The sequence below is a fragment of the Lissotriton helveticus genome, chromosome 12 (genome assembly GCF_964261635.1).
Source record: "Lissotriton helveticus chromosome 12, aLisHel1.1, whole genome shotgun sequence".
Lineage (NCBI taxonomy): Eukaryota > Metazoa > Chordata > Amphibia > Caudata > Salamandridae > Lissotriton > Lissotriton helveticus.
Window position 1 is genome coordinate 386,494,892 of NC_136073.1, and position 72,089 is coordinate 386,566,980.

Here is a 72,089-nt window from a genome sequence, read left to right on the forward strand (position 1 = left end):
CACACCAGTGCGACAACTTACTAGACACCACCTCGGTGCCATCCGGATCTTGGCGCGTTGTGCTGCCTTCGGCCTATTCGCACATCGGTCCGCTACTGACGCAAACTCACAGGCCAACGGGGCGCCCCACGCCGACTTTCAGCATTGTAGGATGGCCACACCAGTGCTGCAACTTGCTGGACACCACCTCGGTGCCATCCAGATCTTGGCGCGTTGTGTTGCCTTCGGCCTATTCGCACATCGGTCCGCTACTGACGCCGCCTCACGTGCCAACGTATTTTCTCCTAATTTTACACCCTATGCCGCATAACAGGTCATGTGACTTGTTTATAAAACTTTTCATTGGTTCATTTTACTTTTGGTTTCCTAATGATGGAAGGCTTGATCATGTGACCTAAAAACAACACTTTTCATAGGATGAAAACTTTTTTTTTTCCCCAAACGATGAAAGCCCCACCTTGTTTCTGGATGTTTCAGACTGAAGCTGGCGTCAGCATGAAAGCACCACCATCTCGTAGCTCAGTCGTGGTCATTCCGCGAGCAATCATGGCAGCCGCTCCCCACCAGAAGCCTGCAGGAGTCGGAGCCCCCAAAACTTTTGATGAATTCTCAAGGCGGAGGGGACGCTTTCGAGAATGAGGTCCAAGACCTAGCAGACAAGCGTCCGATTTCCAAGGTGTCCCAGGGCCATTTCAGTGGACCAGGCCCAAAAAGGAAACAGCCTGCCGCCATTTTGAGAGTCCTGTGACAGCCGCCTATCGCTGCACCGCAAGAGTGGGCGCAACTCAGCTGAATTGCGGCTTTTGACACAGTGGACCAAAAACGGACGGAATGGCAACTGAAACGGTAAAGGGGCGCCCCACTACAACAGATGACACTCCACCTGGAGAGGCCCGTTCACGCCGCCTCCCCCGGGGCGCTCCACGCCGTTATTCGGAGCAGCATTGTAGGATACCAAAACCAGTGCGGCAACTTACTGGACATCACCTTGGTGCCATCGTTCTGCTGCCTTGGAACTATTCGCGCAACAGTTTGCTACTGATGACCCACCCCCCGCGACGCCCCATGCCGTTATTTGCTGGGTGGCAACTTACTAGACATCACTTTAGTGTCATCTAGATTTCAGCGCGTTCTGCTGCCTTGGAACTATTCGCACAACAGTTTGCTACTGATGACCCACCCCCCGCGACGCCCCACGCCGGAAATCTGGACGTTGTGCTGCGTTGGGACTATTCGCACAGCCGACCGCTACTTCGTTGTTTTTCCCTAAAAATGTTTATATGTTATTACTATTTTTGTTTTCTTGTATATATTTATAAATTATTAAAGTTTTATAATCTTACTACTTTGTCGGAGTGCTATATATTTTTAATGTGACACATAATTGTAAAAACTTTGATGTACAAAGAGTCATCCCTGGAATCTTCCGCTTCAGGCTCGGTCCCCTCCCCAATCACAATACAGGATGGTTTTCAGATAATAGCAACGCTTCTGCTGTGGCGGATCTCATCGAGTGTGGGCCTTGATCTACTATAACTCCTTTGAAGAGGGGTGATTCTTTACAGCTGTGGCCATAAACTACATCTGCAGGGCTAGCTGATACCCTAGGACCAGCCTGGACAATCGGACACAGAGGAAAAGGAGTATCAGAGGGTGCGGTAGTGAATAGGGCGAAAGGGAGGTGTCGGGCGGGCACAGGGTGTGATTCTCAGGGAAGAGCAACGCAGATGGGGGGAGGTTTATTACCCATGCATAAGACAGAGAGCGGGGGTGACCACTGCCTGGGGGAGATGCTTGCGAGGGTGGGGAGCCATGCTAAGGATCGACAGCGTGCACAGAGTGGGTCTGGTCAAGGCATCTAAAATGGCTGCCGTGCACGACAAAAGTGTGGCATTTGAAAAAAGACAAGATGGCGCAGACAATGTTTTTCAACACTTCCTGATTTCCTTCGAATCGAACGTTAACAGACGTTGGGGCATATTACCAAAGTTAAGCGATATTTATCCCTAACGATGCTTAGCAACGATTTTTTTACCGTCAGAAATTATCGCAGATAAACCTTGCTATTATCAAGGTTTATCGGAAATACGATAAAAAACGACCGCAATGCATTAATATCGCTGAAAACTCAGCGATATTCATGCATTACCGAGCTAATGCTCTTAGCCATGTTATCCACCTCCCATTGGATAACATGGCTAAGAACTGCTCAGGGCAGGTGGTAGCTTTTGGAGATATTCGCGCTTATCTCGAATATTTCCAAAAGTTGATAATAGGAGATAGCGATGTTAGCGACTGTTTCCAGTCGCTAACATCTTGGCATGCCCACTTTGCATGTCATTAGTGATAAATATCACTCACATGCAAAGTGGGGCCCAAGATGGTCGCTATCTTCTACTAGCCGTCGCTAACTGGTGTTAGCAACAGCTAGGTAATACACATATAATTTTATCTCCGCGAAGCGGAGCGCTGTTACAGATATATATCTTGTTTCTGAACGTTAATTTCTCAAAATGCACTGAAGCACATATATTGAGACCTAGCAAAGGCACATCGGGCTACCAGTCCCTACAATTTTGCCAAGTTTCGTGCAAATCCATTCAGCTGTTCGATCCTACCGAGAGACAAGATGGCGGCCGCTACGGACTGTTTGGAATGTTTACAGACACCGGAGAGCCAATCAGCTTCGCTTCGCAAAGCTCCGTAACGCGAATAGTACGCGAAGCGGTGCGCTGTTACAGATATATATCTTTTTTGAACGTTAATTTCTCAAAATCCACTGGAGCACATATATTGAGATCTAGCAAAGGCACATCGGGCTACCAGTCCCTACAATTTTGCCAAGTTTCGTGCAAATCCATTCAGCTGTTCGATTATTATTATTTTTATTTTTTTTTGCCCCGCGGGGCCCTTTTAAAACCTCCACATCAAACCTAGGGGGTGAGCGACAATGTACTATGCCCCCTTATGGTCATTTGCCCCTTCGCTTTGGCCTCCTCTTGTCTCTCGATCCTACCGAGAGACAAGATGGCGGCCGCTACGGACTGTTTGGAATGTTGACAGACGCCGGAGAACCAATCAGCTTCGCTTCACAAAGCTCCGTTGCGCGTAAAGTACGCGTCCTGGGACGCTGCCAGGTCCGCTGTTACAGATATATATCTTTTTTAAACGTTAATTTCTCAAAATCCACTGGAGCACATATATTGAGACCTACAAAAGGCACATCGGGCTACCAGTCCCTACAATTTTGCCAAGTTTCGTGCAAATCCATTCAGCCGTTCGGGCTAAAAGTGAGGCCAACCGCCCTATGGAAAACTCAATGTTAAAAACACGTTTTGGGACCCCCCTTTTTTCTCGGCCCCCCCTTGACGAACCCCCCCCAAATTTTCAAGGGATGCTCAGAAACAAAATGTGCCATTTTCCTGAAAATTTCAGCCAATTCCGTCCACAAACGCCAAAGTTATTAGACATAGAATTTTCAAAAAACCCATAGAGAAAAAATCCTAACTATATATACCTACTGGCGACCGCCAGTAGGTAATATATATATATATATATATATATATATATATATATATATATATATATATATATATATACGCGCACAGTTGTCTCATCAAACATTTTACAGCATATGTTGCAGAGATATCATCAATGATATCATAGAAGATGTTATGAGTGTTGTAATATGTGGGGTAATTAGCAGTGCATGATGAGGGCGTGAGTTATAGTGACCTTAATGCACGAGTTATAGCTACTGGAGATAACTCTAACTATAACTGCTGAATTTCTATGCTTTTGTGTGTGTAAAATGTGAACTTAACTATAACATGAATTCACTGTTTTTTTAGCATTACGTAATATTGTATTACCATACTTTAATCCAACCTGCAACCAACCCCCTGCATTCAGTCTAGCCCATATCGCCTTTGTCGTATACTGTGGCCAGGCCCTGCAACCAACCCCACACTGCACATCAGCCATGTGTATCGGGATGTTGGCCACAGAGCCTGGCCTCCAGCAAGGCCCTGTGGCCAATCCCCCAAATGCAGACAATCCAGGAAAGAGGCATGCAGCCCCTCTCCTAGGCCCAATTATGGTCCCGGGGATCCAATCCCACAGAAAATGCCACATTGTTAGGGGAGATTGGTGCGTGACCCCCTCCCTGGGCTGTATTAGGCCCTGGCGACCCTCTCCCCTGGGACCCATATTTAAATTACGGGGGAGGGAGCTGAGCAGCCCCCCTCTTTGGGTTGATTTGCAGCCCCAGGTAGCCCATCTCCCAGTCGTAGCCATTTTAACAAAGGGAAAGGGGGCGCACATCACCCTCTTTGGGCAATATGGGTCTCGGAGATGCTCTCACCATAATGTTTGGAGATGGGGGCAGCTTGGCCCCCCTCCCCAAGTAATTTCAGCTCTCAGTACACCATCTCCCTGAGCCCAGGCAATATGAGTGGGTAAGGGGCCTGCAGCCCCCTTTCCTGGGCTAATATTGCCCCGATTACCCCATCTCCTCGGGGGAGGGAGCGTGCAGCCCTTCTCCCCAGGTCAATATTGGCCCTAGGGACACCATCTCTTCGGCCTTGCACTTAAAAAAAGGACAGAGGGGGCATACAGCCCACCTCCCTGGGCTGGTATTGGCCAGAAGACCCAATCCCATAGGGCCTGGCTAATCAGTTAGGGGAGAGGCGGGTGCAAGACCCCCCTCTTTGGGGACCCAGCCAATAATGAGTGGGTGCCCTGGAGGCCACGGTGAGCTCCAATGCCCCCATGGCCGCAGGCAGCTACACGCCTCCAGCGGGATCTAGCATTGCTCCTGTCCACAAGGAGCAGCTAAAAATGTTGCTCCCCACCAGCCTGTAGGGAACTATATAAAAAGTCTGCTCCCAGCAGGCAGGAGCATTTTTTATGCTAGTGCCTATGGGAGCGGACTTACTGTTTGCTCTCGGTTTGCAGGAGCTTTGGAGCTCCTGCCAAGTGAGCCAGTGCGGGCAGAGAAACGGCTATGTCTCGGGGGTGGACACTCCAGGGGCATAGCTTCGCCTCCCCTGGGATATGTGGTCCCCAGTGCCATTAATAGCTGTCATAGAGGACTGCATGGCACCCCTCCCTTTTTCATTGTATGCTGGGCCCTGGGGGTTGGGGGTCCCCAGGGTCGAAATAGACCCGTGAGGGGGGCTGCATGACCCTCTTCTCCATTATCACTTTCGGCCTGGCCCCGGGGGTTGGTGGTCCAAGGGGCCATAATCAGCCTGGGGAGGGAATCCAAGAGAGCTCCCCCCATTTGTTTTCAGTATCATGGCATATACAGTATATATGCATATTGGAATATGCTATGTATTACCCCTATTGACCGTAGATTTCCCCAGACAGTCCTGGATTTTCATGTTCAGCCCCAGTATTCAGACAGTTAAAAATAACTTGGGGAGGGGGTCTGTGAGCATGCATGTTAAATTTGAAATAGAGTGCAGACTCACATTTCCTAGGGACCTCTCCTGCAGTGGCGGCTCCTCCACTAAGGCGGAGAAGCGTTGTCTCACTGCTCAAAATAAAAAATAGAATGATAATACTGTAACGTTATTATCATTTTAATTTTCCCATTGTAGTCAGCGGTGCGGCGGGGCTGGTCAGAGCAGGGGGAGAAGTGATTTGCACTCCCTAAGTGCTCATGACTGTTTGGCCGGCCCTTCTGGGCCAGCCAAACAGTCATGTGCGCTTTTCATGTTCCCGACCAGGCTGCTGGTGAGGAATATGACCATACTCCCAATTCACGTCTCACACGAATCACAACACTGCATTTCAGCATTATGATTGGGAGCCTGTGTGCCCATGTGCTCCTGCTGCTGGCCGGGACAGGAAGAAGGAAGGCGAAGAGGACAGAGGAGATGAGGCAGTCGGCTGTTGCAGGAAAGTCAAGTTCATTCACTACCCTCCTCTCCAGCTGACCCACTACCCCCGTCCAGTAGCAGCCATGACTGGTCTCCTGTTCCATTACCATGGGGATAAAAGTGAATTGTTAGGAAATGTTTTTCCAAAGATTCTTCGGCTGTGCTTTAGTGTCTCAGTGAAGCACACAGCCGAATATTAAAGAGGAACAAATCAGCATTTCAAAGGCCCTCTGCTGACGCCTTAGGTTTCCGCTTAGCTTCATCACAACTTGTGGAAGAGAAGGAAAGGGGTTATTTGCACTGTTTTGATTTGAAATGAAGTTAGATAACTTAATGCTATTTCACGATTCAAGAAATAGTTATGTTTTCTGATAAGTTCCAAATTGTATAAAAGACAAACATTTTGCATCTCCACCTTTTCTCCAGTCAATGGAAAATTTGATTCCTACTTTAATTTTTGTGGACTGTCCTGGTTTTTGGTTTTCTGAACCTGGTCACCCTTGTAGTCATGTCTCAAAAGAGACGAAGCCTCAAGTGAGTTAAGAACCTTTTCCTCTCCCTTAATATTGGTATTAATTAACATAATATGGTGTGCACATCTGAAGATATTGGTGTAGCCATGCCTTTTGCATGGGTGTGTGTTTAAAACAAAAAACTAAAAGTTAATCAAAATCAGGATGGCAAGGGGTTACATTTGTTCAGCAAGGTAAAATCACATTTGAGAGGCCTCATGAATGTTACCCGAGCCTTTTCCCTGTGTAAAGTAATTGTAACAGGCGATCTGTAAGGTGCTAAACAATTTTCTAATGTCACTTTCTCTGTACCCTAGTAATAAAAAGGAAGTTGACTTTTGTACTGTGATGGAACAAGGTTTTACTTGTAAAGAGACTTGCTCGGATTCAAGCCTCTCAGAATAAAACGTAATGCACTAATAAACATGTTTTGGCTTACTGATATTGCACCACACGACATTTCTAGTATCTAGGGGAAGCTTTTCAATGTGCTTTCTACTAACCATAACCAGAGTGTCCTAAAATGGCCGTCGCAATGTGGGTACTTTTCTGCGTATGCATCTGTCACACTCACATAACATGACGTATTCTCTGCTTTGGTGGGAAATCTTTGCTTCTGCGCACTAGAACTAAAGATCGCTGCTCTATGTTTTCACATGCTAACGCTTTCATTGCTGCTTTTACTAAATTGTTTGTTCTGCTTAATTCCTAATGCTAAAGTTAAAATATAATAATGGGAATAGAGTAGAGATAAGTGGTATACAGTGCATTCATTTATTCTTTGTTCTATAATTGTTCTTTTTGACTTTGCTATTAGCTTGTGTTTGGACCAATCAAGTACAATCTTGGGTCCCGCAACTGCGATGTGCTGAAATCCCCGAGTCCACAAGCCATGGCATTGAAACCCTGCCAACGACAGTCTTGCCTGTGATGCTCCTGGGAACCCTCCAAGAGGAAGACAATTTGATAAATTGTTTAACATTGTATTTACTATTAGAACATCCATTGTTGGGGGGAATAAAATGCATGGGAAAATAAAGTGATGGGCGGGAAAGATAATTTACATTATTGAATCAAGTGACCTCATAACTGGTATAGTGTGATGACCTCTCCTCGTCTTTTGACCAATCGAATTGAGGGAATACACACATTTGCAACATTGGGGGGTGGTACACTGCCCTGGAAAATGGTATAACTAAGGTAGGCTTAGCTAGTTAGTTTGTCCGACTTGTCCGAATAGCTGACCTGTCACTGACCCAACGCACTCAATAGGCTATCGAGAGCAGAGGTGCTGGCGGAGCACTCTGTCAGAAGAGTCGATAACCCAATCGGGGTTCTGGAAAGGAGTTTGATAACCCTATCGGGGTTCCTTTTTTTAAACATTTTAATTTGTCAATTTTTTTTTAAAGTGCTCATTCTACACAAACATGCTCTTAATTCAAGAATATAACCCTGGTCAGACCAATTATTACAGTCTCTTATGAAAGGAAAGCGAAAACCCGGTTTCTTCTCACCGAAGAGTGGGTGGATTAGACCCCCGGGTACTACTTCCTACAAAACTGATCGAGAGTAACCAGGGCACTTCCTCTTTTGTAGGCCTTTCATGCTTGGCACTTGTTAGTTTCATAATGTTTCGGCCATATGAGCAAATTTGTAATCATTGGACCAGTGAGTGTATACATTGTGTTATCCTTAAACAAAGAGGGAAAGTGAAAAGTGAAAAAAGATAAAAGTAAGAAAAATGAAAAAGAAAAACTAACCATAAAGTTCCGACAACTAGGTAAATATATACCTCTAAATGTGTTTATCCCAGAGATCAGAAGGAATACAAATTAAGTAGCCCCTGAAGAAGAAAGGATGAAAGCTGCAAACCAACTATCCCCTAAATCCGAGAATTTTGTTTTTTTAACCGTTTTACTTGTCTGATCAAGAGCTGAGATACGTTGAACTGAGCTAATCCATTCGTGTTTAGTGGATGGAGTGGGAAGGATCCATTTTACGCAGATCTCCGTTCGCGCCAAAAGGATCAGAACAAACAGTAGTGCCCTCTGATTGCTTGAGAAGGGTAGATTTTCTGTTTCTCTCGCCACCCCAAAAAAGACTGTGGATGCTGTTAGCCCAAACTCTCTACCCATAATTACAGAAATTATATTACTCACGTGGTCCCAGAAGAGCTTGATAGAAGGACACTGCCAAAACATATGTACGTCATCTGCACTAGTTTCCTCGCACTTTGGGCACTTCTTTGTCATTCTGGTCCCCAGTTTGGAAAGTTTCAATGGCATTCAGTATGCCTTATGAACAGTAAAAAGGTGATTTCTTTTTAATGGGGCAGCTTTCACTTACGACCAAAGAATAGACATAGACACTTGCCCAAGAGATTCGAGGTCGTCGTCCGGCATGTCCTTCTTCCAGCTCACTGTGAACAGCTTCGAATTCTTATCTCCACTCTCGATCAGTTGCCAATACCATGCTGCCACTTCCTTTTGAGTTCGTCTGGTACAGATATCTTTACCAAGTCCCCATTCCCAGTTCTTTCCTTGCTTGTTGCCTTAGTCCAGCTAAGTATTTGTAAATACTTAAATCTTGATACCGAGTTAGTAGTAAGAGTAGAGAAGCACTGCCATGGGATTAACTCCTCTTCTACTATTAATTCTCCCCATCGCAGTATCCCGGCTCTACGTAGGGGAAGAGCCAAGGCGTCTTGTAAGCATGCCGGAGTACCCGGAGAGTCCCAGATGGGTGATTCTTCATTATAGTAGGGTATACCTAGCAGTAATCTTACTTGAACCCCTATTTTGGTGGCTGCTTTAGGAGACTTCAGTTTAACCTTTTTGAAGAACTTGGGATGACCGAATTTTAAAAGGAAGAAGTCAGCTTGTGTATTATGTGTCTGAGTTAGAGCTTTACCTAAAGGCGAATAGGTCTGACTACTGTTTAGGAGTTGGCGCAATTTTTTTGTGGAAAGCTCAATAATATAGATACAAATCAGGGGTGGTTATACCCCCAATAGCTTTTTTCCTCCGAAGTTTTTTCTGGGAAGTTCTGGGATTTTTCCTACCCCACATAAAGGAAGAGAATAACCCCTGTGCTTTCCTGAACCAAATTTTGAAAATTCTAAAGGGATAGTGTCAAACAAGAAAGTAAATTTTGGTAGAATAGACATTTTCAGCAAATTGGATCTGCCCAAAATAGAGAGTGGAAGGGGCTCCCATGTCTGCAACTGCTGTCGCACACCTGCCAAAGTTCTTTCGAAATTTATTTAGGCTATCTTGTCTAAATTTTTTATAAATTGCACCCCGAGGCATCTTATTTGTTGTTTTCAAGAGCACTCTTACAGGGGGAATTCCATATCATCAGCTCTGTCTTTTCTTGATTTACAGCGTATCCAGACACTTTCCCAAAATCCTCAAACTGGGACCAAATTTCCGGAAGTGCCTGTTCTACATCCCTTGTCAAAATCATAAGATCATCGGCATATAAGCTTTCTTCTCCCAACCCAAACAACTAAAGGGGGGAATACTGTGACACGATCTTAGTTTAAGTGCCAGAGGCTCAATATATAAGGTGAAAAGTAAGGGGGAGAGGGGGCAGCCATGTCGGGTCACTCGTGAAATTTTAAGTTGTTTTGTTAAATTTCCATTTACCAGCACCCTGGCAGTGGGTTTTTTATAAAGGGTCTTTACTGCTGTAACGAAAGTTTCTCCCAAATTAAAGTGTTGGACTGCTTCTATTAAGAAGGGCCAGCTGACCCTGTTGAAGGCCTTGGCAGCATCGAATGTTAAAACTGCCAATGGGATCTCATATAGATTTCACAAATCTATCGCTCCAATGAGGTCTTGGGTTAGTTCGTTCAGTTGTCTCCCTCTCATAAAACCCCTCTGATCTGGATGAACTATAGAACCTGCAACTTTGTCTAGCCTTTTGGTGAGAATTTGGGTGTAGAATTTGAGGTCGCTATTTAAAAGTGAGATGGGTCTGTAAGATTCACACAAGTGCAGATTTCTATTGGGTTTCTGTATTATCGTAATTGTGGCATCATTCCAGGATGCTGGTAACTCCTGATCCAGAATATATTTGGAATTAAAAAGTTGATGCAGAAATTGTGCCAACTCCTCCTTTAATATAATCTATATTTCATTTGGGATGGCATCTGGGCCTGCTGCTTTCCCTTTTTTTAGTGTTTTAATAACTTGCAGTACTTCCTCTAATGTGATTTGATTATTCAAGTTATTTTTATCTATGTCTGAAAGAGTGGGAAGTTTAAGATCTTGAAAAAGGCTTCCAGTTGTTCTTTAAGTAAGCTTAAATCTTCAGCGTAAAGATCTGAAAAGAATTGAACAAAAGCTTCCTCAATCTCAGAATCTCCCTCTATTAACTTCCCTGTGGTCGAACATTTTAAGCTCTTTACAGTGTTTCTGACTTATTCAGATTTAGTTTTCCAAGCCAGAAATTTTCCACACCCTTCTCCATATTCACGGTGTGCTAGTTTGATTGCCTCCCATTTCTTTTTCTTTCTGGCCTATAGATAGTCTATCAACTCATTATTGGCTAGAGTTAGCTGTTGAATATTGAATGGATCAGTTGGAGTTTGTTCTAAATTTAAAGATTGTTGGGCTATCTTTGCTTCCATTCTTTTAATATCGTGTTTTGCCTTTTTATTGTGTGCAATGGAGAGAGAGGTTAATAGCCCTCTTAAAAATACGTTGTAGGAGTCCCAAACTATATAATGCGCTGCTGAGTTTATACTGATTAAAAAGGACTCTTTTGTAGCGATTTTTAACTTTTCAGTGACTAAGGGCTCTAAAAGTATTGCACGACTCAGAGTCCATCTTCGAGCAGTGGGACCCTGTGTTAAGGCAATTTCCAATAGGACAGCCGAATGGTCAGATAGATGCTCTGGCAAGTGTGCGACTCTAAGTGTATCCCCACTAGTACAACGATCCACTAAGAAAAAATCTATCCTTGAGCGGTGGCCCTGCATCTTATTATGATAAGTAAATGTCCCCCCTACGGACCCCGGGGTTTGTCTTCTCTCTTCCCATATATCCAGAAGCCCCCCATCTGCCATTAACCGTTTCAGGGTTTTTCTAGTTTTTGTGTGTGGCACTGCTGGCTTTATTAATTTTTGGATGTAGAGTCCTGGCTGGGGTTCAATACTACATTAAAATCTCCCCCCATTATTGTACGATCGTTTACATCTCCCAATTGAAGAAACAGGGACTGGAGATAGGTCGGGTCATCTATATTAGGGCCTTAATAGCTGACCAACGTTATCCAAATGTAATACATTTTTGCCCTGACATAACCCATATACCTTCAGTATCTGCTACTACATTCCTGATAGCCATCTGGAACTGACTGTGTTGAATGGAAACAATGTTCTATCCACTTTTGATCTTTAAGTATACCTGCCCACTCTTCTTTCATGAGGCGTGACTCCTGATATAACATAATGTCATAATTTGTGAGATGCAAATATTCCAGGATTTTCTTTCTTCTGGCGGGGAACCTAAGACCGTTCACATTCCAGGATAGAATCCTTAAGGTTTGTGATCTAGCCATAGTTGTCAACAGAAGACAAGCTAATGAGAGTTACTTTCCGCCTCGATATCTTATTTCTTAAAAGCATGTTACGTAAATGTGAATGAGGACACTTTTTAAAAAAAAATTCCCTGTATGCTCCCCAACCCTGTGAAACATTTGTTTTGTTGATTTTTTCATGGTGCTTTCCCTTGGAACCCCCTTCCACCATCTCTGGGGAACCCTCCCTCATCTCTAGAGGTATTGGACTGCCTCTTTTCTTTGGCCTCTCACCTCACCTCGCCTGACGGGTAGGTAGCATTTATATTTGATTCTTTAGCAGGATGAGCTTTCAATCTGTTGAATCTAGGCACTGACTTCCTCGGGGTCTCTAAAATTAAACATTTTATTCTTCCACATCACCTTCAGGGAGGCAGGGAATTAGAGTTTTGCGTTAGCTCCTAAGGTCTTCAGTTCCTGTATGTGCTTCCCCAACTCCCACTGCCTGTCCTGTGTGGTACGTGAAATATCCGATCTTATACAGAAAGACCAGCCTCCCTTATTATATTCCCCCTTTTTTAGCCCCTCTGAGAGGACGGCTTCTTTTATCGAGTAGGTTTTGAAATTTACAAAAATTTTCCTGGAGTTCTTTTTCCCAGGCCGTCTGGTAAAGGAGTCGCGGTGTACTCTCTGGATGTCGTTTTCAAGAGTTGTTTTCTAAATTTCGGGCTTGGTTTCATTTAAGACACTAACTATGAAAGACTTAATGTCCCCACCCTCAAGGTCTTCCGGGATATTCAAAATCTGAAGGTTGATTCTTCTGGCATTATTTTCCAAACTTTCTAGTTTGTCTGCCAATGCTCTGTCCTTCTGATTTAATCTCCTGATCTCTCCAGAGTTCACATTAACCCGTTTCGCGAGATCATCGACTGCGATTTCTACTGCTTCCACTCTGCCCATTATTTGATTTTTTTTTCTAGTGTTTCACAGGCACCTTGGATCCTCTGTTGATTGCTTTCTGATACATTGAATTTCTCTCTCATTTCTGAGATCAAACCTAAAAGTACATTTTCTGTCGTGGAGCTAGACCCCGTAGTATTCCCCGCATAGTCCAACTTCCTGTCCGGCTATTTGTCTTAATAGACTCTCTTTCATAGGAACAGTGCTTGAGGCAATGTTTAAAATGAGGGCATTGATGTTAGCATTGGGAGTTTCAGGGAGTCGCTGTGCTGTGCCTGTTGCTTAAAATCGGGCTGTGGTGTGACTTTTGGGTCTACCAATCCTGCTGTTTCTGCTGTTTCTGTAAAGCAGGCAAAACTGTTCTTCAAGCTAATTACATAGTTTTCTAGGTCCGTGGAATTTAAGCCTTCCCTATCACTAGTGGACGACAGACCTCCTGTTTTTGACATTCTTTCAGGGTTTGCGTACTCTTGACTGATCTGTAAGTTCACTGCTGGAGTCTGGGCTTGTACTTTAAAATAGGTCCGTAAGGCAGGAGTAATGCGTGAGCTCGCAAGGCTAGTTTGCTTAATCTGTTGGTTTTTTTTGGTTTAGCAGCTTTTTTAGCTTTTTTCCCATCTGAGTAGGGGTGAATGGTTACACCCTCCGCCTGCTTGCTTTTTAGAAAGGTATAGCCTGGTGTGATTTCTGTGGGCGATAACCTCAACCCCCAGGCACCTTTACTACGTAGGGTGTACCTGTTTGGAAAGCTATTTGTTTGGGGTCTATTGCTGTTTCCCCTATGAGTTTCTGTTGTGACCCAGTACTTCCAGCACTTCCAGGTTTTATGCAATCTGTCAAAATCACATTTGTTTCAATGCTTTCTCCTTCAAAACAAAGACCCGCACCCCCTTGTCTTTCCTTCTTACCAGAGTCATCCGCAGTAGGTCATTCTCGTTTGCTGTAGCCTTCCTGGCACCCTCCTGCTGCTCAGCCACCTTTGGCATGGTAAGCGGGCCTCCAACCTTCCACAGCCCGATTCTGGCCGCTGCACGTCGCCCTCTGGCGACCCGTAGCACTGCCTCCGCCCAGATTCCACCTAGCGGCGGCAGGACAAAGCTCCTGGCACCCTCAGCCACAGTGACGGCCGTGGCAGAATTCCCTCGCCCGAGCAGAGACCGGTGAGGCGCCCCAATGGACCCCGACCCCAACCCTGGGCCACGAGAACACGCCGAAGCTGAGGGTGCGAGGAGGCCAACCGCGGCACCAGTGAAGACCAGCGCTGACACACACACACGGAAGCACCGGCACAGAGGCATCTGCACGCACCGAGGGCCAAAGACAAAGGCTGAAGGCTACGAGAAGCACCCGCAGTCGACGTGGCAGGTAAATGAAAGCGCTTTTCAAATAGATTTCTCAGTAGCGTTATGTTAAATCTAATGGATTCTGTTAAGTAACATAGATTTAAAGATTTAGATAGCTACATCCATCGTATTCATGCCCGTCAGTTCGAAGGTGATGAGACAGCGACCGCTCAGCTCGAACTGTCAGCCGCCATGTTCCCCTCAGCCCCAATCAGGGTTCTATGGGAGAAGGTTCACTAACTCAATGGGGTCCGACTGTTAGCTGCAGAGATGGTTGCGACGCTGGCGTTGCACTTTAGCTGTGGGCGCTGGTCCTGACCTGCGGTGGTCCTGTCCTGATCCAATTTGGTCCGTACTTGTCCTGATTCTAGTCTGCACTTGTCTTGTCCTGTTGGCACCTGAACTATCGGGGGTCCTGTCCATTTTCCCAGCCCATGGCCAGGGTTGGTCTTCACACCATTCTAGGTAAATATAAAGTTGCGTGGGTATGTCATTGTACTGTTCCCCTTTTCTTACCCTTCCTATGTTTCAATGCTTAAAGAAAGTCTCATAATATTTTCACATCATCTTGCTTTGATTATATTCTTCCTAATTGAAAGAGCTTTGATTGAATTGGTATGGACTTTGATATTTAAGAATTTACATAGATAAAGTGTTTAAATCTTTCCCGAGTCTGCGGTTATTTTATGAGTGCAAATGTTTATTTATTGCCTATTATGCTAACACCCTTGATCCCTTAGGACTTTAAGTACCGGCGACCAGGATTGGTAAAACAAATGGTATAGGTCCGAAATGGTTAATTTAAAATTCTGATGAAAAGCGTAGGTTTACCTGTTCAAAGTGTGTAAGTTTAATGGGCCCAGGTGAGTATGGTAAAAACGAGCAGGTGAGCCAGCGCTCTCTCAACTGTAGTAAGAAATGTTTGAATGTGTCATTATTAATACACTTGTTCTTAATCACATGCCACATTTTTGTCCCTGCCATGATCTGACTGGTCCATTCACAATAACGTTTTCGTGAATTACAACAGTTCTACACTATATCCTTAGGGACAGAACACCTTTTTGCAACAGGGGAGTAATTATAAAACGTACACAGACCTCAGAACAACATACGCTCATCATAGCAATATTTTAATCCAACAATACTTTAAAAAAACATAACTGCACAGCACTCCACAAAAAAACACTCACAACAATTCAACTCCTCAACATGAAAACGCACATCCATGTACTTAAGCAGAAACACACTCAAACTCACAAGCATGTGCACACATATCGAATAATTTGCACACATCCTTGCTTTTATTGAGGCTCTCATCACTACTCATATGTTGGGCATCCTGTGTTCCCTGAGAGCTTGTGAGGTTTGATCACTGAATCATTTATGAGCAAACAGGTAGAGGCAATGACGACAATGGCATGCTGTTCTTTCACTATTTCGCAACCCTGTGCGGTTATCGTCCTCAGATATCAGGAAATGCCATGCTACTGAGTACTTAATGATCAAGACAGTGTGTAACTCATCAGATATGATCCGGCAGCAAATATTTGAAATTGTGTTGTATCTGATCTTCAATGCAATGCATCTTTCCTGATTCATGGCCCTTGCTGCTCAGCCAGTGTGGATGTGCTCTACAATGTTGGTATGTGTGGTGAGGTCATAGAGTGTTGGGATGCCTGGGAAGTGTCAGTTGAGAATATGGGCTGAGCAGCAAGGAGGCTGCTCCTGGTGAGGCTCTCGCTATCTTTTCTACCTGAATAAACCATCATCATCTTATACTTACATCTCGGCTACTGGACTTATTTACCCTTACCACAAATTTCCAGCACATTGGTAGGTTTTGACATAGGCCAAGTTAACAGCTGGTCTCTCAAAGGCTAGACAGCAGGCAGCAGGCTAGACCAACCAGCCCAAGTGACCTTGTCAATGTCCCCTTACTTATTCCCAGTCTGTGCCCTCACTAACTCCTGTGGCCTTTGACAACGACCCGAATGACTCCTTCACAGGAGCTTCTCATCTGTTCTCTTTTCTCTTGATTGTCTGTGGCATTGGATAATTAAGTCATTGTGCCCAGAAGGCACATCCTTTCACAATGCCCAACCACTAGGACTTAACGTGTTGTGTGGGCCCTAATAAGTGTCACCCACATACAAGCCAAAGGAGCTACCTCTTGCCTGCCTCTTGGACTGACTTCGGCGCACTTTCTACCGCTGCTGCTGCTCACCTCTCCTGAACATTGATGACATTCATGGACTACTGCTCATAGTGAACTTATTTCATCAAAATAACTTATTCTGACCTTCACGAATATCAAATAATGCTGTTTAATAAAGCAAGCCAGTGCTCATGAGTCCAGACATGAAATCCCCAAAAAACACAATAACCTTAGATATCACACTGTCACACTTTTACCGCTGATTGACACAAAGTCATTCTAACCTTTCAATGCCCCTCAAACTTGCTTATCTCGGGAACAGACGATAACCACTTGAATTCATGTAGTCCTCTCAGTGAACCTGGAATCTGTCTTTTCACACTTCATCAACCTCTGTAATGTTTTCCCAAGGGCTCTGGATGTTATTTAGACCTGGCAAAAAGGGAAACGTATGCATCAATGCGTGTGTGAATTCGGTGGGCGAGGGAGACAGAGCCAGAGATACCAAGTGGGGTGAGAGATACAGGGAGAGTAAAAGAGAGAGTGCACGTGTGCGCGTATGTGTGCGTTTGTGCTAGGTCGCACAAGGTGAGCACCGTATGCATTTAAGCTGATTTTTTTTATTTTACTTCTAAACAGAACTACACCGATTGTAGCACATATTTCTATTTTAAGCTTATCAGAGCGTAAGGTCGAATATATATTTCTGTAAAAAAAAGGAGAAAGAACAACGTGGCTAAAGTACGTAATCGGGAATCTATTCGTGACATAAGCATACCAGCAGATTCATAATAGCAAGTTATTACTGTCGGCATGTTTACCATATACTTTAGGTAGGCCAGGGAGAAATATTTTGCGGCAATACAGTTGCTACACGAACATTTTGAAATTACACGTCAGGTACCGGTAAAAATCTTATCACAGGAGCACAGTGACAAAACAAGCAAACAAACAGAATGAAAAAAGCAATTGTTTGCGTCACTTGCGTTTTTGTGCTATTTATTTAAACACAAAATGTGATGCTTGCGTCCAAAATAACTCGAGGGCGTATTTCACGTTAAAGAAAGTGTTAACAACTTGATTTGCATTTCATCCAATTCCGCCCAAGTTTGGTCTTTTTTCCACCAAAATTTCGCATGATTATAAAAAATGGTGTTTTATCTAAAAATCATAGGTTCCTGCTACCTGTTGTTCATGCATAGGAACCCCCGTGGTCTGGCTCCGAGTGTTAGGGATTTGCGGCCACATGCCTCAATATTGCCGTTTGCGAATCCTTAATTGCGAAAATTAAGGAATCGCAATTAAGGATTTGCAAACGGCAATGCATGAATAATTCGCTTTTTTTTTAGCGATTCGGTAATATTCCTTAATTGCGATTCTCTAATTGAGAATCGCAATTAAGGAATTTCTACACATTCATTCCTATGGGCCTAGAGGCCCATAGGAATGAATGGGAGGGCATTCTCAATTTGCAATTCATCATTGTGAATTCGCAAATTGAGAATGCAATTTCAAGGGTGCAGGGGTGTCCAAAAGACACCCTGTTGCACCCCTGAAATTTGCTTTTGGATACATCTTACGCACACACATGCCCCAAGGGCACATGTGTGTGTAACATGTAACAAAGAAAAATGCATTTAAAATCATTTTTCTAGATTTTCGCAAATTACCATGAAGGTCTACTTCATGGTAATTTGTATTTCTAATTTCAGTATTCGCAATTTAAAAAAGTATGATGAATTGCATTTAAGGAATCTCAAATTGAGATTCCTTAAATGCATTCGCAATTTAAGAAATCGCAATTGTGCACATCTTAAATTACGAATTTCTAAAAAGGGTTGGTGCATCCCAAATCAGGAAATTGCATTCGCAAACGGCCGAAAAATGCGATTCGCACCGTTTGCGAATGCAATTTACCTTGATGCATGTGGCCGTTGGTTTCAGCCTCAGGATACGTTTTCAGAAAGCTATTTATACTTTTAACTTGGTACATCTTGCCAAATTTGTAAACATGTTTAAAAGATAAAACAACTGCATTTTCAAATATAATATAGGCAGGGAAAAGAACTTGTAATTTTACTGTAGTTTTCAATGTTGATGGAACATATCAGTGAGTCAGTAAAAGCTTTGTTCGACCGAAGTTGATCATAACAGAATCCAAAATTAAACACACAGTAGATTAAAAATCTGATAGAAATAAGTCAATGGTATGACCTGCAATTTGGAGCTGGCATGATATATGTAGCAATGAAAAGTGCGACACAATAAATGTTGGAATAACAATGATACATTACAAGAAATACACATTCAAATTATACAGGAAGGAAAAGGTGCATTACTGACATTTTTCAAACTTCACTGTTTATAGGGGCCGTAAGTTCCTTCCTGATCCTTAGAGGGATGTATGTCGTTACAACGCATGCTTTTTCCACGCATGCCTTTACAACGCTGGTTTTACAACGCTACTCGTTACAGGGACTTGTGTTGGGGGGATCTGGATAGTGGAATAGTTTAATTTACTATTCCAACTCCAGTCCCCGTGGATAGTAGGGAAGGTTTTGGATAGTAAATTAAACTATTCCCTATCCTACAGCGCCCTCCAGGGCAAGTCGTTGTAACAACTTGTGTTGTAATACCTGCGCTGTAAAGGTACTGCGTGGAAAAAGTTGCGTTGTAAAGGATGTTTCCCTCCTTAGAGCATGGAAAATAAAACCAATAATAGAGCGACAGAGAAACTCAGACGACAGACACTGTAGCAGCATGAGGCTCTGACAGTCAGATCTGCAATTAAAAGAACAAAAAATTGGTCATAAACATTTGATTCTGGGCACTATGGAAAAGCTAAAAAAAACAAAATGCATTGTGGATTGTTTACTGATGTCATAGTTATTTTAATGAGTTTCAGTTGCTTTATTAATTATATGTATGATTGTTTATATAAAAACTATCAATTGTTATAAATTATAGATTGTAATTTTTAGTGATTCAGAATTTTTTTATTTAATTATTCATAGTAATGTATAGTGTCGTAGCAGGTTGTTGGGTTTCTAGGGGGATAGAGTGAGAAGTTAATTAGGTAATCATTCATTACTAATTATTTAATACATTCACCGAATTATATGCTCTCTACCCCAACGTTGTGGTGCACTTGCCCATTTAGAAGATGGCGGGCAATAGTTTGGTGATCGCGGCGACTGCTCCGTCTGCATGATGATCAAACCCCTCTGGCGGAAAGGTCAGTAGTGGTTTTAGCTATATGAACACCCACTTTATTTAGATGGGCTGACATGATGCTGTTTTTTTATGCCTGTCATCTTCACGAAAATCTGGTGGTAACTGGCATTGAAAGATGTTAACTGCCCCCCTCGCCAAGGGAGAAAACACCTATGGTGAGAGAGTCACTGCTTTTTTTCATTTTCAAAAAGGAAATCCCAGTTTGGGATTTTCTTTTTGAAAATAAAAATAACTTTATAACTTTACCGTACATCTCTGTCATGTTGATGGAACCATACAGCAAGCTTACAATACATTAACAGAAACAGGTGTGATGGCGGTTCCTGCCAATGCTAGAAATGGCTGCTGGTCAAGCGGACATTTCTAAATTTTGGCAGCAGCACATCCGTCAGGGTGACAGAGTAATTTACTCCATTGTCCTGGTACAGAGCGGACTGCCCACTAAATAATTAATCAATCCCTAAGTCCAAAGGCAGCAATCTTCTTAGGCGAAGACATGAAAAGCATTTTGCCAGCGAGGTACCTTCTCTGGGCCCCAAATTCAATCAAACAGCTTCACCAACACCTCATCTATCAGCTAAGCGACATGATGGATCCCTCTTCAGCCACAAGTTTCTGCCTGCCCTGCTGAGGAATTTTGACTTTCATTTAAGAGACCATGGACCAGATTTACCTTGCCTTGTCACTGTCCCTGGTTCTCGCAAGTCAACGCAATGGCTTAACAGAGATCTGCTAAGCCACGCAAAGCCACCTTGCATGGCTTTGGACAGCTTACTAAATCCAGAGTATTGGACAACAGTGAAAATCGCTGTGTTATGTTATTCTGCATTGAGAATGCATTCCATGGGTGGAGCATGGCAGTTCCCATGCATCCACCCATGGATTTTGGTGTGTTCCCAGAATTTCAAAGATTTGAAAACCTGAGAATGTGTTAAAATGGTATGCCTTTCCAACAGAGACATAACAAGGATAAATATCTTTATTTCTCCTCATTATTTCCTCTTTCCATGTATGCTACATTCTGCTGCACAGAAAGAAAATGCCTCTGAGGAGTTTTTGTGTGCAGGAAGGAGTTCTGTTCTACAAAAAAACAATCTTGCTTGTAATTTGGGCACCCTTGGACAATGGTGCAAGGGTGCCTGCATTGGCACTAAGCAGCACTTAGTGCACCAGTGTAGGGATAGTGCAGGCATGCGTCTTATCTTAGTAGATGTGGCACATTCCTGCTCTCTGACTGTCCCACAGCGCAGAGCAGCAAGTTGTCTTGCTGCATTGCGTGACTTGACATTTTTATGAATCTGACCCTAATTGCGAAAGTAGAGCTCGTGATCGGTCAAACCTGGTTTTTGTATTCAAGCCATGCTTCATCACGGTTGGCCTTAACTTGCACCTAGGTATCGGTCAAGTGCAACCAAATGATTGTGGTTTTTACTCAACGATTATTGGCACTATTTTCAAATTTAAACTTGAAAAATTCATAATATTGGTTTCCCCTATTGGATCTTTGTCATTCTGATGCTATTTTCTTTGTTTTAATCATCTCTATCTTGCTAAATTTGGGATATTGCTACTGTGTGTTTTTGTCTTTATTACTGTTTTCATACTACATAAATACTTTACATTTTGTCACTAAAGTAAGTCAGCCTGCTCTGTGCCATACCTACCAGGAGGTTGAGCTCAAGTTAAATCAGTTATTTTAAATGTCGACTTTGACAGGGGTTGTGGTTAATACTAGAGGTGGGTACTCATCTCCCTCCACTAATACCCCAATTTCTTACAGCATTAAACTGGGATCTTACTTGGTTGCTGGCTTCTGTAGCATCTTGTTTAGAGGAGATATTGTGCAAGTGGAGGTTCCATGCTTCATTTGTGATGTTTGCCTCCAGAATATGCTGATAGTAATTTACCCTGTGCCACCATCCTTCATAATCTCTTGAAGTCTTTTACTGCTGTTTTCTTGAAGTTGAGCCATATCATTCCAGTGTGATGCAATTTCGTTTGTTTCCACCATTTCTGGATTTCTGGGGGCTTAGTTTCATTTCTAAAACCAGGTGGTGACCTTTTTCTACTTGAGCATGTCCCATCAGACCAGAAAATGGGAGGGGTGTACTGTTTGTTTGTCATCTTGGTTGAAAAGGTCTTTGATATCCAGTTGTCCAACAGTTTGATTAGACATTCAAAATGCTGGGCGAGTTGGTTGGTTTGAGACTCTCCTGCTGTAGTTTGTCTCACATGATGTTTTTAACTTTTGCTTGTAATCATGTTTTTTAGACAAAAGACTTCATCTGATTTTAGCCTAACTTAATTTAGCATTATGTGTGATGTAGATTGCTTTGTAATGTCATTTTTGTGTTCTTCTATTGCCATTGCCTCACCTGCATAGGTATTGTTTTTTTTCTTGAGGGTGAGAGAGGTAATATAAATCAACGAGATAAAACAAAAGGGAACTAAAGTTACTAATATATACTAATAAAGAGGTACGATTCATATAGACACAAACATGGGTGTTTGCTGGAAATAGAGCCCTAAAGTCCTCAGCAGAAAAGAAGTTATAGTATACAACCAAGTATCACATGCAGTAATAATATCAATATCACAAGCAAACAAATCATAGCAAACAATCAACTAAACAATGAGGATTAGGGCATAGCGATTAGAAATTGGGACCACTGTGCTTAAAGGTCTACAGACTGGTCTTGACTTTGGCATTGGTGAGTGCTTGATAAAAGTTGAAACACATTTCCAACCATCATAGGCTCAAGGATGGGGGGGTCTATGTACAAGCACCCTTTAGCAAGAATCAGATGCCTTACAAACATATTAATGAGAATAGCAATCACCGCTGCTGGGGTCCTAATGCTAGGACTCCTCAAAAAATGATTACTGACTTAGATTAGTTAAATCTGATTTCACATATGACATTGGCTAAAATCACATCCCAGAACATAGATATCTATCAACAATATGCAAGCATAGGTAAGCCCTAACTAAGAGAATCAGAGAACAAACATATTGTACAATACAACCAACCAAGCATATAATAAATATTTTATCTAGTATGAAAGTTTGTATCCAAAGATTGATGGGCCATATGTATATTGGCATGACAAGCATGTATGTGTAATGCATTATATATTTACAGCAAGATCAAGCTTCTTAGACTGTTAGAAAATGTGCAAATTGATTTCTCTATTATCCCATAGAATGTTATAAGATGCTGGTATGCTATAGATGCCCAAATAAGACATGCCACTGAATGTAGATCCATCATGTAAGACTCAGGGAATGAGACATGAAACACATTTTTAGCTGCATGTATTAAACTGACTTGTCACTCATATGGTCACCTTTCCAAATGATAAAAACTGATTCACATATTATTTAATCTGAATGATCGATTTCAGACTGCATCAGTGTTTGAATAACTTTATTGGAAATGGAGGATGAAAATTCATGGCTACTACTAATTGTGTTTCATATATGATTGTCTTAATCCCCAAAGCCTTTGACATATCTACCAGGTTTTTAAAAATGTCTGAACCATTTTGAGTTCTATCTGCTAGTAGAAACAGGGCTGGCTGAATTTACAAATTGAGTGTTGGACCTGAACTTCTCTGCAGAGTCACCCCTAAGTATTTTGCCTTAACCCTGCACTGTTTTGCTGAATTCCTTTTTTTGGCCTTACAACGTTGTGCACTTTACCACTGCTAACTAGTGCTAACGTGCTTGTGCCCTCTCCCCAAAACATTGTTGAATTGGTTACCACCCAATTGACATATTAAATTTACTCGTACAACCATTGGAGAGTGGTGTACCATATACCCAGGCCTGTAAATTAAATGCTAGTAGTGGGCCTGCAGCATTTATTGTGCCACCCACTTCAATAGTACCTTATAAAATGTGTCAGGCTTGCCAATGGAGGCCTGAATGCAATTTAAACTGCCATGTCAAGTCGGCATTAAAACTGGCATGCTGAGCCTTAAACTCCCCTTTTATTATATATAAGTTACCCGTAAGGTAGGCCCTAGGAAGCCCAAAGGGCAGGGTGCCGTGTAATTAAAAGGTTCAACATGTACTTTCAAGTTTTACATGTCCTGGTAAATTCGTTTTTCACTACTGTGAAACCCACCCCTCCAGTAGCATAACATTGAAGATTCCTTTTAACATGTAATAAGGTGTCATTTTAAATTGGGAGCAGGTAGCTATGCCATGTCTGGTGTCTTTGGAATTGTAATGAGAAGCCCTATTTAATGGTAGAGTTGGGTTTTGATTACAATTTGAAAATGCCACTTTTGGAAAGTTGGCGTTTTTCTGTCTGCCTTAGCCCTTTTGTGCCTGTAGCCTGTCTTGGGTCACATGGCTGGGTGTAACTGACAGACTTTGTGAATTCCTCCCAGACAGTCACACAATAGAGGAATTAGGTGTGCTTCAATGGACCATCATCTGGCATGATGGGGGAGGGAAGCTGAGCCCAGCCCCACTTGCAATTGAATATGGTGTGTTCTTCCCCCACAGGAAGGGCTTAATGACACCACATTGTCACTGCAGCCAACTTGGAATCAGGGCAGGGGAGTCAGGAAATTACAAACACTTCAAAGCCTATGTCTAGAAGCTTCTCCCATCTTCCAGAACCAGAACACCAGGGTATATAAATAAGGTCTCAAACAGCAGCTCTTCTGGGCACTTCTGGAAATGTACATACTCTGCTGTGAAGGAGGACTGTTGTGCTGCTGAGAAGGTTGTCACTCTGCTGGACTGCTGCTCCGAAGGAGTGCTGCCCTGCTAAATTATTGCCATGTTGCCCTGATGCTCTGCTGCCTTCTGCCTGGGTACAATGACTAGGTCTTCAACTGCCCCAGGACCTCCATATTGACTCACAAGGGCTAGTTTTCTGGTCTCCATTCTAGAGACAAGGGGACACAAACGACTTCCTCCATCTTGAAGCCACAGCTGGACCCATTCTGTACAAGTCATGACCCTCCAAGTGAAGCCCCTCCAGTCCTGGACCCTTGGAAGCGGTGCTAAATGTACACAGACAGCCAAATCTAAAACTAATGGTTTAGACAAATTTTGTCTTAAAAGTGCTCTGAGAACCTAGTTGAGACCGGGTCCAACCTAACCCCCTGTCTGCCCAAGGTGCATCACAGGTGGGATTTACTTTGCGGCTCCCCCCCCCCCCACCATGTTCTTCTCCGCAGCAGCAAATCCTTTTCAGCAGGCCTTCGCCAAAGGGGTATCTGCCTTATGGAGATATCGTTGTCTACATCCCTCTGCCTCGTCCTGCCAGAGACATTCAAAGTTTATTTCAGAGACTGAGTCTGAACTTAGAGTTTTTCACTGTGGCTTCGACCCAAAGCTATCTGACAACAACACTCCCTTCTTCAACACCTCCTGAAGCCTTGCCTCACTGAAATATACCTTCTCAGACACAGCTCCGTTGTCGTCCACCATATTTTTCGACTTTGACCTGGTTTTGTGAGATTAGATGTCATTGGTTGGGGCTTTGGGTGCTAGTTTTCATTAAAAATTTCAAACATTCATAACTCAAGTTCTACTGATTGGGCTTTTGCTGTTTTGGTGTCAAATAATTTATTAGTAGTTACTCCATCGAAATTGGTGTGGGATTTATCTTGTGTTGTGTTTTCACTTTATTACTGTTTGTGTGCTGTATAAATAAGTTACACATTGCCACTAAGTTAAACCTGACTTCTTTTTGTACCAAGCTACCCAGGGTCAAGTTCAGGTTAATTTAGTGAATTTTTGTGTTGCACCCTGATTGTGGTTGTTGCTTGACCAGTACTCACACCCCAGTTAACCAACAGCGCAATTTCTCACATTGAGTTTTGATGAACTTGGACAGATAGGAAAATACATTGTATAAACAAGTACAAAAGTGTGCAGTGAACTACTTGTGTCTTCTAAACCTTTTTCTTCTCATTGGCAGCAAATAAAACCAAATAAACTCCAGACATGGAGGAGATTGCTAAACTAAAAGTTTTGTAAATGCTAGGAATGCCTACATCCTGAGGGGGAATTTGGTGCACTGAATTCTCAAGTTAATACACCAATCACCCCACATGGACGTCTCTAGAGGTAAATTGATGAAACTACCTTTATGAAGAAGTTTTATGAGGGGAAAAATAGGTTGAGGTGAGAAAAGGGAGAGATGACAACACAGACTACTATCTGCTACCACAGAAATAGCCCCTAAATACTCACACAGGTAATGGTAGTGAAAGGTAAGGTATTTGGCTGGGCCAAGTCCTCATATAATGAACAGTACAGCAGGTATTAACAAATGCGTTAAACAGTATTCAAGGATATGGTTAAAATGCCAAGGTAATGAATGACCCTGTCCCTGTATCTTAAGGATGAATCAGCAATGACAAGCTCTGTAAGCACCTGGAAGCTCCTTGGGCACATGAAAGAAACAGCAATAAGGATGCTAACCGGCATTTATGATCTGTCTTGCAGTGCTGATCTCAGGTAGAAAAGATACCACACACAGTAGTAGAAATGTAAGAAAGTGAACAGTAGAAAAGGAAAGTATTAGGGATTTTAGCCAGGGATGAACTTAATAGGAGCGAGAGTATACAACGCACAAAAAGTTGCAAGGGTCCATCCTGCTAATCTGACTCTTCTTTATCTAAACCTGGAATCAACGGTCCTACTCTTTTGGACCTAAAACAGAAATTACTGTTTCTGACCTGATGGTTGTTTGTGTAAACCAGCCATTATAAGCCTTCCACACTCTCCAGTTTTTCTAGTTAAAGCAGAATATCTGTAGTTATTTTGAATGTTCTTGCCAAAGTCTCTTCCCTTATTTTTCCTGGATGAAATCCTGACTGTGAGGCCTTACCAAATAATTGACCTAATAATTAATTGTAGTTTATGTAAAGATGGTCTGAGGAATAAAACAAGCAATTGCATGAAATAGATAGAGTGGTAATATTGACTTTTTAATAAGATACATTTTCTGCAGCAGAGCTAGATGTACATTTTTCAATTTTTTAAATGCTGCTAGTTTTGATTAACAGCGGTTGCCACTGACAGATTAATGATAACACATTGATATTGTACTTTGATAAATGTACCCCTCTCAAGCTAAAGGTAAATGCTGCATTTTTTTAAAAGGTTGCTAGGTTTTATTAACAGTGGTTTTAATATTTATAACACAAATCTAGTTCTGAATTTGGTGAAGCGGCACCCCCAGACTCTCTACTATTAAATTAGATTTTAAATTATCTGTGGTGATCATTTTGTTGAATGTCATTGATGTTCAAGTTTATAACCTAGCTCAAGATTAATTCTTCAGTTAAGTATTTTATTGTGATTAGAACAGTATTCATATCAATGGTTAATAACACAGTGTCATTCAACTAAACTAAAATCTTTGCACATTTATGCAGATGTTGGGCTGGAAAGATGGTTATAGCTTTTTAATTGTAATTAATGCTTTTATATAAGGAGGAAATTAGACAAGAGGCACTCCTGTCAACTGCTGCACACGATACAAAATGTAAATGAAATGGGCTGATTTATACTGATGGCAGAAATAGCTTGAATAAGCGGTTTGATTGGCTGCAGTACTGTTCAGTTAGAAATTGCAGAAGTACATTTTTAGAAATTGGGTTTCTGGTTGTCGGAGTATGCATCCTGTACAAGCAAGAACCATAATCTTAGTTAGGATTAGCTAGATACACAATAAAGGAGAACCCGTGCCACCCTCTGATCGCTTAGCACAGAGTAGTCAAGCTTATCTAAAGAAGCAATGTGTACAGCATTTGTGCAACACAGACACACACACACACAAACAGAACCACAATGAATTTACCACAAAAAGACTCCACACAGATTATTACATTCTGAACAAAACAAGACCAAAACGACAAAAATCCAATAAGTGCAAGTCAAGATATGAATTTTAAAAGAATAAGTGTAAAGATAGTGCTTAGATGCAATAGCGCTTTGGGGGTTACTTGAAGCGGTGCTAAACCGGACAAAGCCGACTGCAATGGAGTGCAGAACAAGGGTCAAGAGCCATGCAGGGCCCAGTGAACAGAGTATCTTCATCCTGGTCACAACAGCGAGACGCAGGGTGCAGATGAGAGATGCGTTGATGTTGGGCCTCTGGTCGATGTGATGCTTCAATTTTCTTCACACAGTGACAGCGATGTGTCAGGATCCATTGAGCGAAGCACCATTTCCAAGTGTGGTGGTTTAGAATGCAATTCGCTGGGTGCTACTTCCACAACAGGGTTGATGCTACATGTCTCTATTTCTGTGATTCAAGTATCTGTGACCCAGACACAAGAGCTGGGGTAGAGACTTTGATATACCTGAGTCTCAATCAACAGGAGGCAAGAAGCCAGCAAGCCCTTGGATATCACTTCAGTGCAAGGTGGAGTCCAGCTCTCCTCAGCAGAGTCAGAGTGCAGCAGGTAGCAGGGCAGCACAAGAGGAAAGCATGTATTCCAGGTCAGCAAGCCAGCCGAGTATAAGTCCACAGCACACATCTGTTTTTCTGACAGAGTCCAGTTGTAGGTCCAGAAGTGTCTTATTCGGTGGGGTCAGAGTCCCCATACTTATACCCAGTTGAGCCTTTAAAGTGGGGGTGACTTCAAAGAAGGCTCTTTGAAGTGCACACAGGTTCTTTATAACCCAGCCCTGACTCCAGACAATCAGTAGGGAGTAATCAACCCTTTGTCTGGGAAACAGGACACTGTCTATGCAGGTGTAAGTGTCAGCTTCCCCTCTCTTCCTGATGAGGGAGAGCCATCAAAATGCAGATGAGTTTGCAGACACACCTAACTTTCCTGTGTTTGTGACTGTCTGAAGGGAACTCACAAAGTGTAACTGTCACCTGCCCCAGAATTGTATTGGAGACAGTCTGCAGCCACACAGAGCAATAAGAGCAGAGAAATGTCCACTTTCTAAAAGTGGCATTTCTAAAATAGTAATGTTGAATCTAACGTTACCATTAAAAAAGATTTATCATTAGTATTCCAAATATATGAAACATGATGCAGCTACTCCTTTCTTATCGGGGATTACACCTTAAAAGTGTATTTGGGAGTTTGTTACAGGCATTCTTCTCAGGAACATAACTACACTTGGGACCATACAGCATTAGTAGCTGCAGACTGAGTCACCATACCACCTCAGTACAATGAGCTCAATCCGACTAGATATAGTGTCTCACTTGCCCTCCTACTCATACCCAGAGAGACCTGTGAATTGACACCCCAGAACACAACACATTTGACCCTCTCAGGGATCGCAGTGACAGGGCACCTCCATTGGCTCAAACACTATTGTGCTCTAGAATGCACTATATGTTCCACAATCAGAAAACAACTGCCTAGCAAAATACCATCAGCATTGTCAATAGACTGTATATTATGAAAAGCCGTGTCAAATTAGAAGACAGTATAGCTTAACCCCCCTCCCTTTCTACAGAAGCAGACTGCGGCCGTTCGAGCAGGTAAGTATTCTTTTTCATTTACTGATACTTGTTTTTTTTGTTTTTTGTATTCACCCTGCCCCACCAGTTTGTAGTATGAGTGGCTGCTACTGATGTTGAGTCTATATTCCTAGCCATTTGCTGCTTCTTTCCATTCAGAAAGTTTGTGCATGAACCTCAAAAAAAGTGATTAACTCTAAGACCATATGTAAATCAGCACACTTTAAGATAAAATCAAAAAGCCTTTATTTTTGTCCTCAAATAAATGCTGAATTTTCTATCTTTCAAACAAGACTGATCAAAGATCCAGCATTGAGGGCTTTCTCATTTAACTTTATTGTGACTGATTCTATAGCATGAGCTATAATTATTATCAGATGTATTTTTGGATAACATGTATTAGCTATAGATCTTCTTACTAGTATACCATTAAATCAGGAATTATTGTTGTGTGTATGTGAAAAGCATATGAATACATGGGAGTCAGAGTTGAAAAAATGCCAATGTTGTTTAAGTTATATATGAACATATTTTCCTGAATAATCCTGCATTTCCCAGCTCTCTTCTACAAATCATACTCAGAGTAGGGAGGGAATGCATCAATTTCAGGGTCTAAAGTTACATCAAAACCCTTCACTTTGAATATGGCCAATTCTGTAATGAAACTTGACTAGACTCCTACATCCTCTGTGTTTAGTGTAATTGGAGGTACATTGCAGAATACATCAATGAACAATGTTATCAGATGCTGGCAGGGTCCCGATTACAAATTGAGTGGAATTGGGTGGGGGCTAACATGAAGATGTGATATTTAACTCATTGAATTTCACATGTTTGTCTTTTTTTGAAGGTCTCCCTCATAAATATTGGGAAGTTTAAATCCTTGAAATTTGTTACGGAGAAACAGTAAACGTGTGATAACATCATACTACTTGGAATATCAATCATTATGCTCTATACCTGTAACCAAGGTCTTAAACATTGTAATTGCTTTGCCGCTCGAGTGAGGAGTTTGCTCTGCTTGCCTGTTTTGCTCGCCACAGGAGTGGTTGGAAGTCTGCACCTGCTTGGGGGAACATTAACTGCAAGTCCGGCCGCAGCGGAGGTGAGAGGCGCAGGCGAGCGGGACTGCGAGGACCAGCAGTCCATCTGTCACCACCAGCTGGTTCCTCTTCCCGCCGCGCCTTGCGCCCCCTCCCAGTGCCACGCCCCCCTGCCTGGAAGTGCTCTTAACTCCTCGCGGCCCCCGCTTCGCGGGAGCCGCTCGAGTGAGGAGTTTGCTCTGCTTGCCTGTTTTGCTCGCCACAGGAGTGGTTGGAAGTCTGCACCTGCTTGGGGGAACATTAACTGCAAGTCCGGCCGCAGCGGAGGTGAGAGGCGCAGGCGAGCGGGACTGCGAGGACCAGCAGTCCATCTGTCACCGCCAGCTGGTTCCTCTTCCCGCCGCGCCTCGCGCCCCCTCCCAGTGCCACGCCCCCCTGCCTGGAAGTGCTCTTAACTCCTCGCGGCCCCCGCTTCGCGGGAGCCGCTCGAGTGAGGAGTTTGCTCTGCTTGCCTGTTTTGCTCGCCACAGGAGTGGTTGGAAGTCTGCACCTGCTTGGGGGAACATTAACTGCAAGTCCGGCCGCAGCGGAGGTGAGAGGCGCAGGCGAGCGGGACTGCGAGGACCAGCAGTCCATCTGTCACCGCCAGCTGGTTCCTCTTCCCGCCGCGCCTCGCGCCCCCTCCCAGTGCCACGCCCCCCTGCCTGGAAGTGCTCTTAACTCCTCGCGGCCCCCGCTTCGCGGGAGCCGCTCGAGTGAGGAGTTTGCTCTGCTTGCCTGTTTTGCTCGCCACAGGAGTGGTTGGAAGTCTGCACCTGCTTGGGGGAACATTAACTGCCAGTCCGGCCGCAGCGGAGGTGAGAGGCGCAGGCGAGCGGGACTGCGAGGACCAGCAGTCCATCTGTCACCGCCAGCTGGTTCCTCTTCCCGCCGCGCCTCGCGCCCCCTCCGAGTGCCACGCCCCCCTGCCTGGAAGTGCTCTTAACTCCTTGCGGCCCCCGCTTCGCGAGAGCCGCTCGAGTGAGGAGTTTGCTCTGCTTGCCTGTTTTGCTCGCCACAGGAGTGGTTGGAAGTCTGCACCTGCTTGGGGGAACATTAACTGCAAGTCCGGCCGCAGCGGAGGTGAGAGGCGCAGGCGAGCGGGACTGGGAGGACCAGCAGTCCATCTGTCACCGCCAGCTGGTTCCTCTTCCCGCCGCGCCTCGCGCCCCCTCCCAGTGCCACGCCCCCCTGCCTGGAAGTGCTCTTAACTCCTCGCGGCCCCCGCTTCGCGGGAGCCGCTCGAGTGAGGAGTTTGCTCTGCTTGCCTGTTTTGCTCGCCACAGGAGTGGTTGGAAGTCTGCACCTGCTTGGGGGAACATTAACTGCAAGTCCGGCCGCAGCGGAGGTGAGAGGCGCAGGCGAGCGGGACTGCGAGGACCAGCAGTCCATCTGTCACCGCCAGCTGGTTCCTCTTCCCGCCGCGCCTCGCGCCCCCTCCCAGTGCCACGCCCCCCTGCCTGGAAGTGCTCTTAACTCCTCGCGGCCCCCGCTTCGCGGGTGCCGCTCGAGTGAGGAGTTTGCTCTGCTTGCCTGTTTTGCTCGCCACAGGAGTGGTTGGAAGTCTGCACCTGCTTGGGGGAACATTAACTGCCAGTCCGGCCGCAGCGGAGGTGAGAGGCGCAGGCGAGCGGGACTGCGAGGACCAGCAGTCCATCTGTCACCGCCAGCTGGTTCCTCTTCCCGCCGCGCCTCGCGCCCCCTCCGAGTGCCACGCCCCCCTGCCTGGAAGTGCTCTTAACTCCTTGCGGCCCCCGCTTCGCGGGAGCCGCTCGAGTGAGGAGTTTGCTCTGCTTGCCTGTTTTGCTCGCCACAGGAGTGGTTGGAAGTCTGCACCTGCTTGGGGGAACATTAACTGCCAGTCCGGCCGCAGCGGAGGTGAGAGGCGCAGGCGAGCGGGACTGCGAGGACCAGCAGTCCATCTGTCACCGCCAGCTGGTTCCTCTTCCCGCCGCGCCTCGCGCCCCCTCCCAGTGCCACGCCTCCCTGCCTGGAAGTGCTCTTAACTCCTCGCGGCCCCCGCTTCGCGGGTGCCGCTCGAGTGAGGAGTTTGCTCTGCTTGCCTGTTTTGCTCGCCACAGGAGTGGTTGGAAGTCTGCACCTGCTTGGGGGAACATTAACTGCAAGTCCGGCCGCAGCGGAGGTGAGAGGCGCAGGCGAGCGGGACTGCGAGGACCAGCAGTCCATCTGTCACCGCCAGCTGGTTCCTCTTCCCGCCGCGCCTCGCGCCCCCTCCCAGTGCCACGCCCCATTGTCATACTTAGGAGAACCTCCTCACGCGCGCAGCGGGACGCGCGCGGGGCGGTCACCGGGGCGAAGACCGGGCAAAGAGCGGGCCGTTTTAGGCCGTTAGAGGCCGGAAGAGACCGGACCGGGCCATTCCTCTGACTCCTGGCCTCTTTTGATATTTGCCCTTGTTTTCCCAAGTTTGCTCTTCTTATCGAATCACCTCCATGGCTTCCAGAGGATCCCGGAGTAAGTCTGCCCAACAGCATGCTAACACTCTAGAAAAATTTTTCCCCAAAGCTAGCGCTGCAGCCAGGAAAAATTCCACAGTGACAGAGACACTGCTTGATGCGAATACTGAAAATTTGTCTCAGGAAATTCTGGTTTCTCCGTCTAATGTTGCCACTACTCCAATAACTTTCCATAATACTCACCTATCACTCCTGGATAGCATTGATGAGACTATCGAGTCAGTGCTCCAACAACTTAGGACCCCGACAACTCAATCAAGGGACAGTCAGCCCTTGTGTCCTTCCGGGGTAGTGGAAACCACTCCGTATGTGAACTGTGTGGAATCAATTGAGTCATTGGAGGAGGGCCCGGCCCTATTGGCAACAGACTCTGTGGGTCGTGCAAGGTCCCATGCACCGAAAAGAAAAAGGTCAAGAGAGATTACAGGATCAAAAAGGGCTAAAGTGGATACGACTACTCTAACACTGGATGCCAGCACGGACATGTCGGCATCTTCTGATAGTACTGGTTTGGGCTTTGAGTCTGACCAATTAGATTCACCTTTTGTCGCAGCTGAACCAGGGTGCTTAGGGCCATTCATATTCGGAGGGCCCCTACCCAACCCTGCAGATGCTCTAATTGGTTCACTTACGGTCATTTTCAAGAACTTGTTGGAACCGCTAGCTGTAAAATTAGACTCTATAGTCGCTAGACTCACACTTATAGAAAGTGCGCATATGCGAAACACTTCTGGTGGGGGGTTGGATGCAAGCGCACAGCTGGTTCCTCGAGAACCCGTGGGGAATGGTCATTCTACTGTTGAAACATCCACACAGGCCCAGACGGGGGTACTAAATAGCACTGTAGTTAATCATGCCCCCCCCACTCCCTCCTTCACAAATCCGCAGGCCCCCTATCCCCGCACCAAGAAGATCTAAGCCACCAGTAGTACCTGAACCAAGGAGTGTGAGGCATGACACTAATGCACCTTCTGGTCACATTACCAGTCCTAATACCAGGCGTAGGGTGGTGAATCTGCCACCGGAGGCTGTGCCCTATACGGCAATAATGGTGGGAGTTCCTGAGCTCACTGGTGGTACCAGAGAGCCACAGGACTCACTCCGTAATAAGGTAATTAGTTGGCTTAACATTAACAGACCCCTCCCACCCAATATCAAAGGCGATGTCCTAATGGTTAGAAGGATTCCATGGATTGGAGTCACTCCCAAGAATAGGGCCGGGGACTGTGTCATAATTAGCTTTAAAAGCCCACTAGTCGCCCCCTACATCTGCAACTGGCTGGTAAGGCCGGATAAGTCGAATATAGAACTAGTGCCCCTCTCTAATTTTTATCCACAGGTGACTAACCTACCCACAGGGAGGGAGCAGGGTTGGACTAGAGTGGGCTTTGCAATTGATGGTTCACGGTACAGACCCAAGAATAACCCAATCCCCGCTCTTGGTAACTTTGTTCACCAGAACAGATTTTCTTGCCTGGACCATGTTGATTGACCACAATGGGGAGTTATACTTAAACACTCTGTAAAATCTCCCAATGTGATCGCAGTTAGAGGGATGGACTTCCTCAACCCTGTAGCTGAGGCAAAGATCCAGGATTTTCCCAATGAGGGGGGGATCTCCGAGGGATGTACTCAAATGCAAGTACAGGAACCACTCTACTCAAGCTTTCTCCCCATATCGCAACAGGAGGAGTGTGCTGTTCCATCCATCTCGCAGCCTACCACATCTGGGTTGGGCGCTTTGGCAATGCACACATGCGATACTGTGCCTGCACTAAGCGAAGTCTCCCCTCAGCCCCAAGGTTTACCACCAAGTGAAGCTTCCCCGCAATCCAGAGGCTCAGGGCTGGTTATTCAGTCATGGAATGTGGCGGGTATTATGAATAAGGTGGGTACTCCGGAGTGGGAGACCCTGGTTGATGGGAGTGACATTCTTCTACCTACAGGAGAGGTGGGCAAGGGAACCGCATTATATGAGGGGGTATGATATTTATGAAATCCCGCAAAATGGAATGGTAGGGGGAGACCTTCGGGCGGGCTGGCAATTTGGGTGGCGAGTCACATTGGGTGTCAGGTGGAAAGTGTGGATACTCTCTCCCAGGACATCCAGTGTGTTCGCCTCAACTGGCCTGGTAAAGGGTCCTGGGCAATTGTAAATGTCTACTCTCGACCAGTTGCTGTGGGCAGTGAATCTACCACCCTAGTCGAACTCTCATCCTTTCTAGGTCAGTTACCAGCGGACTTGAAATTAGTGATGGGAGGCGACTTCAATTGCCATTTTGAACCTCTCGAGGGTCTAATGGATGGACCATTTACAGCTGAGGATGATTTTTGGGGAGTTCCCCCCTCCTCCTCGCCTCACCCTAAAGCATGGTCCCCGCTGGCAATACAACTCACCTCCCTTACTTTGAACTTTGGACTGAGGGCATGCAATGGGCGCACTCCCTCCGATACTCCATCGGTGTGCACATTTAATAGAAAGGGGCACGAGTCCAGGTTGGATTATATATTTATTGATATATCTTTATGGCCTAAAGTGCAAGATTTTAGAGTGGCATTAAGAACAGATAGCGATCACAATTCTCTCCTCTTGGAAATTCAGCACCCAACCGCCGCTGTAGGGCTGGCAACCACTGGTGCTGGAGGTGACCAGGGGGATATACTCCTCACCACAAGTAGACGACGGGTAAAATGGGGGAAGCTGGTCAATAATGAAAATGCCATGAATAAGTTATATGGTATAGCACTCCCCATGCTTCAGGAGGTGGATGCTCTCATTAGTCAACCTAAACTCTTTGACTATAATGAGAGACTTTCCGGCATCCACCAAACTTTGGTCAGGGACCGTGCAGACGTTTTTAACCCGGTGGTGCCCTTAAGAAGGAAAGCTACCCGTATTGCGACTTGGTACACTCCTACCTGTAGGAAAATTAAATCCGATCTACTTTCAGCCATCAAAGAAGGTAGTGACAGGGAGAGGGTTGCAACCCTGAGGAGGGAGTACAAGTCAGCACTGGCCAGCGCTAGGGCTGAGTGGGATTGGAACCACTGGCAGGAACTGTTTGAAGCCATGAAGTGCAGAGACTCTAGGAAGTTCTGGGCTCTGGTTAACAACGGCACTGGGGTGCTCACGCCTGCTGTAGAGCCTAACATTGCCCCCTCTGTTTGGGAGGCCCATTTCGGAGCGTTGTACCATGCAACCACACTATGGCCCGATGGGTTGGCGGCGGATTTCCCCTGTCCCTCAGAAATGTCCCTGGAATTTTCTCTAGGTGAGGTGAAGACAGCACTAGAGTGTCTGGCCCTGGGGAAGGCACCGGGGTTGGACAAGCTACCCGGTGATTTGTTTAGGTACCATCCCGACATCTGGGCCCCGTACTTTCTTATTTTATTTAACGCTATTTTAGGAGGTATGGTGGTTCCTCCCTCTTGGTTAGGGGCCGAAATCGTGCCAATCCATAAGAAAGGCTCCCCTCTGAACCCAACTAACTATAGGCCAATTAGCCTTATAGATGTCCCCCAAAAGCTCTTTGCGCGTCTTATTTTGAACCATCTATTAGACTGGGTAGAGGACAATGACATCTTGAGTCCTCTGCAGGCTGGCTTCAGGAAGAACACGTCGACCATGGACCAGATCTTCCGCCTTGTCCTCCTTTATTGGAAGACTGTGATCATCGAGGGGGGAAGACTGTACATGGTCTTCGTGGACATGAGGTCAGCCTTTGACCTAGTCCCGCGCAGGAAGCTGTGGGAGGTGCTGGAAAAGCTGGGAGTTCCCCCCCAGCTACTTAACATCTTAGTCAGGCTGCATGAGAACAACTATGCGCAGGTCAGGTGTGGGAAAGATGGCAAATTATCATCTAGGTTCCCCGTTTCTCGAGGGGTGAGGCAGGGTTGTGTCTTGGCACCAACCCTGTTTTGTTTGTACATCAACCATGTCATCTCCCACCTGGAAAATGTCAACAACAACGACGCAGTATATACTATGGAGACTATGTAGTCTAGTGACTTGCTGATCCAGCCTCTCAAAGCTTCACTTCCGTAAGTTAATGTAGGCAGAATTCTTGCGCGGGCTACCTGCAGTATTGGGCTGAATATAGTATTGAATATAACATCTAAGCTTAATCATTTAGGAAGTCTGTAAAAGTGAATCCATTGTGTAATCCAAACAAAACAAAGCCACAATCTCAAGTGTCTTTGTTTCTTTTTAGACTGGACACATTATCAGATGCTCACTACTGATCCTACCTTCGCTCTGCAGTGGGATATAAAGTGTTTATGGATAGTGTGATTGAGAATAATTGGATCTCTAAAACTGATGGGGATTGTCTGTGTAACCACAATCCCATAGCCTCTTACTTTTACACTGTACCAAATATTCATAAAGCCACAAGACCTTCCCCAGTTGTTCAATTGTGTTTGGGACTGGACGTGTTTTGGAGCTTCTCTCACAATTCTGCTACTTTTTCCCATGAACTCTAGTTAAGAAAGGGCACTCATTTTTTTTAAAACATGAGGAAGTTTTAGAGTTGAGAGAAAAGCTTATTTCTGACACTGACATCCTAGTCGGATAGACATTGAGTTATTAAAAACAAGTATTCCACAAGACGAAATGCTGAGGGTCATAGAAGATATACTAAATGGGATTAAATGACTACCTGCCTCTTTATTCTAAAACTAGCAACACATTATATTTAGAAATCCATGGCACATCAATGGGAAGTGATTTTTCACCCAGTCTGGCTTGTCTATATGTCTACTTAAAGACTCTAAAGGCTGCTTACTGGTGGTTACTATTTGTTATAGACCCCCCAGGAGCGGTAAGTTCATCTCATTTGCAGGGACTGATAGATATCAGCTTTAATATGGCCCTTACCCATTCCAACTTGTTTCTTATGGGCGATTTTCATCTATGGTGCAACGGAAACTTAGATTCTGGATACAGTATTCATGCTTGTGAGAGTCTACGATTATGCCAGTGGATCACTGCAGCCACCCATAAGGGGGGGAATATACTGGATTTGTTTTTTTCTAAGAAACAGGCCGTGGAAGCAATTGAGATCCTTCCAGTTGGATGGTCCGACCACCACCTGGTCAAGTTCCAGATACTTGACCCTAGAAGGGTTCGATCTGCCACCAGCGAAACAAGGATGTTTTGGAGTAGAGATTGGAGGGGACTTTTTAAAAAAAAGACTGATTCCTCCTCGATATTCTCCTTAGGAAATGATTTTAATAATGATAGAACAGTGGGAGACAACTATACGGATTTTTGTGATCAGATTCAAAGTCGACTTGACCAGATTGCCCCTTTAAAAAATTGTAAGAAGACGGGCAGACCGTCAGCCTGCTGGTATAATGATCACTTTAAAGCCCTAAAACTAACTTGCCGAAAGGCTGAGAGGAAATGGGGGAAGATCTACTCGGATGAGAATAAAGTCTCTTGGAAGGCTGCAATAGTGGAATATAAGAAGGGAATTGAGTTGGCTAAATCCGAATATTTTGCTAATATCATCTTAAATTCTAAAAATAACTCTAGAGCAACTTTTAAAATAGTGAAGGACATTAATGTCCCGGAATGTACACAGTCTAAAATTATGCCAACTCAAGTTTTGTGTGATAGTTTAGCGAGCTTCTTTATGTAGAAAATAAACAACATCATTGATGGTCTGATTAGGAATAATTCTTCTAAGAAAGAAGACACCACTGTTGAAATCGAGGAGACACGAGACTTAGGAAAGGATGAAAGGGGAGACCCAGGCCGTTTGACCTCTCTGAGTTATTTTGAGCTACTCTCTAAGGAGTTTTTTAACAGAACTGCTATGAGCACTTCCTCGGGGTCCCCTTTAGATCCTCTCCCCCATAAAATTTGGAAGGAGTTGGGCCCTGAACTTTTTCCTACTCTGCGTCAGATCTGTAACAGTTCTTTAATCTCTGGTTCAGTACCAGCATGCTGGAAACGGGCGGTGGTTACTCCCCTTTTCAAAAAAACAACACTTGACCCAACCTGTGCCGGGAACTACAGACCAATCTCTCTCTTACCTTATCCGATTAAAATCATCGAATGACTGGTCAGCAATACTTTGTCTCAGTTCCTGGAATCTAACTCCAAATTGGATGATGCTCAGTTCGGCTTTTGACCTGGTCATGGAACTGAAACTGCCCTAGTGACTGTGGTAGATGATTCTCGACTGCGGGCAGACAGGGGACAATCGGGCATTCTCATTTTGCTCGACCTGTCTGCCGCTTTCGATACGGTCGACCACGGTATCCTGCTGGCCAGGCTGGAAGAAGCTGGGGTGTCAGGGATGGCTTTAAAGTGGTTTCACTTTTATCTCTCTGGCAGGTGTCAGGCGGTCTCCCTTCTGCCGTATCAGTTTTCCAACATCCACCATGGTGTTCCTCAGGGCTCGGCGATAAGCCCTTTTCTTTATACTATCTATATGAGACCCTTGATTTGAATCATGAAGGCATATGGTGTGAAAGTGGTAAACTATGCCATTGACACCCAACTTATCTTCTCCTTAGAGGGAAATCAGTCAATTTCTTTGGAAACTTTTCATGATTGCATGCAGGCTACTGCCCTCTGATTAAGAACTAACTCACTCCAATTTAATTCAGATAAGACTGAAGTCTTATACTGCGCTGTGGAGAAGGTCCCTCCCTTTTTCCGGACAATTTCTGGCGATCTCCAACCACGCCTACGCTGGTTCCGGCTAAAGCAGTACGCAATCTGGGAGTGATGCTTGATGCAAACTTAACCTTGGAGCTACATGTAAACAAGGTGGTGGGGAATTGTTTTTCCCTGATTAATGCACTAAGAAAGATCCTCCGGTTGCTGCCAAAGACGGTCAGAGCGCTGGTTGTTGGTAGTATCATTCTTAGTAGACTGGACCACTGTAATGCTCTACTGTTAGAGGCTCCCAAATTCTTGATTGAGCGCCTCCAAAGAGTTCAAACTGTGGCGGCCAAATTGGCACTGATGGAACCACGACGCTCGTCGGGTTCACTGGCCCTTGCAGAGCTTCACTGGTTGCCTATAATGCAGAGGGTTCAGTTTAAGTCTCTGTGCCTGGTCTTTAAGGCTCGTCATGGCCTGGGACCCATACCTCTTCAAGAGACCTTCACATGGTATACTCCAACAAAGTGTCTCCGATCAGCCACCACCTGTTTGGTGAAAGTCCTGAAAATTCGAAGGGCTAAGTCAGGAGGCAGAGCATTCAGCTCGGCCGCTGCCAAGCTCTGGAATAGCCTCCCTTTGGAATTTAGACAGTTACATGATCTTCTACTGTTTAGGAAGAAGATCAAAACATGGCTGCTTCCCAGAGCCTGACGGATTTGGAGTTGCCCTGTTAGTGTACGCCTGCTCTCTCTCTCTCCACTGCCTGGTGAGCATTCATGTACTACAGCGCCAACATACCCGTTGGGTGATAGCTGCACTCCACAAATATTGCATACAATACAATACAATACAATACAATGCAATACCAATTCAGAACAAACTACATATATTTCTGATTAGGCTTGGGGAAGAATCATCTGCTAAAGGCTTAAGGGACTAGCTCAATACTAGGTATACTTTCTAGAAAAATATATCTAGTATGTCTAATAGCTCCTTACCTTTCCTTGATCAAACAATGTTTTTTAAAAATGCACAACTACAAACCACTGTTTATCATAAAGCCACAGATAGAAAAGCTCACTAACATAACAAATTTTCATCCACAAGCACCAGGTTCTTCCCCTTTGAACAAATTGTTTGTCACCGCATAAATAGCACCTTCATGAATGACTTTCTCATAGAGGTTCGAAGCTTGAGTAACAAACTAATAGACCATGACTATCCTTCACAGTTAATAAAAAAAAGCCTACAAGTGTGCAAAATATAATCATTGAGATGCCCTACCCGAAATTAATATAGAACCACACAAAGATTAACTGACCTGCGTCACAACTTTATGTACAGAATCAAATGTGCTGAAATAAGATATAAATAAACAGCGGCACATTTTAAATTCAAATAATCTGATTCTACAAAAACCTATGATTTCTTTCAACAAGAGTGCCAACCGTGGAAACATAGCGGTCCATTCAAGGCCTTTGTGCTGTCAAGGGATGCTAACTTGTAGTGGTAGTTATAGTGTAACAAAACAATAGAAATTGGGGTAAAATACTCCAGGGTACTTAACTACCATAAAACATGCAACTTTGAGAATAATATTTACTTCATTTCTTGCCAACGTGATCTTAACTATGTGGCATGACCACCAGAAAAGGCAAAATCAGAATAGTGAAACACTGAAGCCAAAATATGTTGCAAGAAATCTATGCCAAAACTAACAACCCACTTTTTGGATGCTGCTCACATTCCCTCCTGTATCCTAACTTTGAAGCATAGCATTCCATGGAGGGTTGAGAATAAAATAGTCCTTCTGCTCTCCTTCCTCGTTTAACATACTGTAGGTTGTGGTACGTGAATTGTCGGTAGAGATCTTTGTAAAATAGGAAGGGTGTAGCTTTTTGGAACTTTTTTCTATGATACAACATTATATATTTAAATACACGTTTTACAAAGATTTTCTTATTATCCTTTCTTTGAAGGTTTTCATCTTTATTTTAATGTTGCATCTTTTAAGAAATAGATAAATTGTGGCATTCTAATTTAGAGTTGAGCAGCACCGTGGAGCCACCACCATGCAGTATTTCTACTCTTTCCACCCAGAAGAAAAGAAACCTCATGGTGCTTTCTAGTTTTCTCACCAGACTAGACCTGCATTAATAATTGGGTAAGGCACTCTGACACGTTGGCTTAGCCAGAGTTTCAAAAGAGCATTATTATGACCAGGATACCAATGCTGAACGTTAAGGGAGAGTTTTAATCATGGCATGTCATACCTGGCAGAAGTGAACCCCTGATAAAGTAAGCTCTTTGGCTAAATACTTCTTGATTAAATCTGTGCTAGTCAATTTTTGTATGCTTTCGCAGGGATATGGCATTGATTTATTTTGAGCTGTTCCTTCACACGATTTACTGCCTTTAAAGATAATAGCTTCTACACTATGGTAATTTCTAAAGAGTCTAGTAAAACCCTGTTAGATCTGGGGGTCTCTAGTTGACAGAGGTAGGTACCACTGTCCAAATGGGGACCCTTGCTTCTAGTCAGGGCAAGGAGATAACCCTCTGAGATAACCCCTGCTCACCCTCTAGGTAGCTTGGCACGAGCAGTCTAGGCTAACCAGAGGCAATGCGTAAAGTATTTGTACCAACACTCACAGTAACACAGTGAAAACACCACAAACTGACTCCACAACAGTTTAGAAAAATAAAGGTATTTTTAATCTAAACTACACAAGACCAAAACGACAAAAATACAACATACACAGTTCAAGAATATGGTTTCAAAAAGAGTTCTTAAGGTTGCGTTAGAATTCTCTACGTTGCGATAGAATTCTCTACGTTGCGATAGAATTCTCTACGTTGCGATAGAATTCTCTACTGATGCGTGAAAAGTTCACAGTTGCGTCACGTTTACTCACAGTACCTTTTAGTTGCAACAAAGTTCCAAAAGCAGAAGCTGGTGCGGTGGAAAACAAGCGATGCCTTGCTCCTGAGACCCTGGGAAGGCGATGCGACAGCCCCGCTGCAGCAGCGGGCGTGTTGCGACGAATCCAGTCTGTATGGGAGGAAGGCCACTTGTATGGATTCCGGTGCGTAGGTTCCGTAGGAAGTCTGTTCTCGCAAAGGCACGATGCGATGATCTCGTAGGGGCTGCGACGATCTCCGGGGCGACGATGCGCGGTCCAGCGGGGATCCTCTCTCTCGCAGCTCCTCGATGCGTTGATTCTGCGACGATGCTCGCAGCGACGTGATGCGGTCCGCAAGCAAGCGGTGTGGCGATCTCACCCAGCGACGACAGGCTCTGCGACGATACTCGCAGCGATGTTCGATTCTCCCGCACCGGTCTGGTGCGTCCCGCAAACGAAGGATGCGACGTCTCTGGCAGCGGCGTCAGGCGCTGCGACGATCTCGACCTCCGTAGCGGCAGGAAACTTCTCGGACTGTCGGGGATGCACTCCGCAAGCGAGCGATGCAACACTTTTCAAGTTCAAAAGTCACTCAAGCTTAGTTTCAAGCTTCCCAGCTCAGGTACAACTTCCAGAGGCCCCACAACTGGATCAAGCATTCTAGGAAAGACAGAACTCTCTCAGCAGAGTTCAGGGAAGCTGGGGGTGTAGTCCTTTTATTCCTGGGACTTCAAAACAGGGAGCCAGCTCTACTCAGGCCCTTGGAGATTCCTTCAAGACAGGGGACACAGCTCAGCAGCAAAGTCCTTCCCCTCTCCTTGGCAGAAAAGCAACAGGTCAGTCCAGCAGAGCAACAGCAGGACAGTCTTCCTTCTTCAGTTTCAGCTTTCTCCTTGGCAGAGGTTCCTTCTTGATTTCCAGGATGATCTAATTTTCTGTTGTCAGGGGTCCTGTACTTATACCCCTAAAGTCTTTGTTCTCTGGGTGCATGTGGGCCCTGAGCCCGGTCTGAACCAGTTCTGGGTGGTTCCTGAGTACTTTGTTTTGCTGGCTGCATCTTTCCTTTCAGGGTGAGGGGCAGGGTCCTCAGCCGCCCAGCAGGGGGGTGGAGCCAGCATTGTGGAAGGCAGGCACAGCCCTATTCAGCCCAGGTGCTAACTCCTCCCACCACTCCAGTTGCAAATGCAGTCATTCAGCCTAGTGCTGACTCATCCAGCCTCCTGGGGAATCCCCCAGCCCCTGTCACTCTCCAACCAGACAGTCAATACACAAACAGGCCCAGGCACACAGAAGGGTCAGACAAGAGAACAGCAACTTTCTAAAAGTGCTGTTCTCAAACACAGGATTTAAAAACAACCTTTCTTAAAAGATGTGTTATTAAATTCGGAGTTCAGGGATACTAGATACTTATGTCCTATCTTGTTCCTATGGGAAGAAATGCTGTTAACCACTGTAGCCTAACAACAAAACTGGGTCCTGGCTCTTACTCAGCAAGGCTGAGCCATACAAATTATAGAACAAAACAGTTGCCAATGCTGGAACTAGCTCCTCATTGATTCGTAAAGTAATCTCATGAACTAAAACATGAAATACAGCTTTAAAGATTGCTATTTATTTATATGCAAAACTTTTTAAACCTTCATTTCTTTTCTTGAACAACGTTATTAATTGTGCATTTGAACGAAAAAGTGGACATAAACACTACAATGAAAGACAAATATTTACAATTACAATACTTTTATGCCATAAATTTATACATTTGGCCAATCTCACACTCATATCACATTCACACCACATTCATCCTACAAATCCAAAATGAAAAACAGTTCCTTGCCACATTAAATTATATGTTATCACATTTGAAGCAACACAATCCTTTACAAATTTCAATAGATGAGAGAAATCGTTTTCTTATTTATAAAGTTGGCATCTAGATAGCAAGGAAACAGGTCGGTTGACGCGTTTCGAACCACTGTTGTTTGCGGGTTCTCCTCAGGACCAAAAACTCTCTTCAGTGATCCAAACAAATTAGGGATCCATATGTGTCAAACTCATACGTCACATGACCCAACTCACGTATGATGTGCGATTAATCCTGGAAGTGGTGTCACTCAAAGTATGTTAAATCCAGGCAGACTCAATGGATGATATCCACTTCCCGTATTGAAGTAATCGGGTGTGTCGATTAATCCGCAGCTACCGCTGCTTCATTCGCCGGTGTTCGATAATCCTTTAGTTTGAAAATGTTTTCGGCGTGTGCATCCTTCACATTCGAGTGTTGGTGTTCAAATGGCGTTGTAATGCAGAACGGGACTATTACTTCCTGCTTGGTCACATGTTTGACGTCCGGAATTCTGGGTCTTGTTAACCACTGTAGCCAGCATCCCCCATGTTAACCTAGGGAGCAAGATAGCCTTACAGTAGTGAAAAACGAAAATGGCTGCCATTCACTACCAGAGCATGTCACCTGCACTAGTACATGCTCTACCTTTTACATACACTGCACCCTGCCCAGGGGGGTACCTTGGGCCTTCCATAGGGGTGACTGATGTGCACAAAAAGGGAAGGGTTAGGCCTGGTCAGTGGGGACACTGACCAGGAGGACATGGCAGTTCTAAACAGCCCATAGGCACTGCAGTGGCAGGCCTGAGACACCATTTTAGAGCTACTCCTGGGGGTGGCACAATCAGTGCTGCAGGTCCACCAGTAGCATTTGTCATCACCAGCCCTGGCACACCCAGTGCACTTTACTAGGGACTTCATAGTGATACAAATATGCCAAACATGTATATTCAATCAGAATAATAATTTACACTGGGAGCACTTGCACTCTGGCACTGATCAGCAGTGGCAGAGTGTCCAAAGCATCTAAACCAGCAAAAACGAAATCCAGCACAGCATCAAAAATACAGGAGGTAGAGGCAAAAAGATAGGGGAAACCACGCCAAAGATGCCAGGTCTAACAAACCCTATCTTGCACACTATAGTATTGTATCTTACAAAGTGCTGGAGTGATGGATCTGATTTGTATATGATTATGGGTACCAGTGCTATATATAAATCAATAGGGAGCTGGGACCAATTTAAAAAGAGTGAGTACTTCAATTACATGACTAATGCTGTTCATATCTCCACACAGCATGTGACTATAGGGTAATTGTCCCTTGTTAATTAAAATTTAAGAGCATTTCTTATGACCACTGCATAAGAGTGGCTGTGAATGTTTTAGGTTGGACAGCACCTGCCATCACTGTGTTTCCCTTTTCTGTGAGCAGTTGTCACGTTTGCTGTTTCACATTCTTCAGTTGTTTCCGAACACAGTTTTATGTATTATTTTTCGTGACCACATGATTTGTTTTTTTGTTTTTTTCTACACGGGCATGGCCACCAGAAATGGCAAAATCAGAATAGAGGAACACAGAAGGAAAATACGAAGTCATAAATCAATGACAAAATTAGCAACTGACTTTTTGGATGCAATTCACATGACTGAACAACTGCATTGGGTGGTTCGTGATAGACCCTGGATGCAACGTGATTCCACAAATTTAGCTTTATGTACAATCCCACAAACTTTAAATTTTAACTTTGTTTGACTCTCCCTCTTAAATACTTCTTTCAAGAATTTGATAATGTTATGAGATGATCTGTCTGGCACATGAAATTTCAACCCTCTTTGAGTATAGATTAATGAGAACTACCGAAAAAAGGTGTGGAGTGCTCACCTCTTAAATGGTCAACAATGTCTATGGCCAGCTGTACCCACGAATAGGTCAGCAAACAGTGAGAAACCATTGGTATTGCCAAAACATAAATATCTTGTTGCGATTGTTATATTCCAAATTCTCCCTTACCACCATTCAATTTTCAAATCGATATCAGGACACAGAAATGGCTATAATAATTTCTTTAGTTTTCACAATCCCTATGTGGCCCTCAGGAGTCAAGTTCAACCATTTTTCACACATGAAAAGCCGAACAAGGCACACTAAATGAACAGCTGTGAAAGGAGCTACAATCGCACCCCACACTACCAGCTGTGTAATATCTACACAGCAGCCTACACAATTTGGGGCTGAACCAACTGTGGGAAACACCGACAACCATCCCAATCCTTAAAAAATCAGTGTGGAAGTCAGTGAAACTACTCTCTTGGCTAGAGGATAAGGATACACTCTCAAAGAGAGCACATGGTTGGATGACCCTAAACACATACTCTAAGCCGGGAGCTCAAGCCTACTTCGACATTGGATATAACAAAAATATAAAAATAGCTTTTATGAAATATAGATTCGGACTGCTCCCCTGCGCCCAGCATCTCCCCCCTGGCTTCACAATATAGCAGGCTCTGTGTGTAGCTTATGTGGATCGGCTTGGGAAGATATGCTGCATTTATTAAGCTCCTGTAAAGAAGTCAAAATAGCACGAAAGAATTTTCTGAAACAACTCTTCAGTCAACGAGGAAACCGCACAGGAGGCAAGCTCTGCTGGCTTGCTTTGCACCTAGTGATCCTCAATTGAACTGCAGAACTGTAAAATGTCTGAGACTGTGTAGTACTAAAATGACACAAATGCAGACAATAGGAACCTATCACTAGTTAGAAACTATATGCAAAATGTGTAAAGCGACTGAGGACACTTCGAACATATAATTTTAAGTTGTTAAATCTGACAAGTTATTAATGTTATTATATTTTCACAAAACTAGCAAGCTTTTTACCACGGTTTTAGATACAAGAGTTTTATATCTGCACATGATAGTTTTGAATGATTATATTTTTTGTATTGCAACGGTTTTAATTAACTATGCAAATAAACTTGACTTGACTTGACACACGTTTCTTGAGAAACATTCAATCTTGTGTCACTTAACAGAACACTTCTGTCCACTGGCCAAAAATGTGTTCTCTAAGGTCTTTCTACTTCAGATGACCTTGTTGATTTTATGATCTCTATGGCCCACATGCATCAATGTGACATTTTGCACTTCCTAATTTGCGAAAAATAAGGAATCGCAAATTAAGAAGTGCAAAATGCTATGCATCATTATTTTCGGTATTCATTTGTGATTCGGTAAAAATCGCAATTTTTACCGAATCCCAAATGAATACCGAATTCTTAAGTTAATTTTCGCAATTCCCATTGATTCCTATGGGCCAAAAGGCCCATAGGAGTCAATGGGAATTGCGAGTGGCACTTAGAAAATTTCATGGGTGCAGGGGGGGGTCCAAAGGACCCCCCCATGCACCCCTGAAATGTATTTTTCGCATCATGTTTCACACACACATGTCCTAAGGACATGTGTGTGTTAAACATGAATGTTGAAAAAAATACTTTTTCACCATTTTAAACACTTTTTCCAAATTTACCGAGTGGTTCAACCACTCGGTAAATTTGGCACCCTAATTGCGAATTTCAACTTGTCACAGTAATGATGCATTGCTTTTAAGAAGTCGCACATCTGCGACTTCTTAAAAGCACCCGCAATTTTAGAACTCGCAAAAATATTACGAATTCTAAAATTGCTTCATGCATCCCAAAAAGCACTTTTGCATTCGCAAACGGCCGATTTTAAGGAATCGCACCGTTTGCGACTACAAAAATGCTTGATGCATGTGGGCCTATGACCTTAGTCAATACAGGATTTCTGCTCAGTTCGAACTTTCACTCATCTTCCTTTATGGCACCTAATGTTATTTGTCTTGCATTCACCTCTTCCTCCACACACTCCTCTACACTGCCTGGCTCAACCACTTCTCCTATCAATCTTGATAAACAGCCTGCAGAAAATGTTGTATCCCAGAAATATACTCCACCTTAAAGCAACATCCTTGTAACACAATCACCCACCTTCTGTTTCCTGATAAAACATTCTAAACATCCATAAACCACAAATGCATCTCTCTTGATAACAGAATTATTATCTACGGACCCATTCAAATACTTAGACGCACTAGTCATCAAATTGTCTTTTCGTTGTCTTTTCTGTAATGAAACCGCTCACACCCCCTTTGCAATTGTACCTGTAACAACAATTGTTTCACCTGAAAGAATAAATGCTTGCAAACACGGTGCTTTTCCTATGTCACTTTTCAGCTCATTAAATTCACTTTGGCGTGCATCATTCCACAATATATCTGCATAATTTCTTTAAACTCTACTATAAAACATGACCATACTGAGACATTTTAAATAAATTATTCCTTATTGCATGGGTCTTTCACACCTACAATGGCACTCACGATCTCCCTTTTAACCAGGATATTTCACTCAGCCCAGATAGACTTTTAGGGGCCGATTATGATGGCGGACGGACCTGAGTCCGTCCGCCACCATAGAGGGTGGCGGTCACATCTTCAATCTTTAACATTGCGGCTGGTGCAGCTTCAAGCTGCACCCGCCGCAATGTTAAAAATGCATGCATGGCATTTGCGTGCACAAAGCTGCAGGCACCGCGCGGTGCCTGCCGCTTTGTCCACGCAAATGCAGGGTGGTACCATGTGAACCCCCACACCCCCTTCACCCAGGGGGCCCGCAACGGGCCCCCGAAGTGAAGCTCCGTATGCTTTTCCACAGTGGAAAAGCCGCTGTGGAAAAGCATACTTTGTACTCCATCCTAATATGGATGGCGGTGTCTGATAGACACCGCGCTTTTCTGCCGCGGTCGGAAGGCGACCGCGGCGGAAAAGCAGAGGACAGACTGTAAGACCCACCAGCCATCCTAATTTGGTGGTGGGTCTTTCAAGCCTCGGCGGCGGATTTCCTGCATCCTCCGGGCCGGCGGTGGCTTCCGCCGGCCCGGTGGATGCGGGAAATCCGCCATCGTAATAGGCCCCTTAGTGTGCTTCAAAGTGAGACCACAGCCAACATTAACTTACACAAAACCAATCTTACATGCTCATCATGTTGTTGAATAGCATTGTCATATATTAACACAACTTCTTGGTCATATTTGGTAACAGGAATCCCTTTCAGCAATGTGCACATAACTCTCCGAAACGCCAATGATAAGCATATTAGTCAAAAATGCATTCTTTTGAATTTAAACACGCTTTCAATAATGAAGGCAGTCAATTCCTGCGATACTTCCTCCAGTTTTATCTGATGGTACGATGTAGTTATATTCAATGTTATAAAATAATGAGCTCTAGCAACTGCAGTGGAAATTTCATCAATGTTTGGTGAAAGGAAATTGTCAACTAATTATTCATAATTTAATTCTGTCAAGTCAGCAGACAAACATATATCACCACTGCCCCTCAATGCCACAAATACAGGGGCTAACCACTCTGCGGCCTTCAGTCGAGAGCACGCAGGGGAGGAAAGTGGAGCAGGCCAAGCGGCAACAAGAACCACTGCATGACATGGAAGAAGCAGCCCCACACAGCATAAGCGGCAGAGGGGCCCATAAGAAAAAGCCACTGCCCACACTCCCACTGTCACAGCACCAGACGAGACAGTCACCCCCATGGACAGGCGTCAGTATGAGCCAGCACAACAGAACACAATAGACCAACCGCACAAAGACGGAAGGCAAAAGAGGCAGGAACTGGCTGGCACAGGCAGAGCCCAGAAGATGACAGGGACAGGTTACCAACGCTGAATGGACTGAAAGGAAGTAGCCATGCCCCCGTTAGTAGCAGAAGCCTCGGCTGGGGGCACAAAGGGAGTGAAACAAGCAATACTAAACAAAGGATAACAGTTTGAAAAGAGCGCACAGCAAATATAGGTAAGTCACAATAACACAAGTCTTTAAATGGTGCGCCAGGAAGTAACAGGGTCGGTTACCACAACCCCAACTCAAACCACCAACTGGTGATTTAAAACAAAGCAAAAGGGTTCTTCCGAGCACTACAAGTAATTTTCCAGTCTTTGTATTTCAATTGGCAATGTCCAAGTTTAATTTTCTTCAATAAATCAATATCCAGTTCACATAAAAAGTGCAGCCAACACGTGTTTCGTCTAGTCAGTACATTGACTTTAAGACTTCTTCAGGGCATCCTTATTGTACTTTTCCGTAATAAAAATTATATACTTGATAATCCATATAAATCAGCGATTCTTCAGTCACCATAAGATCTAATTAGAAGGTGTTTCCACTTCATAGATCTCAGTATTTCCCACAGTTCGTATCTCTGCTAATTCTTTTAACCACGCGTTCGTGTTCTTAATATCCCACTATCGATCCTCAGTAAATTTTGGCGTTCAGCACGGTCGCCATATTGGAGTGGCCAGCCACCCCCCCCCTACTTAAAGCGGAGCCATCTGCCGGCAGGACCAAACACACAGCTTGGCGGCCTCTTTGCAAACGTGCCCAAGCGGGGAAAGGAGCGACCCCTTAGGGGAGCAGCTCAGAATCACAGGATGTGGAGTCGACCATAGGTTCAAACCCTGGTTTCCCAGCTCCAAAGTCGGCAGTCTAGCCGTGAGACTACAAACCCACCCTGCCAGGTCAGTCACCACAGAGAAAACAGCAACTGACCCAGGAGGAGGGGTGACAGACAAGCACAGGCAGCTCCCCCGCAAACAGCACACCAAGGCGAAGCGAGGGGCAGAAGGGCACAACAAAAAATGAGGAAAAGAGACACTGCTACAAGGAACTCACAGGGGGGCGGGAAAGCACCATGCCAGACAGCAACAAGGCCCCCTCCCCTTCCCTCCACACCAGCCCAGGGCAACCACCAGGTCACATGCCAGGGCAGGGAAGGGAACCCCAAACACGGCGCGTTTACCACTCGGACAGCCCACAGGAAGACGCGCCCAGCAACCCGGAAGCAACTGGGAGGCCGGCGCACCAACCAGAAAGGGCCTGCCGGCAAGCCAGAGCCAGCTGGGAACAACCAAGCCCCCCCAGCAAGCCCAGCAGGCCAGGAGGCAGGGCAGCAGACTTCCACCCCGCACAGCCAGGCAGCCGGACAGGGACAGGAAGAAGAAACACCACCCCTCCAGCCCAGCAGGAGCAGCAAAAGGCATCCAAGTCCAATCCTGTTGAGAGACAGAAAAAAATAAAAGGCTGAATGATGGGTGAGTGCTGATTATGTACTCCCAGTGGGAGGGGCAGGGTTAAGCTCCCTGCATTCCTCTGGTCGTTTTTTCTGTGGGAAGATGGTTATCTCTACTTTGTCGATAAATGGGACGAGGACCTAAGGGACCTGGGGGTAATTCCCAACAATCTGTGTTGCAACCAAACCACTAAGTTATCACAAATTTCATGACAATATGTTTGTCATTTATTTGTATCTTACAACTTGTATGACTCTTTTTCGGACATGCAATCTGAAATATCTTTCTACTTTCCTCTTCTTTTACATCCTGTTTTTGGTCCTTTCTGCATTTGAGTTTGTAGCATTTGAAAAACAGCCTTTTATACTACAAACATGATAAATTAACTGAATAGCAAGACACTCTTTCGCATTAGCTCTGTGCATCTGGTTGTCGCAATAGAAACACTCACACACAAACTCTTTCCCTTCCTGCTCATGCACTGCTTTTTTTGTTTCATTTGCTACATTTACCACTGCAGTCCCACTTTTACTCAACCCTTTATTCTCATATTTTAAAGCATCTCACCATGTATTTTTGCTACAGCAATTAATTTATCCGAAGGAGGCTGGTCTTTCAACCACTATTCCTCCTCCATTTTGTCAATCTTACATTTCAGAATAAATTGTTTACAAATGCTCTCATTGATTGCAACCACAAATTTGCACGTCACTGATAATTTTCTCTAATTAGTTATGTAACCCTCTATGTACTCAAGCCAAAATAGTCACATCCAGCAATACTACTGATGTTCGGTAATGTAAACCCAATTTATAATTAGGAACGTCATGCTCATTTAAGTATTTCATTCTGAGATATTCAGTCAAATTCTGCCATACCTCCTTCCACACCTGAACGGTGAATTATAAAAGCGTGTTTTCTTTCGGCACTTAAATTTGTAACAAATACTCGAGTGCAGTTTGTAAATACTTTTGTTCATTTTTTTCTATCTTATTGTTGGTTCACCAGGCGGTGCCAAAAAATAGTGAATCACTGGGAATTTAATGAATGGACTTGTATAACAGTTGTGGGACATGTTTATACTATTGAAAGTCAACTCAGTGCTTATACTATTGCCAAGTGATTGACATCTATCATTCGGCTCTTAATTTTTTTTAATTTTAAAGCAACTTCAGGCCATATTATCAAGATTTAACACAGGAAACTGCCGCTAAAGCGGCAATAAGGGGCTTGATAATATGCTCTTGTGAATTCCCAAGAAAGCCCAGGTTCTGGTGTGCAGGACATCAAACCTGGGCTTCAATGGGAAATCACTAGGGCATATTATTAAGCCCCTTATTGCCACTTTAGCGTCAGTTTCCTGTGTTAAAGCGGCGAAAATGTTATCGCTGTTCTTGATAATATGGCCCTTCTTGGTTAACCTGAGAAGTACAACTTTACAATGTTACAGTTAAGACTTTCTTAAAGAGCATGTCTGAACCAGGATACTAATTCCCATTCTAGTATTATATTTGGAAGTCTGCTTCTGTGTCTCTTTACAAAGAGAATATGCTTGCTTTCAAGTTAGTCAGATCGCCACCACACAAATGTCTATGCATTGTTTTCTATGAGAAATAGCACCAGTTTGCAGGCATTACCCAACTTCCTAAAATGGCTCCCACACACTTGTTTGTGCATCAATATTTAAAACTAATAAAGCTTGTATTTCCTGCCCAGTGGAACGCAGACTGCACAATCTTTCGTTCCACCGGATTCATCCTCAGTGGGCACGTATCACCTTACTGATGCATTCCACTCTGATGCCAGCTTCACCTCCTGATCTTAGTGCAATCAATCTTCGTCCTCTGTGCCTAAAACAACATGTGTCTTCACCGCTGCTCACCCAGTTTTCTGCCCAGCATGGGTTATTGTGGCTATGATTTCCAATGCATGATGGTAACACTACCGTCCGATTCCTTAGCTCAAAGTTTGCATAATTCAAGGCAATCTATTTCTTCAATTTGACTTCATGTTGAGGTGCTCGCTTTTACGGCCACATCACTCGCTGATAAATTGTGGTGTCGGCACACATCAATGACTTTGCTCACATGAGGACAAGTCAGGATATGTATAACTGAGCACCTCATTCACGCAGGTCCAAGCTCCAACTGACTAGCAATTCCTTTTTTTAAAATTATACTTTCTACCATTACATCATCACATTCCAGAGTCCAAAGCTTGCTCTTGGCTTCCCCGTACTTTCACATCAATGTGAACGCAGATAGCACATTCTATTGCCAGGAAGAAATACTCAAGGATGCTTATGTGGCGTAATTATTCATAAATTAATCACCAAAGTTAAATAAAATCTTACTATGCCTGCTTGCCTCTCCAGAACGTCCACTTCCTTTACTCGTTCTCTCTAAAGAGAACACTGAAATCAAAGACTCAGCTTTAGGAATCCTCAGGTAAATGATTGATGGGTGACGTGTGACCCTTGATCCTGTGATCAGTATCCTTGCTAATGAAATGGCCTTTGGAGTAACATAGGACCCTGCATTTTTAAGAAGGTGCTCGAGGGATGCAGCACTCTCAACATTCTACAGGACAGCTCCAAAACTGCTGATGTAGAAAACTCTTATAAGTGATATGAAAAACAATGAAACAGCGAGCTGGCGCAGCAAGTCGCACCTCCCTCCTCATACCCCAAAAAATCCAGATATATAACATAGAGAGCAGCGTTGCATGCACATCCACTGCACCAGCTGTTTCCAAAACTGCGACCTTAAAGAATCAGAAAAGTTATTGGGCGCTGACGAAGGCACACGCCGAAATGCATTCGCCGCCATCAGTTCTGTGACCGGGTGAATAAAGGCTGCCTTTCCTGTTCTCCTCTGGGCTTCCGCTTCTTCTTTCCCTGGTTGGAGCATTTCGTGATATATATATATATATATATATATATATATATATATATATATATATATATATATATATATCTATACTACTATTATAAAGGAAGAGGCTTTGAGGCGGGTAAACTCGGGAACCACAGCGCCAATCCACACTCCCGATACATCGTTGTAATCCTCAGAGTGTGCAGATGGACATAGGCTATATAAATTAAAAATAAATACGTTATTTAAAAAACTATAAGTTAAAAAAAAGTAGTCCCTTCAAAGTAGCGCCGGCCGCGACGTGCATGCTTACATCAGGAGCGGCGTACACGAGCGCGAGGAGCGGCGGAGATCAGCGCGGGGAGGAGCGGCGGAGAACAGCGCGGGGAGGAGCAGTGACGAGGAGCGGCGGAGATCTGCGCGGGGAGGAGCAGTGACGAGCGGAGGAGCAGCGGACATGAGCGGGGGACAGGCGGTGAGGATCGGCGGGCAGGCAATGAGGAGCGGCGGCGGGGAGGAGCGGTGAGCAGCGAATGAGGTAGGGCACCAAGTAAGCAGTGAGCAAAGCAAACGTGAGGGAGGAGCGGAGGTGTAGAGGAGCGGTGAGCGAGCCACAGGTACCATACGGAAAAAGAAACGTGTGCAGGTTACAAAAGCGTACAAAGTGGAGCGGTCAGCTGAAAGCTAAAATGACAATCGGGAGAAGGTAGCAAACGGGGCATTACAGGAGGAAAAAGTGACGTGGGCAGTGACGTGGGCAGGTACCAAACGGGGCATTACAGGAGGAAAAAGAAACGTGTGCAGGTTACAAAAGCGTACAAAGTGGAGCGGTCAGCTTAAAGCTAAAATGACAATCGGGAGAAGGTACCAAACGGGGCATTACAGGAGGAACAAGCATTTACAATGCAATGGTTTTGCCTTTGTTAAAGTTAGAGCTATTGGCATTGCTCTTGACATTATTTTTATTTATGTTTTTTTTAACATAAATAAATGGCATTGTCATTTACAATGCCACTAGCTTTATCTCTCGCAAATGACACACACAAACACCCACAGAGAGCCCCCCCAAACACACAGAGCCCCCCCACACACACCCACACAGACCCCCCCACACACACAGCCACACAGAGCCCCCCACACACACACCCACACAGAGCCCCCCACACACACAGCCAGACAAAGACGTACTTCGTACGCATTGGCTAGGCAAAACCTAAAAACGTGGTGCAATGGGGTTGGTGCTGTACAATGCGAAAAACATAACAACAAAACCTAACAATGTATTAAACAATCGTAAGGTTCACTGAAAAGCCCAAATCATTGAACAGTGCTAATAATGTCTAACTGATAGCAAAGGGACCTTCCTGCCTGGACCACTACTGGTCAGTGCAATATTAAGCAGATTGCGGTCTTGCGATTCTGGCAGTAAGAGCGTAAATGTCCAGTCACATTCCTCAAACGCAAACTAGCCGTTTAAATAACAGTGGGTATCCCACCTCTTACGTTCTCAGCGCATTGTTACGGAGAAATATGTAACAAAGGCGAAAGAATACACCAGTCAATAATAATATTCAACATGTTGTAGGATTTCAAGTCTCGTTACAGGAAAGCGTTTCCCATTTAGAAGTTTTAGGAGAAAATTTGCTTGTAGCGCAAATCACGTGAAAGCACACAGGGCAACTAAATTGTGACAAAAAACATGATACGATTTTGAAAGACTGCGCTGAAGTTCAAAACACAAAACTAGTTATTAACTTGGTATCATCTAAAAACACTGCGACAACAACATTAATCAAAATGCACACGTACAGAGTGACTGGGGTGATAAACATTACTTAAATAAAGCAGAACGTCTGCTGCCAGCTATCATTCCGCATTATACTCAGCGCTTGTGAGCCTGGTTAAGAGCGCTTTCATATCCATAAGCGTGTTTTGTCCAGAGCAATTGCCACGCAGAGAGAGCCAATGGTTTGGTGCTGTGTTGGTAATGTTTACTTAAATATAAACAGTGTCTACGGGAAGCCATATCTAGGACAACGAGCATTTTAGGCAGCTGAACATGTTCTGCTTGTTTGTGATGTTCTCATGCGTTTGGGGTATTTTTTTTGCCGCATACTGCGCACAATTATACAACAAACGTGTAACAAATGTCATTCCCCTGCGTGGAGTCCTGAAGTGTGCGGTATGGAGAAAGAAGCACATGTTCGACGACCACATCTCATGGGGAACACCGTCTGCAGGCTAGGCTTTTAAGCAAACAACTCTGCATTCTGGGACTTGTAGTTTTGGAATTAACATTGAAGCTATCGTCCTGTAAGCTTAAGAATTCAAAGAGCTGTTAAAACGTCAGAAATTACATTAAGTGTTACAAATAGAATGTGATCACTAAATAGCAAGTTATGAGAAGGGCATGGACTGAATATGATCGGGTGTAAGAAGTTAACACGGCGGTTGTGTGAGAAGAAGACGGAAGGTCAGTTCTTACCCAGGAGCAAGAGGAGGGCTCAGGTCATTAGCAAGGGCCGCTGCAGCTTCATGGTTCGTCACTCTCGGATGCCTGCTCGAAGCTGCCGACGGAAAGGGCTCGGGCCGTTCTGGGCGAACCTCTGCAGCCTCTGTGCCTGCTCGGGGCACGCGACCGATAACACGGAGGCAGGGAGACCCGAGCTGAGGGGGAGGAGGGTACAATGTTTTTACAAGAAAACAGAAAAAAGCAGCGCCTTGACCCGCACGGGTCACGGGCTGTGCTAAAGGGTCTCTCATGCCTGGAGAGGCGCAGAGCTGCAGGACTGGTCTGGGTGGCCATTGTATTCTAACTGTTTTACCGCTCCACCTACCCGGGACAAGCTGCCGCCCCTCAGCCAAAGTCTAGGTGTTAATCCAGGGGTGATTGTTTGCGCTAGGGTACTTCTTGAGCACTGAAGGGGCCCAGACCCTGCATCGGCTCCTCTTTCTTTGCAGCAAAAGTTCGGGGTGAGTGGTGTACAGGAATGAGAAACAGATTGCGAAATGCAGACACCCACGCACACGGAACCAGCCCTGGGAAAGGAACCACTCACCTGGACTTCCTCGGCCGGCGGTCGGCCGCCAAATGGCCCAAACAAACCTCGACGAGCCCAAAAAAAAGCCCCGCCCACCGCTGCATGACGTGGCCAAAAGGGAAAAATTCTCGGGAACGCCCCCGAATCTGGTCCGGCCTTGACGGACAGATCCGGCTCCCAATGGCTAGCCTCCATTTATGGAGCTAGCCAATAGGAGGAGGGGGCGAGGAGGGGGCGGATACCCGACCCCACAGAGCAAAACATAAGATTTTGCTAGCGCATGCATACTTCGTACGCATTGCCGAGGCAAAACCTAAAAAGTGACGTGGGCAGTGACGTGAGCAGGTTACAAAAGCGTACAAAGTAAACATAGAGGCATAATACTGCACAACGTCAGGGCGGGCGGGGGCCCTAAGCCATGATTGCTCCCGGACAACGTCAGGACGGGCTGCTAGTATATATATATATATATATATATATATATATATATATATATATATATATATATATATAGAGAGAGAGAGAGAGAGAGAGATATATATATATATATAAAATTCCACATAAAGTTATTGAGTCCATCCTTTTCATATGAGGTCCAAGGTAATCTTTATTTGTATTCATTCAGCCACCTTGGGTTTGTTTTCTTGCGCTTACTCTCAACATTTAGAGCTACAAATCTTCTAGTACTGTCCTCCTTCTATGAGGGGCCCCTTTGCTGAGCCTCAGATGCTCATTTGGACCAAACTGGACTCACCTGTGCTTGTTTGAACTTGTCCTCGGGTTTCCAGCTGCTCACAGTGCGAGGTTAGCTGCAATTGAAGCTTTGTCCAGTGGCTGTTTCATTCGTGACCCCTTTGCTGGGACTGCAGAAGCTGTTGCTTTTGAGTTTTGTGGCACTTGACGTAAAGGAGCGAGATGCTAGTAAAGTTGATCTACAGAGCAGTTAAGAAGGAAAAACACAAAGGAAAAAATCGTTATACAATTAATTTCCTTTGGCTGCCTGTAAATTCGATGTTTAGGGAAGAGGTGGAAGTTTTACGCTCTGATGATTATTGTTTTAAGGAAAAGCTTTCAACATTGGCACACTGTTTGGCATCCAGAAATTGACTTCTCAATCTGAATGCTTAGAATACTGCTGTAAATTAATGTTGCCAAACTCAGCCGATGAGGTTACCTCTCACCAGGGCACTGGGCAGAGATAAATAGCTCTTAAATACAAGTTTCATTATTCAGATATTTACACTAACCCTTCTAGTACATACTCCCGCTCAATAGGCTGGTGTCTCTAAAAAGTCAGACGGGTAATCAAATGTAGGGTGTAGCCCTACTTGCTAGAGAGTGTCCTACCTATGAGACATTGTCCATCTACTGGATGCAAACCATCAACTAGGCAGGGGCAAGTGGAGAAGATGTACCTTTACGGCTAGAGCTTCTCTGCATCGATGCTCAATATCCTGTTACTCTGGACAAATCACTTAATCTTCCCGTGCCTAACAAAAATGAATGTGTCCATCTGTAACAAAACTGATGCTCATATAAAGCGCTCTGATCCCTGATATCTTCTGGTCTAGTTCGCGCTATATAAAACTCTAAAAAAAGGGTGGTATTACATAAAGCAGTTGAAGGGTCTAATTTGAGAGTGGTGGTGATAGGTCCTTCACCAAAAATCATCAGATCCACCTCTCTTCATCCCTGCAGGTCATCTCGATAATTTGAGGGCACTAAAAGCAGCATTACAGATAGCAGTCTCTCCACTGGTCTCACAGTATTCCTCCAGTCTAGGCAGGCTTGCAAGATTATCGGGTAAACAATGTTGGGATTGCCCATATGAGTATGTCTTCCTGGCATATATGGAGAAAACATCGAACATGTGAAGGCTACTTGTATTGAGGACACTTACAATGTAACCCTCATTTGGTTTACTGAGCTAGCACATCGGCAAGGTGAAATTGTAGCTAATGACTGACTTATTCCCACCAAGATGACTCAATCCTTGGCAATCATGGTGGCCACCTTTGCTTATGGCAGACTTTCCTCCACAGGTGTGGTGCATTTTCTTCTTCTACCTCACCAATGACTGACACATCATCTGAGAATTCTTTACATGATGCTCTAAATGTTGTGATATAAATAGATTTATATTGTGAACACATGCCCCTGCTGCATCATGTTAACAAAAAGGATTTGGCCAAATAAATGTTGAAATCAGTTACTGGTTGACTGTGTTTTGTTTTCCAAGTCATATTAATTACACTTGGCTCTCACCAGCAGGTGCTCCACTGTTCAAAAAGTGCCACCTTATAAGCAGGTCGTCATCAGCCAAAATACAGCTTTAGTTCCACACATACCCTGAGGGACAGTAAAGCGTGCCTTCCTCTCACATGCACGCGGATTAGAAGAGCTCGCGCGCAGAACAATGCCTGCGCTCCCATTTCGTACAAGCTCGAGATAAGGTACACAAATATTAATTGAATGAAAACAGAGTAAATCCCTGGTAGTAAAACGTTTGTCCCCCTTGTCATTTGGAGCTGCTACGTAAACTGCAATGCCCTGCATGAACAAGTCTTTACACACAATTAAACTCACTAATGAAACCGGTGCGATTTCCTCTCATTCACTGTACTAACCGCTCAGTTGGTAAATATGAAATTAATTGCGTTAGGGAAATTGCACAGTCTCATTCCATCACAATTATTGAAAGCGCTCCCAATTACGGTATGCAAGCTTTGATTCCTACTTTGTTAGCAAAGAGATTAAAGCACCATCTTTATTGTGAAGGAACAGTCTGCTCCCTTTAACTATTTCACATCACTGTTAATATTTCAGGTGTTCTTTATTTGTTTTGTATCTTTTAATTAGTTTTAAAGCATGCTCTATAAGACATACGAGTTTCATAAAGGAAAAGAAAAACAAATCCGATGGCAACGGTTTTAGATTAAAAATAACCAAATTGATGTGAATTTGCTGCATTTTGGAGGAAGTGCTAAAATAGGTGCTTTTGTTTCTAATAAGAGTGCTCCAGCTGTGATCATGCCAATAGAAGGGAAAAGCAAAGGTCTGGTGTCCCTTGCAGGCCTCCGTCCCTTCTTCTCCTCTGGAGTCACATCAGCAGGAACTGCATTGGCATTTGCTAACGCCTTGAACTGGCCAACTCCAATTATTAAATCCAGGAGCTGCACTGTTCCGTTTGAGTAAAACTATATTGTTCTAATCACATGCATGCAAATGAGGTCACGGTGCTGTAAATTGTGAGGCCTCTCTGGGAGGATCTAAAGCATCAGGTTTTGCGTGTTAAGCAAAAAGATACAAACAGAAGTCGAGATCATTCCCATCTTGGGGGAATTTCTTCTCTGCGAAATAAATCATTCCTGATCTTTCTTTTTCTGCTGATTTTCAATATGCCACAGACTGCTTAGTAAGAGTACTTGGAGCTCAGGCAAAGATCACATGAGATCATAGCCTAATAACATACTTCAGCAGTTTTATTTTCCCACACTTACAAAATACTGAAAGAAAGAATCACTGTGTCCGACTTTTATTTCTATACTGCGTTGTTCTGCTAATCCTAAAATCTGTACCATTATTCATCTATCATGTTAAATTTTATAGTGGCCTTGTTAATATGGATTACTTATCTATTTTTGTAGTCAACAAATGTGATACTTTATGGAATACTTTTTAAGATTTTCTTTGTAAATAGAATATATTTAGGAACGCAATGAGTAATTGTTCATGCACAATAGACAGCAGAAACGTGTCAGCTATAAAAAAGTAATTAAGTTTTGTATATTGACAATATGATCAATGAACCTGTTGAAAGACTACAGTTTGAGAATACCATATGTTTTACTGTTATTGCACGCTTATGATGATTTTGAATACAGTGGACTGACGTGAAATGATGGGGACCCCTGCAGATTGTGAAGAACCCCCCCTCTGAGTCTCCCATATCTTACAGATATTCATTGACCTTTGGTTGGATGGTACCTCTCTGAAGGATTGGGGACCCCTGTAGGCCCCACCCTGCATTAAAGCCCCTGTCTGCATTGAATGTGAAGGAGCCCAGTTTTAGATTTTGAAATATGTGCTAGATCGCTGGTTCACTTGGCGTTTTACCCTGTCATATAGTCAAAAAATAACTTTATTTGGTTTATCACAACCATAAAGCACACAATAAAATTTATAACAATCAGGATTTAAAAGTAACGTATTTTCAATAAAACTTTGAAATATTTACAATTTCTATAAAATTCCCAGACCTGTTTCAACCACAAGCATTTGTTCTCTGTCCGCTTTCAGCAGGAGTTTGTCCACTAGTGTCATTAATTTTACACCACGACATATTAAAATGTTTGATGAGCCCCCCATCCAGCTTGTTAACGCCTGTCTGCAAGTGCGAATTTTTAAGTCATTTAAGGATGCTTTTAGCAACTTCCTTCTTTCAACTTTTAAGGTATCGCAAACGCACATCAAGTGGCATATGGTTTCTGTACAATATCCACATAGATGACAATTTTCTGCTTGTTGTTTGCTTTTCCAGGTTGGGACCAAATCCTTCGAACTGTGGTCACCTAACCTGTACGCCATGAACCTCTTTTTTAATGATAGACGAAAGTAGGCGCTAAGCAGGGTTGCAGTTTTAGCTTTATATATGAATTTATTACCACCCAAGCGTGACGACGTTTAGTCAGTCTTCTTTTATCTTCCACGAAGGATAATTTCTTGGCCATGGTGTTACACACTCTATTAAATGCTGTTCTTTCCAGCTTGCTGTTCCAGGTTTCATCAATCTCTAATACCTCCAGGACTGTACACAGATAATCGCCCCAAGTGTTTGTTTTTTTGTTGGTCAAATTGAGACTTTATTTTGGTCCAGCATAAGTTGTTCAATGATCCCGGTTCCAATGCTCTGAATTTCCAGCACAATTTTGCAAACATTGCTTCTCTTTGATATTCTTGGTTCTGGAGACTGAATTCCAAGCGTATCTTTGCTGGAGATGCTCCTTTAAAAAGGATAAAAACGGCCTTATATACTTTCGTTTGCAGATCATTTGAAATGGTAATTTCTTGGCCATCCCATATTTCCAGGCCATAGAACAGTGTTGGGAGCAGTTGTGCTGCCATTATTTTCAAAAGGTGACCATGGGAAGGACATTCCAATTTCTTGTAAAGCTGTTTGTAGGCGAAAGTTAATGATTGGGCTTTCGCTTTTATATCAATTTTTTGATCCATAAGGGACATGTTTCTGCCCAATTTAGGGGCCTATTAGGATGGCGGGCGGACCTGCGTCCGTCCGCCACCCCAGAGGTGGAGGGACCGTCTGCAGGGGAAGCGGTGGTCCCTCCGTGCAAATTAGGATGTGACCACCACCCTGGCAGTCACATCCTGTATTTTTAACATTGTGGCGGGTGCTGCTTGAAGCAGCACCCACCGCAATGTTAAAACTACAAGCAGTGCATTCGCATGCACAAAGCGGTGCCTGCCGCTTCGTGCATGCAAATGCAGGGGGGTACCATAGGTACTCCCCATGTGCACCCCCCCTTCACCTTGGGGACCCGCAATGGGCCCCCAAAGAAGATACCGTATGCCTTTTCGTGGCGGCATTGCCGCAGAGGAAAGGCATGTCCCAGGGCAAATCCTAATATGGCTGGCGGTGTCTGATAGACACCGCCACCATATTAGAGCTTTTCCGCCGCTGTCTCGTGGCGGAAAAGTGGCGGACGGTCTACCCGTCCGCTGATGACCCTCCAGCCATCCTAATCTGGCGGGGGGTCTTCACACACACCGCAGCGGTGAATCTGCATCCTCCGGGCCAGCGGTGGCTCCCGCCGGCCCGGAGGATGCGGATTCCCCGCAATCATAATCGGCCCCTTAATGCCCAGATATTTATATGAGCTAATTTCCTCAATTTGTGTATTCTTTGCGTACCATTTATATTTTCCTGGCCTAGGGCCTGCTAATCTCTCCATATTGATTTTTGTTTTATTTAGTTCCAAGCCTAAAAGATCGAAGTAATCGGTCAGTTTGTTTATGATTCTTTGCAGCCCAATTGGTGTTTGACTCACGACCAAAATATCATCCGCATATTGCAGGAACTGGATTGACTCATTTGGCAGTTTAGGCGGATGGTCGTTTGATTTTAGCAAGTAGTTGTTTATGTCTGCTAAATATAAATTAAATAAACTTGGTGAAAGGACACAGCCTTGTTTTAATCCGTTGGATATATTTGCCCAAGTTTCGCTATATAAAGATATTATTGTGTCTATCAATTTTTGTGGTACTCCCCATGCTTCCAATTTCCACCAAAGACGGTTGCGCGGCACTCGGTCAAAAGCAGATTTCAAGTCAATATAACATGCCAATAGTCCTGCTTTTTTACTTGCAGCTTTTTCAATTAAGGTGCCCATGCCTTGCCTGAAACCTGTTTGAGATTTCAGAATTATTCTTTTTTCCTCCGTCCACTCATGTAGATATTGTAAAATACAAGATGCAAAAAGTTTTGCCTCTACATCAATAAGGGCAATAAGCCTACAGTTCCCAGCTTCTGTTCGGCTGCCGTTTCTATAAATTGGGTGGAAAAGGTTTCCTCTCCAAGAATGTGGCATCTTATTTTCAACAAATAGTTGGTTGAAAAGTGGAGCTAGATAATTGGACCACAGTTCAGGGTTTGCTTGAAAAGGGCATTTGAGAGCCTATTTGGCCCTGTGGCACCTTCAGATTTAAAAATTTTTATCAATACTTTTAGGTGTTTTGTTGATGTTAATGGCATTTGATTGTACAAATTAGGAGTCATTTGGTCCCCTTCCAGTTCCTCATTTTGAAGAGTGAGACAGCCTTTTGACGATAATTTCAGTTTTATGTCTTCCGATTCACCTATGCTTACTTCTTCCCATATATAAGTACCTATTTGTATTTTATACAGTTTGTCAATATATTGTGACCAAGCTAATTCACTTATTCCTACATTCTGTTGGGTTTCTGTTCCCTTTGTTAGTTTATTTATTAGTCCCCAAAATTGACTGCTGTTCTGCATTTTACTTGCAAACAGCAGTTTCTCCCAAAGATTTTTCGTATGTGTCCTTTTTACATCTCTGCACTCTTCCTTGTATTCCTTTCTCATTTTTACGAACCTACTACTGTTTCTTTCTATTCCCATTCTGGCTGCTACAGCTTTTATTCTTGCCTCCTTTGTGATATTTCTCTTCTGGTCTCTCAGCTGTATATTGTACCATAGTTTCTTTTTGGCTCCATACGACCCTTTGGCTACTGGTTTCGCTGGAAATTTATCTAACAAAGACGTCCACAAGTTCTCCCAATCCTGTACTAATAAATGGACATCCAGTGACCCAGTGTTCTCTACATGATTATTTACTGTGTCCATTATTTCTTTAATGATTGTTCCTCTTCATTTAAGTTTCCTTTGGTTATATACTTCGGGCATTACGGCTAAGGATGGTGTACTCTTTTTTTGTATCATGTTTAAATGTAATACTGTATCTTGAGGAAAGTGGTCACTCTCTGGCCGGATTGTAATGCAGAAATGATCAACTAAGTACACAAGATCCTTTCTGATTATTGTGTAATCTATAGTGGTTTGTTTATTTCCACTTAAAAAGGTAATTCCCGCTGGTTGGTCTCCCTTTGTATTTCCATTTAGAATAACAAAAGCTAGAGATTCCAGGTCTTGCTTCCATTTGTTTACTTCAGGTGCTCTTTGGCGTCCGCACTTGTTAAGGTTGCCCCCTGTTAAATTGCAGTTAAAATCGCCTGAGACAATCATCTCATAATTTTGATATGTTATTTGCAGTGTTTTTATCAAGGTTATCAGATTTGACAGTTTTTCAATTTTCTTTTTCTTTTCAGGGTGGATGTATATATTTAAAATCAGTAACTTCCACCAAGCTGTATTAGAAGTACGTTTACATTCCAGTTTCGGGACTTGTATTCAGTTATCACCGGGATCCAGTTCCTCTACTTTCCAATCGTATTCTACTGTTATGTATGTGGACAGGCCCCCCCTTGTATGTCTTCATATCCTGCTATGTGTCTTGATGTTACGTTCCATGTTTCTTGTAGGAGGATTATGTTGAATTTTCCCAGAAAGGAGATGGTCTCTTGGTCCTGTTCCATTTCCCTAAAACCATGGGTGTTACAGGAGCAGATTCTTATCCTAGCTTTCGGCGCTCGTTTGTGTTGCCTTTTTTTTATTGTTTGGTAAACTGGGTGAAGATGTTGTTTTATTTTCACTATGCCCTTTTCTATCATCATTTATTTCCTTAACTTCCATTAATTTTATACTATCATCATACTGAGTGACTGGCCTCCTGTTTTCTTGTACCGGTGTCCTAGTTTTTACGGCATTATGTTCTCGGGCCAGTATTTTGTCGTGGAATTTCAGTCAGTATTTCCGGGAGGGACGCCAGTTTGTCTATTATCTTGCCACATCCACAACTTTGATCCAGTGATTTGTATTTGGTTTGGGTATCTTTATTGTTTCCTTTTGTGATTTGTGCGGTAATTATGTCCAATTTTGTATTTTTTCCTGCTATATGGACTGCAATTAGGTTCACTAAATCTACTTGGAAGTCTAATTTATCAGATTGGAAATTTAAGACATCGATTGCTTGTTGTAGAGTTCTTAGCAGGGATTCACTCCAAGTGGCTGACACTGTGTTGTTAGGTTGCATCAAGTTCCCCGATATTGAATCAAATCCACTGACAGAGGAAATCGTGATTGGTGACTGTGTTATTACTCTTTCTTGGGGTTGTCCGCTTTTCTCATTATTTTGTTCCTCCCATTGGTCCAAACTAGATGTAAGTTTAATGGGTGTCAAGGCGGCCCCCCCTCCCTCCTCAGTTTTCCTTTTTTCAAACAGGCTGGCTTCTGTGATATTCCCTTGCCTATTTGCCTGTGAATCCTCTTCCCTTTGTGCATTGAGATTTAGGGCTTCAATAAGTTCTTTTTCCTCTGAGATTGAAAAGGATCTAGTCCAATCTATCTTTTGGAAGTTCTCTTGGGTTTTGATTTGACTTGGATCTCCTTTTAATATTTGACTTTTTCCCCTTTCTTCTTCATTCCTTTTTTCTTGCTTAGTCGTGGATAGGTTTATCTGTGCTGTTGTTTTTATCAGCCATCTTTTAATTGATGTTTTCTCTTGATCAACTGCTCCTACGCTTCTTTCCTGTCCGTTTCTCCTTTTTAGTTGTTGTTGTGGTTGTTTTACTTGCGATTCCAAGTGTGCAGGGCTTATCTCTCCTGATTTATGTGGGGTTATTACATTTGTCGGTTTTATTGGGCTTTGTAGGTCATGCACCTCTTCTGTGGGTGCGTAAATTGCAGCCATCGGGTCCTTTAGAAAGTAGAATTTCTGCTTCACGTTGTTCCCCCGAACTTAAATGGTTCTGGTATTGAAAGTGGAACCAGTCTCTTTTTTTGCAATATGGGTTCCACTTTTATTTTATTTTTGTTTGCAATCAGGGTTGGGTCTTTTGTAAGCACCCTTCTCCTGATTTTTCAGATAGGTGCTTGCCGAATGTTTCCTGACCTCATATCCCCTGCACTTAACTTAGTCCAATGCTTTGTATGCTTTTAATGGCTTATGTTTTCTTTTCTCTTCATTTACTTTATTTTGTTTGCCTTCCCCTTATTCCCCTATGCCGCTAGTTTTTCGCATCTTACTCTTGATGTGTACCAAAAGTACAAAGGTGACAAATGTTGCCAGGGGGTGCCAAGGGCGAGGGGGGAGAGGAAGGAAGATGCATGCAGGGCTTTCAAAATAACTACTCACCCCCCCACTCAAAAGCTCAGTGCTCCAAACAATCAGACCCCCTTTTATCAGCCTGAGATTGGTTCCTGGCAAACCCAGGCAGGCTCTTTGTTGTTATTTCACCCTGCTCTGAAGTTGCCTTTTATACTGCATGCTGTTCTGCTTTGAACTTTGTATTAAGCGCTACTCTCCTTTAAACTTTAAACTTTAGGCTGAGCGCTGTTCTCCTCTACTTTAGCTGAGCGCTGCTCTCCTTTGTGGATTTATGCTAAGCGCTACTCTCCTTTGAACTTTTGGCTGAACGCTATTCTCCTTTACTTTATGCAGAGACCTTTGCTCCTTTAAACTTTGTCCTTTGCACTTAGTGCTAGACGCTGCTCTTCTTTATGCTTTCTGCTGCAAGTGGTCGATGATCAAACACTGCTCTCCTTTAGGCTTTCAACTGCTGCAGGCAAACAGTCATGCAGCAGGAATGTGATGTTGGGAAAGGTCGTAAGTGCAACCAAATAGTGTAATATGCAATATAGTGTGCACAGATGTGCGCAGAAACAAAGACACTAAGGAAACAAAGGCAGGGTAGATTCCTGAATATACCCTGCACCCTGGATCCCGCTGGAACCTGCTGGAACCCTCTGGGTTCCCGCTGAGCACAACCGCACTGACAGCGGTGTGAGGCGGGCCGTGGGCCGTAGCACTGTGGGCAGGCGAGCTGCTCTGTCTCCTCTCACCGCCCGCCCGCCTCCACCTTCTCCTTTTGCCTCCTCCTTTTGCCTCCTCCTCATCGCTACTGTCCCTGATGCTGGGGGCTGGGAGCTGCTCTGCTTTTAGGCTCCGTTCGGCTTTTAGGCTCCGTTCGGTCCGGCTCCTCAAATTCGGACTCCTTGGGCCCCTTGAACTGCTCCATGCCATGCTCGCCTTCACTTTCGCCATGCCACTCGCCACTCGCCTCACAGCTGCTGCTGTCATATAAATAATCAAGGCAGCCAGGTTGGATGCCAATGATGAAAATCCGTGATAAACATGCTATTAATGGTAGACTTAACGACCCCACCTAAAATGATGTTAATATATATATATTAGGTCAAACATCCACCCTATCATTGAAAGGTCGACATGTTGTCAATTACTTTGGTATAACAGATTTTCTCGAAAATCACATTATAAAGGCATTGGGCCTGGACCGCAAGGAGAATTGTAACTCAATTGATGGCTGGGGTCCTGGCAATCTTAGCTGTCTCGCTCACTGTCTCTGGCAGGATCCTTGGTGGATGCAGAATGATTTCCTCTGCTACATGGCAAATAATCTGGAATCCCCCTCTTTGGCCCCACGGCTCCAGCTCCAGTCCCTGAACCTTGCCGGAGAAAAATGGGTTGTGAGCAATTTGGGAAAGATTTTGATGGCACAAAACAATTGTGCTCTACCATTATGATTGATGAAAGAAATCATGCCGCTACTCAGCTACTCTCAGACAATCAACCTAATTGATGTTGTGGTCATGACGTGTGGTTATTGTAAATGCCTGTTGACTGTTCTCCCAAAACAACAATTATAGCGCAATATATAAGGATCATGTATGCAGATGTTAACATAGTTGAGTGTGTGAAGGGAACATGACCTATGAGCGATGAAACCTCAAGAGAGTCAAGGCACCCCCCTTTCCCTCACAAACACAGGTACTATGCATCTGGATTACTGGTGTTGGAAAATGGCCCATTCTTCGGGGTCACGTCCAAGCTTTTTGCCTTCCTCCTCCCCTTTGTTTTGCTGAATTCATTTTTGTTGGTTTTAGGACTCAGTGCACTTTACCACTGCTGACTAGTGCTGTAGTGCTTGTGCTCATTCCCCTGAACATGGTTTGACAGACATATACACAATTGCCATATTTAATTTACTTGTACATCCTTTGTAAAGTGGTATACCATATACCCAGGGCCCGTAAATGAAATGCTACCAGTGGACCTGCAGCCACCCACCTAAAACATGTCCCTGGCCTGGCATTTCAGCCTGAAGGCGATGTTACACTGCCACGGCGACTTGGCATTTAAAACCCCTTGACAAGCTTCAAACTCCCCTTTTATTACATATGTCACCCCCTCTAGGCCTTAGGTAGCCCAAATGGCAGGGTGCTATTTAATGAAAAGGTAGGACATGTGCTTTTTAGATTTACATTTCCTTATAGTGAAAAAATCCCAAATTTGTTTTCCACTACTGTGAGCACTCGCGTAGGATAACATGTATCAACCGACATGGTCCCCATCTCTGCGGTCTGCCACAACTTTGAACAGGTGGCGGGACTGCGGGTGAACTAGGGGAAATCATACGTTTTCCATCTTAACCGTGATGCTCGAACGTGGGTAATTCAGCAAGATGGAGAGCCATTGACATGGGAGATAAGCAAAGTCTGGCATCTTGGGGTTCAACTTTATCACTCTCAGCAAGACCTATTCGTTGGTAACTTACATAGGGCATTTACCGCTCTTAATTTTCAAATCCGGTTTTGGCAGCGATTGCTGTTAATCTTGGTGGGGAGAACAGCCCTTTCAAAAACTATAGTCCTTACCCCTCTACTATATTACTTTGTAAATGGCTCAGTATTTCCTAAGCAATGATTCTTTCTTGATTTAGACCGGTCATTGGGAGATTCACTCTGGGACAATGGGTCACGTAAGGTGACCCTAAATAAGCCTCGTTGCCAGTGGGGGTGAAGGCTAGGAGCTCCATCCTTTGAGGCTTATTATCTCACAGCGCAACTGCAGTGGGTTGCCGGATGACTATCTGGAAATAATCTTTTTGAAACCAGTACTAGGGATGGTCCCCTGCCTCCGCATGAGATACTTGCAAAAACACAGTTGATGGACAGAATGTAGAACAATGTCATACATTCACCCCAGTACAGAGATCTGGGCCTAAATCCTTCGTTTTTTTTGCACTCCACACCACCCTGGTTAGACACTGGCTATATGCAAATCAGCTCTGATCCTGTGCCTCATGGGAACAGTCCAGTCCGAACTACCAAGCCATGTCTTTCCCAGACCGGAATCAAGCATCCAAGGACCGGTTTCTGGCTCTCAGCCTTCATCAGCCTGGATAGCTTGACTCCAGTGGTGTGGAGAGCCTGGGACTCACGTCTGAGCATACCCAGCACACTCGGGGTGAAAATTGCAAAAAACACCGTTGATGGATAGAATGTAGAACAATGTCATACATTCACCCCAGTACAGAGATCTGGGCCTAAATCCATCGTTTTTTTGCACTCCACACCAACCTGGGTTAGACACAGGCTATATGCAAATCAGCTCTGACCCTGTGCCTCATGGGAACAGTCCAGTCCGAACTACCAAGCCATGTCTTTCCCAGACCGGAATCAAGCATCCAAGGACCGGTTTCTGGCTATCAGCATTCATCAGCCTGGATAGCTTGACTCCAGTGGTGTGGAGAGCCTGGGACTCACGTCTGAGCATACCCAGCACACTCGGGGTGAAAATTGCAAAAAACACAGTTGATGGACAGAATGTAGAACAATGTCATACATTCACCCCAGTACAGAGATCTGGGCCTAAATCCATCGCATGAGATACAACAAATTCTTCATCCTACTATTAAACTGCTCCGTTCGTGGACCACCTGTATGGATAGCTCGAATGTGCTTGGTACAAGTCTTTCAGCTTACAAAGCGAACAATCCCTTACTCGCCATCCACTGCTGATCAATTAGTAATCTGGTATGAGCATTTCATTGATATAGTTGGGGATTTATTTCAGATTGACCACTTGCTTACATTCGATCAGATATGTCAGGAATATAGCATTCCCCAGACTCAATTTTTACTTCATGAGCAGTTAATAGGAGCCCTCAGGACACTGTATGGTGTGATGGATGCAGAACCACCAACACATGCAGTGAGGCATGCTACACAACTTGGGAACAGGTCAACACCTAATCACTTGGTTTTACAGAGCAACTTGGGATCACACTGGGAACTCTCTGAGCAAACTCCATCAGGAAAGGGAGGAGGGTTTAGTAGACCTCCTGCATGACACTGAATGCTGGCAAGGCGAGATTCAGGGGCGTGGCCTGCTTCGAAATAAAATGGCTGCACAATAGGCGAGCTCCATGAGCTAGACACCCCTACCTCCTTCATCAGCCACAAAATCTGTATGCAAAGGGTTCAAAACCACTTCCAATGGCGTCCTGTAGCAGCATATTCGCCCGCGGATAAATTCCAGGGGTCCTGGCGAATGCAGAAGGATGTGACATTTTGCGGCCTACCCTCCGATACAGACCGAGACCCACAGTGATGTATCCCCCGGAGAGAGGACGCGGGGGGCTAGCCTGTGGCTTTGGGGCCCGCGCTTCCTCCATGTGAGCAGTCATGATGGAGGCTGCTGCCTTGCCCAGGCTTTCCTCCGATGCCCCAGGGGGAGAGTGGTGCAGACTGGCCAGGCAGGTGATCTGGGGCAGGGTGCAAAGCAGCGCTGATACACGACTGAGACTCGGATGGGACCGCAGTGCGGCAGTTGGTGGTGAGGCCCTGCATGGATGAAGGGAGGCACAGGAGACATCCAGACAGCAGAACTGTCTGGCACTGGCACAGGTATTTAATCAACAAGTGGAGAAGTTGAAGGGGGAGGCTGCCCCCCCTCTGTCCATCGCTAATGTACTGAGGCCGAAGAGGACTCCTTGAGCTGGGGGACACTGCGCCATTGCCTCCACATCTCCTCAGTCCCTCCTCACAAGTGGGCAACATTAGTCCCAGACCATACCAACTGAACTTTATAAGATGAAGCAGTGGATATTATCCTGATGCAGCCATATCCCCATAGTTCTTACGAACGACCGCATCACTGGGCATTGCCGCAGATGCCAAGTGGGAACCTGAAGTGGGGGTATGACCCAGCTGTGGGAAAGCTGACAGGCCGCATGTACCCCGTGGTCAGGTGGCGGTGAGTACCCGGTGGGTGGACCCTCAGTACCGATACCTTGCAGACTGCCTGTTTGCCGGACGCACCATGTCGACCAGCAAAGGAGAGCAGGCACACACCAAACCAAGCTGGGCAAGTTCACATGGCAAAAAGGGCAAGTAGAGTGTGCCAATATGCAGGAGCCAGCAGTGGAGAAAGACAAACCAACTTTGAAAGATATCATGGCAGCCTTCACCAAAGTTCACCAATCATTGGAAACCCATATAGATTCAATAGCTTCAGAAGTCTCACTGGTGAGGGTGGATCTACGCAACCTGAGT